Raw genomic sequence first — 72,089 nt, 5'->3', positions numbered from 1 at the left:
CTAAATTCAAAAAGGAGTATTATTGTTCAAAAGACACTTAATATGATAGTATGGTGATTACGAATGTTTCTTTTTATTGGCTTTCCGGATACAAACTACTTTAAGATTATTTACCATATTTATAATTTACTTGAAATATTAGGTTTGTAGAATGCTTAATTCGGTATGCGTAAACTAGTTTAAACTCATGATTTTAAAGAAAAAATTAGAAAGATTGTAAGTCATTTGGCATTTGGGACCGGGTCCAAAAACCTAACCCAAAAATCTAGTCCTAGCAAGCTTGGTCCCAAAACTGGACTAAGCCTAAGGAGGAGGGCTCGCTCCCTCCACTGGGCCCTCCTCCAAGGCCCGGACCCAAACCCTTTTGGTTTTTTTTAGCCCTCTGGATAATTATTAAAACCCCTTATAAATTTTGAAATAAACAAAAATTGTAAAGGTTAAAATAAAATTTTACGAAATTAAAAAAATTTGCATTTAATAACTGTTGGCTGGGGCGGCGGGCGCTGGGGGTGTGGTAATATTTTATAGTTTAAGAGGGTTGAAAGATGAAATGAAAAAGAAGAGGAAGAGTTTAGTTGACTCGATTTCAGAAGAGAAGTGTGACGTAGAACTTCTAGCAAATGAATTCTTCGACAGGGCTAAGCATTAGAAGCCCAAACTCACGGCCCAAAGGTTCTAAATGGGCATGTCAACTTTAAACAACCATAACTTTTGATCTAAGAGGAATTACAAGGCTGGTAAGATATCAACAGAAGACTCATTTTAAGCTAGACTTGTAGGGTTATTTTCGAGGCTGAAATCCATTGTTTCGGCGTGTTTTGAGGCCGTTTAAGTTTCTTGTGCGTATTTCCCATTTTATTTAGAGTCCTTTCTTATTTTATAATTAGTCAACAGTTAGAATTTTTTTTTTTTAATTAATTTGGATTTTATTTCCTTGTTTAATTAGGAGTCAGGGTTGGTTGTCACCACCATATATAAACATATTATTCGTTTCTTTTGAGGATATATAATGATTTTTAATATTTCCTTCAAATTTTACGAATTAAGTTTTTGTGATTGAGACTTGTTTATCAACCTCTTAAAGGTATAGTCGAGTGCTAGCCTTGTTTTTACGCTAACTCATTGTGTCAAAAGGAGGAGAAAATGGAGAAGAAAACAAAAAAAAAAGGAAAAAAACAAAAAAAAGAAGGAGAAAAATAAGAAAAAAATAAGGGTTTTATTGAAAAGTATGATAAAAAAGTCAAAATTATCCTTTAAAACTGAGGGGCTTGAGCTCGAGCTCTAGTTGCACAAGTAATGGAGCCTGAACTGAAACATAGTAGGATTATTAGTGGATTAGTCCGGATGTTATAATTAAAAATTTTGAAAAGAAAAGATAAATAATTCTTTCATTATGCTTTCAATGACAAGTAATCCAGCTAACATTACTCTCTTTCTTGAATCATCAATCATGTCTGTTATGCTTGGAAAAGTAGGGCTGACGCAAAGCCCAGTCAGCATAAATGGCCAAAGTCTAGGCAGATCCTACAGCCGTTCAGGCGCGGCCACGTCGCATGCTGACGTGAGCAGCATGTTCCTGCCAGTGCAGTGGGTGCGCACCAGACTGACGAGAGGCTGGAGGCCGTCCACGTGTCCAATCCCTACATGAACCAAGGCAATCACGCAAATAGGTGAACAACGGGATGCAAAGAAGGATTTGCACGGTACTTGACCCCTTTTTACGGATTCAGTAATCATTACCTCAATGTATCCCACTATAAATAGAGAACTTCTCTCCCGTTTGTGGGATTTGCTCATTTTCACTCTTGATTAGCTATCTTCTCGCTGTAATAGCTTACTCTCTCTCTCTCTCTCTCTCTCATCTGTATTCTCAATACTCTATAAGTCAGCTTGCTAAGTCGCGACCTAATCTTTCAAATATAAATACAATATCAGTGGACGTAGGATTCGCTTGTTTAAGCATCCAAACCACTTTAAACATTGTCTTTCCACCATTTGCATTCTCAATCCCCCATTCACGTGTGTCTTCTGGGCCAGCTTAATATTTCACATGTGTATTTAATTGGTGTCAAAATCACACATCAACCGTTTGACGCTAGAAGAAGGTCCTGATTTAGTATTCATCCTTCATCAGGAGAATCTCTGCTAATTGGTCCTACAACAGCTAATGGCTCGCCGATTTGAGCCTGAGCGAACCAATCATGGTGCTGAAAAGATCCCCTAGGTACAAGAGGACACTTCTCCCGAGGTGCCCTCAGTTCCACAAAATGTCGCGGGGGATATCCCTTCAAGCTCACAACTTGACCATATCATCATGAGCTACTTGGAAAGGTTCAACAATACTCTCCAAACGGTTAACTAAAGGTTGGACCATTTGGACCGGGGCAGTGCAACCGCCAAAAACGCCTGCAAGTCGCACGAAAGCGCAGAAAAGGGTGATAGCTCATATCGTGCGCACTACAGTCGGTCAAAGGAAAGGTAAGCAAGCGGCGAACAGCAGGCCTAAGGGCTCCAAAGGGCCGGCAAACACCGACCACATCCCGAGTAAAATACTCGTGGCATTAAGGCTCGATGAAAAGTCTCATCCCGAGCCGTCCCATGCCACGTCGCATAAGCACTTCCATAAAAGTGCTAGGCAAGGCGATTCTCATCACTGCCAGAATAACGATCCTGATCGTCATCATGCGAGAGGTTCTCACACTTCGCGGGGTGGTTCGTACCACCGCGGAGGTCGTGAAAATTACCTGCACCATTCATCGCCATCACACCACTTTAGCCAGCGAGTGTCAAGGGCAATCAGAACTACCGGCCAAGGCGAAGAGGAATTTGACCTCCAAACTTTCCTCAACTGCAATCACGAGGGTCGAACTCGCATGGGGGAAAACAATCCCCAGATAACTCCGCTGCCTCAGATTGAGGAGCTACAGCGAGCTTTAAATCAGCTAAAAGCTCAGCAAAATGAGCAAGGGTAGGTTGCAGCAGCGTCTCCCTTTTCTCCAGTGGTATTAGCCGCCCCTCTCCCATCAAGATTTAGAATGCCTGATATGCGAGCGTTCTATGGAAATTCTTATCCGCATAATCACTTGTATGAATTCAACGACTTGATAGAGCTTTACCAGGTTTCAAACTTGGCGAAGTACCGTTGTTTGGCAGTAACCCTAACCTCTCATGCCAAACAGTGGTTCAAGTCGCTCCTAGCGGGATCGATCAGCTCATGGCCTCAGATGAGCACGATGTTCCTAAGACACTTCCAAGCAAACCGAAAGTTCTCAATGCCTTTAAGCTACCTCAGCAACATAAGGCAAGAGAGTGATGAATCCCTCCAGTCTTACATCGATCGATTCCACAGGGAGCTTAATAAGGTATTTCACACTCCTAAAAGGTCTGTTCGGACTCTTATCATAGTGGGAGTTCCCCCACAGACCGACCTGTGGAAAGAGCTACAGGCTGAGAATGATGTTTCCCTCACCCGCTTCTACAACCTTGCGAAAAAGTACCTCCGTATTGAAAACTTCGTAGTGGCACTCCACCGCCATGACCTCGGCGCTTCAGGTAGTACGCCTGGTCGAGGGGAAAGTAGGAGAGTTGATCGCAGATAGGTTAATGACGATCAACGAAAAGGAAAGAAACCACAGTTCGAGCCCAAAAAGTCTTATGCTTCAGTTCCTCGTCGCGATCACAACAGGAATCAGTGTACACCTGTGAATGCATCTATATTGGCTATTCTTGACAAGTCAGAAAAAGTTAGTCTTCTCGAAGAGCCTGAGCCCATGAAAAATCCCCTATCAGCCACCGATGAGTGTCGAGCTCTCAAATAGGCAATCAAAGACCTCATCAAATAGGGGCATTTCAAAGAGTATATTGATGACTCCACTCCCGTACAGGAGAAAAATCAAAGGGAACCAGGAAAGAAACGTCATGATCGCAAGGGTATCTGTAGCGTCAGAGTAATTTTTGGAAGACTAGCCCAGGAAAGATACGCTCGCGCAGCCCATCACGACCCTATCAGTGTGATAAACATGATGCGGCGACCACCAAAGGTTCGCAAGGAGGAGGAAATTACCTTTTCTGAAAAGGACGCAGTCTGATTACATCATCCCTATGATGACGCTCTCATGATCACGCCCCTAATAGGGCGTTTTGACGTCCACAGAATGTTGATGGACAACGAAAGTGCTGTGAACATCCTGTTCCAAACAGCTTTTGAAAGAATAAATTTGGACGAGGCTGACCTAAAGCCTGCCTTGATCCCCCTATACGGTTTTACAGGGGACCACCTGATCCCCAAAGAAACGATCTCGCTTCCAGTCACGCTGGGTGACTCTAACAAGGGGACCAAAGTAACTGAATTCTTAGTAGTGGATTGCCTGTCCGCTTTCAACGGCATCCCAGGGTGACCTTTACTGAGAAACTTCAAAGCGGTCACTTCGATATACCATCTCAAGACGAAGTTCCCCACCCCGACGGGGATAGGGGAAGTAAACGAATCTCAGCGCGCATCTGGCGGCTGCTATGTAAGGGCAGTACAGATGGCGTGCAAAGGAAAATGCATCTTTTGCGGCATTCCCAAACAGGCAATGGCGATCAGCCGAGTCGAACCACGGCCTGGCCCAGTTGAGGATAATATGGATCGTCGTATTTAGGAACCTTCTAATGGGCCAGTTGAGGATCTATCTTAGCTGTTGGTCGACCAGAGCGAGCCGAGCAGAGTGTTGAGGATTAGGAGCAATCTCAACCCTCAGCTCGCCACTGAATTGACCAGCTTCCTCAGAGAGAATATCGATGTGTTCGCATGGTCATATGCAGATATGGTCAGGATCAGCTCCAATATTATTTGCCATGCCTTGAACATTGACAGTGAAGCCAAGCCAGTCTGTCAAAAGAGAAAAGCGATGGATCTGGAGCGATATGCTGCCTTGAAACTTGAGGTAGATAATCTCCTTCGGAATGGATCCATATGAGAAACGCTCTATCCGAGCTGGGTTACCAACCCAATTCTAGTGAAGAAACCCAACGGCAAGTGGCAGACCTGTGTCGACTTCACCGACCTCAACAAGGCATGCCCGAAAGATAGTTTTTCCCTGCCCAGGATCAACCAGCTCGTGGATGCCACCTCCAAGCACGAGTTGTTGAGTTTTATGGACGTGTACTCGGGATACAATCAAATTCTGATGTACGCGCTAGACGAAGAGCATACCTCCTTTGTTACAGATCAGAGGCTGTATTGCTACAAGGTTATGCCCTTTAGCCTCAAGAATACTGACGCAACTTACCAGCGGCTGGTTAATCGGATGTTCTCTGAGTAGATTGGGAAGTCGATAGAGGTCTATGTAGATGATATGTTGGTCAATTCGCATGTTGCTTCAGATCACATAGCGCATCTCGCTGAGATATTCGACATCCTTCGAAAATACAGAATGAAGTTAAACCCTCTCAAGTGCTCATTCAGAGTGTCTTCGGGAAAATTCCTGGGATACATGGTTAACCAGAGGAGAATAGAGATCAACCCCAAGAAAATCCAAGCTCTCCTCGATATGAAAAGCCCGACCAACAAAAAGCAGGTTATGAGCCTCAATGGGTGAATAGTGGCACTCAGTCATTTTATATCGAGAGCAACAGATCGCTGCTTGTCATTCTTGAATGTACTAAGGGCCAACAAGAAGTTTGAATGGACTCCCGAGTGCGAACAGGCGTTCCAGAGTATTAAAGAACACCTCGGAAAGCCACATCTTCTATCCAAACCTCTCCCACAAGAGATTCTCCTCCTGTATCTATCCGTCTCTTAGTTCGCAGGCAGTGCAGCCTTGGTTCGAGAAGAGAATAGGGTCCAATGGCCAGTGTATTACGCGAGCAAGCGTCTGTTGGATGCCGAGATGCGGTATCCAGAAATGAAACGATTATCCTATGCCTTGCTGATCGCTTCCAGAAAGTTGCGACCTTACTTCCATGCCCATATGATCCATGTGATGACCAATTACCTGCTCAGGCAGGTCCTCCAGAAACTAGAGGCATCGGGTAAATTGCTTAAATAGGCCATGGAATTCAGTCAGTTTGATATGAAGTACAGAACATCCGAACAACCATAAAAGGGCAGGTCGTTGCCGATTTCATATCAGAATTGTCATATCATCCGACGAATGAGTCGGAGCAATAGTGCAGCGAAGTCATTCAGGAAATTGCCCAAAACCTATCGACCTGGAGCCTCTACGTCGATGGATTATTAAACAGAAAGAGAGCCGGGGTAGGTCTTCTCCTTTTAAGTCCCGAAGTGACTCGCATTCATAGCATTCTCCGGTTCGGTTTTAAGGCGACCAATAATGAGGTCGAGTATGAACTCTACTCGCTGGACTGCAATTGGTTAGAGAAATGGGTTTAACCGCAATCAGCATCCACAGCGACTCCATGCTGGTCGTTAACCAGATTTTGGGAGAGTACCAAGCCAAGGAAGAAAACATGATCAACTATCTAAAGAAAGCTAAGGTCACACTCGAGCAGTTCAAGCACTTCACCATCACACAGATTCCTAGAGATAGCAACTCTGTGGCAGATGCACTAGAAAGCATTCCTGTTCAGTTCATTGAGACCCCCAGTGTTAGCCCAATCGAATAGGCCGTGAATGTAACAGAATCAGTTTTCTGGATGACCCCTATTATTCAGTATCTCCGAGATGGGACCTTGCCTAATGACAAGGTCGAAGCAAGGACCCTGCGAACAAGAGCTACTCCTTACACACTCATTGGAGACCAGCTATATAGATGGGGGTTTAGTGCCCCTCTCCTCCAATTTGTAACTAGCGAAGAGGTAAATTACATCATGAGGGAGATAAATAAAGGGATTTGTGGTACTCACACTGCCGCACGATCTCTCACCAACAAAGTTGTTCGTCAAGGGTACTACTGGCCCCTAATCCAAGAAGACACCCACAACTTTGTCAAAAGGTGTGACAAGTGCCAACGGTTCATGAACATACCGCGAACTCCTTCCCACCAACTGATAACCATGACCAGCCCCTAGCCATTCTCCATGTGGGGAATCGATCTTATTGGTCCCATGTCAATTAGTAAAAGGGGAGTCAAGTATGCCGTGGTTGTGGTGGATTACTTCACCAAGCGGGTCGAAGCAGAACTGTTAGCCGCGATCACGACCAAAAAGTTCAAGGACTTCGTCTTCAAGAACATTGTGTGTCGTTATGGGATTTCTCATACTTTCATCTTAGACAATGGTAAACAGTTCGACAACGAGGAGTTCAAGCAGCTTTGCGATGAGCTATGTATTCATAAAAAATGTGCCTCAGTCACAAGACCGAAAGCAAATGGCCAAGTTAAAGCTGTCAACAAAACCATAAAGCACACTCTTAAGGCCAAACTTGGTGCAACCAAGGGGAATTGGGTTGACGACCTCCCCAAAGTCCTATGGGCATACAAGACAACTCTGAGAATCTCTATCTCAGAAACCCCTTTTTCGCTAGCATATGGATGCGAAACGATGATCCCTGTGGAGGTAGGAACCGGTTCACTTCGGAGGGACCTGTACAACGAAGCTGACAATGAAGCGTTTATGCACGCAAGTCTGGATCTTGTTGAAGAACATCGCAGCAAGGCTCAGCTAAGAATAGCAACCTAACAGCAACACGCAAAAAGGTTTTTCGATTCTAAAGTCAGAAGAAGAGACTTCCAGGTCGACGACCTTGTTTTGAAAGAAGTTCTTCTCTGTACTAGAGAACCAAGTGCAGGAGTTTTGGGACCAAACTGGGAAGGCCCATACCGCATCGCCAAAGTAATAAGACTGAGGACTTACCATCTCAAAAGGCTAAATGGTTCCGAAATACCCCGAGCTTGGAATGTTGAGCATCTCCGGCCATATTATCAGTAATTCCAAACTCAATTATTTCCTTGTAAAGGTCGGTCTTAATTTTTGCAATCTTTGTAATAGTAAGTGTACAATTCTGTTCATTTGTAATCATTCTCCCATGTATACAATTCTGTTCATATAAACTTGTACCAATATTATTATAAACAGTTAGAATGCGATCTCATATGTAAAGAATGCGGAAATTGTAAATACTCATGAAAGATTGTGAAAAGCAATATCTTTATTTATGAAAAGGGAAAGTGCATAAGCATAAAGGGAGAAAACAAGAGAAGCGGATCATTGATCCTCATCCCCAGGCTGTCGTTGGCCGCCTGATCAGACGCAGGCTCCTCTGGAACGAACTTAGGTTGTTCCTCTTCCAGGGCAGGTCCCCGAGCCCGTTCCTCAGCTTCGACCTGTACCATGGAAGCAAGCTCGTTCCGATACTCGTCAGGGAAGTCAGACAGATCCATCTTAGGATTCCTCGAAAGAAGGGCAAAGATGGACTGAATCGTCCATTCTACAGCCCTATTCTCGATCTCTGCCTCTTGCTGTTGCATCTCTGCAGTTAGCAAAGTGATGTGGCCTCGAGTAAAGTGGAGCTCGACCTCGAGCGCTGAACGCTGCTTCTCAGTATTCTCCCACAGCTCGCCTCTTTCCCTCTCTTTGCTTGCATGGCCGCTTAGAGGTCATTTGCAGCACTTGGTCTTTCTCGCTAGCCTCGCTGGTGAGTCTGGCCACAGTCCTCTGGAGGTCCTTCACCTCCTCGCTGTGCTTCTCTACCTCGGACTTCTGAAAGTCCATTGCGCGAAGTGCATCATCCCTTTCGAACAAATGCTGCTCCGCCTAAACAATGGACGAGTACATGTCTGCTCGCGCGGCCTCTAGCTCCTGCTTAAACCGTGCATTCTCTTCCATCATCTCCACCAATCCCTCAACAGCCCTAAGCTGGACCTTCTGCAGGGACAGGTGCATGGAGAGTAGGGCCTGCATAGCGAAAAGAATAAAGTTATTTATATCGCATAAGCAAATGTCCTCACCAAGGGCAGCTCGTTTACCTGGCTCAGTTGGTGGAAAGACGTGGTCATCAGGTCCATGGTACCGAAGGCTATGAACTGCTCGAAAGCCTCCGCAAGCCCGCATTCGAGCAATGCAAAGACCACCGGCTGTAGATGGTCCAATAGTTGTCCCATCGACTCCAGGACGGGGGTGCCAATGCCCGTAGTAGGTACGGTCCCCCCTGCCAGCTCTTTTCCCGACCTCCTCCCGGGGACTATGGTCGCCTATTGTCTTACCTGCTGACCCCCGGGAGCGATGGAGATGCCGATTGCGCTCCTAGTTGGCCTTCCCGAGCAGAATGCTTGGTAAGGTTGCGACCTCTCGGGCTAGACGCCCAAACCCTTTAGTTTGGACTCCGACTCTTCGGTCCGAATCTGCCTCCTCTTTTTAGGCCTCTGGGCCGTGGTTTTTTGCTTAGGGCGAGCAACGCCCTCAGGTCGGGCTGGATCAGCTGTCAATGTGCCCCCGCCGGAGGGACAACTGAGAGCCACTCCAACTGGTCTGGTGGTACCCTTTTGGGGGAAGAAAAATTACCTTGGTCGTGATGACTTGGGCATTCTGGGAGGTATGGTCACTGCACATGAACGTCGTTAGTAAAACAATTCACTGCACGCGAAGTCAAAAAAGATAGGGTCAAGAAGATTACTCGGTATGCTCTCTAGGGTCGCTTCTGAATTGAAGAAACCGTATTTTCGCAAATTCGCAGTTGTCACGAGCAGCCTCGCGTCACGACTTGCTTCAGGTAGAAAACTGAAGGTTGCGATTCTATCTGGATCCGCGAGCAGCTCTAAACTGGTCGTTTTGTTAACTGCCAGAAAAATAAACAGCTCGTTAGCAAAGGACACAAATCAAGTCAATAAATTCAAAAGGAAAAAGAACCCACTCGGCTCCTGGAAGCGGCAAATGCCGTCGTGACGAAAGAAAAAGAACTTCGTCTCATACGGTCCTCCATTACTCTGGTAACTGTGTATCCTCGCTTTTATGGTAGTTCACCTGGACAAGTAGTATGAATCCTTGTCTTTGCTCTTTTTCAGAATATATGAGCAACCGACTCTACCACTGTTAGCTCGCCCAATCCATTCTCATGGCACACGATGTACATGGCAATGACAATCATATACGCGTTCGGTGTGAGCTGCGTTGGCACAATCCTGAAATGATCGAGGACCGACCTGACAACGGGGTGGAAAGGGATCAACCCCCCACCCTTGAAAATGTTCTTGGAGATCGCAGCCATCCCTCATGGCGGATACCGAGCTGTTTGTGTCCTATAGCGGAAGACCTCCAATCTAATAGCATATTGGTCTACCACCCTTTCAAGCTCTTCCTCGATAAGTACCGAGAAGATCTCTTGAGTGGGACATGCAGGAGCATCCTGCATGGGCGAACTGGTCCCTTCCTCGACTCCGGTCGTTGGGGGATCCATTCTCCTGCGGTCTGCAAAAGCGAAAAGCAGGGAACCATTCAGTCCTCGTACACTGTTCGTACGATGACGTGGAGGAGAAAATAAATATTTCCTCCCTAAACCCTAAAAAAACCCTAACAGAATGCTTAAAGGGCCACCATCAATGGACCTGACCCAACAAAGGATATTTCATCTCCGGTGAGCTACCAACAGACAGTCGTCGCATGGCGACTGTCGAAAGCAAAATCAAACCAAAAATAGGAGAAAGGAATCGTTTTTATCTCTTGAAATGAGAAAGATTGACTCTTCTTCTCCGAATATCAGATAAACACCCCTCTGGAAGACAAAAAACCAAAATTCACGAAAGTTTCTTGCTCTCTTTGAGAATGAAAGTACTGTGACTTTGCCTGAAGAGAGCTAGGGGTTCATATAGTTAAAGAAGTGGCGCTTTGGTTTCCCGAAGTCAAACGACGTTTGGGCGAAAAACACATCAGACCGTTGATCGCGACCACGTGTCATGAATCAACGAGGAAGAGTGACCTTCACGCCTTGAGAAATCAGATCGTCATCCCCTTTCGTTGAAACACTCAAGCGACGGCACGTTTTCCCTCCTCCATATTTAATGCGCCCACGTCCGCATTTAATGCTGTGATAGGGAATGTCGTTTCAGCATGGCTCACATTTAATACGCATGGCTGACACTTATTACGCTCAAGACACGTCTGTCAGAGCAAAAGGTGCTTCATTTAATGTATCCGCTGCAAAAGTGCAACGGATAACATCTGAAGAGGTCGTTATGAAAAACACTCTTCATTTTGTAAGTCGCGAGGCGACGTAACTCTTCAACCTCGTCTCACGTCGGTTGCGAAGCGATGTGATTTTTCGACCTTGATAGACATCAGTTGCGAAGCGATGTAATTCTTCGACCTCGACGGACATCAGTTGCGAAGCAGCGACCATTTATCCTCTTGAAAGCTGCTAAGTGTAAACAGGTCGAGGATTCCATCCAGGTCAGAATCGTCATTATAGCACTGGGTACCCAAATCCAGGTCGTTGACTGTAAGGGCAAAGATCACCCTAGGTCGCATGCGAGGAAATGTCCTCTCGACCTCCTTCGCAATCAGGTCGCTTCGACCAACATCTCTTCAAACATCAAATCAAGGCATTTATAATTTCCAAGGTTCGATTCTCAAACCTTAAAAATTAGGGAACTTCTGTTATGTCTGGAAAAGTAAGGCTGACGCAAAGCCCAATCAACATAAATGGTCAGAGTCTAGGCAGATCCTACAGCCGTTCAGGCACGGCCACGTCGCATGCTGGCATGAGCAGCATGTTCCTGCCAGTGCAGTGAGTGCGTGCTAGATTGACGAGAGGCTGGAGGCCATCCATGTGTCCAATCCCTGCATGAATTGAGGAAATCACAAGAGTAGGTGAACAACGGGACGCAAAGAAGGATTTGCACAATACCTGACCCTTTTTTACGGATTCAGTAATCATTACCTCAATGTATCACACTATAAATAGAGAGCTTCTCTCCCGTTTGTGGGATTCGCTCATTTTTACTCTTGATTAGCTATCTTCTCTCTATAATAGCTTACTATCTCTCTCTCTCATCTTTATTCTCAATACTCTATAAGTCAGCTCGCTAAGTCGCAACCTGATCCTTCAAATATAAATACAATATCAGTGGACTTAGGATTCGCTTGTTTAAGCATCCGAACCACTTTAAACATTGTCTTTCCACCATTTACATTCTCAATCCCCCATTCACGTGTGTCTTCTGGGTCAGTTCAGCATTTCACACGTGTGTTTAGTTGGTGTCAAAATCAAGCATCAACAATGTCCTCAAAAGTCAAACCGATAAAGGAAGATTTCAAGAATGAGTCGTATGTAACTTTTCTTTTTATTTTTGTCCTCCTTTTTAGATTTGTCTACCTACAAAGATGTCGAAATTAGCTTACCTAACTTAGGAGCTACGTCTCAAATTAACATTAGTATCTTTCATGAATTATAGCAACCAGAGAAACGTAAGCTACTCATAGTTTTTCAAAATGATGCTATTTTTGCAAATCCATAAACTCTCTGCCTTCAAACAATTAATTTCCTTAACACTTAACATAGACTGTGTATAACTGATTCACCACCAATCTCCAAAAATTATAAGAAATGTTAAAAAAATCTCAATGAGCTTGACAATAATACACTAGGTTAAACCCTAAATATGGCTAATTGTCCTAGAGGGGGGTGAATAGGAATAAAATAAATTATAGCAAAATGAAAACTATCAATACAAGTAATAGCAAATGATGAGTTTAACAAATCTATATTCAATAAATAAACTCAACAACCAATAAATGACAAACTTAATGTTATTGTAAATGAGCAATAAAGATACCCAAATCAAAATAATAAATGCAATCAACTTATGAGCAATAATTAAGTGTAATGAAAGTATAAACAAGAATAATAAATAAGTTGAGAGAGAGAAATACTCAAAGATTTATAGTGGTTCGGAGCTATATCCACAAGCTTCATACATCCACTTCTTCAAGGCAGCCTCCTTGAAGTTCCACAAGAATTGGGTTGCGTCAAATACAATAGTTTTACAAGATTTCGACACATACACTTAGATTTACAAGATTGCACTTAGTTTTACAGAATTTCACCACTCAGGTTGTAATCAAAGTGTTTTGTGAAGTATTGCCTCTTCTTTATAGGCTTATATACACAATAAGAATGGAGATACTCTCAAAGATTTACAAAATGAGTACAAGTAAGAATAAGTGATTTGGATTTTGAGCTTAAGGGATTATATGGGAATGTTATCTGATTTGATATGACTCTTCTCTACCCTTTAGCATAAGAATCTTGAGTTTAATGTTTAAACCTAAAAAACATTAAACCCTAAACTCTAAAGCCTAAAAAACTAGAAACCCTAAACTCTAAAGCCTAAAAAACCCTAAACACTAAACCCTAAATAAGCCAAAACCGTAAAAAACGCTACACCCTTAAATCTTAAAAACCCAAAACCCTAAAAAACTTAAAGCTGTAAACCCTAAAAAACTTAAAATCCTAAACCCAAAAAAATCGTAAACAGAAAAAAAAAAAACTTGAACCCTAAACCCTAAATCCCTAAAACCGTAACCCTAAACACTAAACCTTAAACCCAAAACCCTAAATCCCTAAAACCGTAACCCTAAGCACTAAACCCTAAACCCAAAACCCTAAATCATAAACCCAAAACTTGAAACCATAAACGTTAAACCCTAAAAACTTGTAAACACAAAAAACCCTAAACCATAAGAAACCCTAAACCTTAAACCCTAAAAAACCATAAAACCTGAACTCTAAGTCCATAAAAAGCCTAAAGACAATATCCTGAAAACCCAAAACCCTTAATCTTAAACCCTAAACCATAAATGCTAAACCCAAAACCCAAAACCATAAACATTAAAACCCTAAAAAATCATAAATAAATAAAACCTTAAACCATAAATCGTAAACCGTAAACCGTAAATCCTAAAAAACCCAAAACCCCAAATGCTAAATCCTTAAAAACCCTAAACAATAAAAAACCCAAAACCCTAAAGAACGCTAAACTCTAAACCCTAAAAAATATTAAACCCTAAACCCTGAAAAACCATAAAACCTAAACCCTAAAAACCCTTAAACCCTAAACCTTAAACACTAAAAAACCCTAAACCAAAAAAAATACTAAACCCTAAACTCTAAATCCTATAAAACTTTAAACCCTAAATTCTAAAACCTGAAAAACCCTAAGACCTAAACCGCTAACCCTAAACCCTAAGGCTTAAAAAACCTTAAATCTCAAACCCTAAACAACCCTAAATCCAAAACCCTAAAAAACATTAAACCCTAAATAACCCTAAACCCAAAACCCTGAAACCCCCTGAACGACGCTAAACCCTAAACTGTAAAAAATCTTAAACCCTAAAGAACCCTAAACCCTAAAAACGATAAACTCTTAACCTTAAACCATAAAAAACCGTAAACCTTAAAAAAATCATACACCCTTAACCATATATAAGATTATTTTAAGGTTGGGTAGGAATAGGATATTCCCACAACTTTTCCATAACCACTCAAAATCCTCTAATTATTACGTGTAATTACGTATCTAGCAATAATTAAAGATTTATCATTTATTCAAAGACTTTAAATAAGAGAATGACAACTATGTCAACGCTGTCACTACTACCCATTCAATTACAAAATGAGTAGTGACCTCTTACTGAAAACGACCGAATACCGGAATTGACTTTTAAGTTTGACAGCATCAAAAACTTTTATTTATATATTTCTCCTTCAATATTCCTTCCTAATCCAACTACCAATGGTGATTATTTAACTCTTTCTAATTTTTGGACCTTAGCACAGCACCGAAAATTGTTTACCAGTCAACGTCGAGAGTTGACTATAGATTTCAATTATGTCATGAAAATAATTTTTTATTGTAATATTCAGTAGATAAAGTGATAAACAATAAAACGGCAGAGTCCAAAGCCTAATCAAACCAAAACGCTGGCCGCATGTTATAGGCTTATAGCTACCACTTACCAAACGATCCAACCCACGAAGATTATTTTAAAAAAACACCAGTTCAACTATTCTACCTAAGTTAAAAACTTGAAGTTTAGTGAAAATCAGCTGAGTCCTCATATTTTTAAATGTGATATTTGATCCAAAACTTATGGGATAGTAAGTTATAGCCTTTGAAGTTTGCTGAAAGTCCACTCAGTCCTCAGATTTTAATATCTGATTCTTTTGATCCTAAACTTATGGGATAGTACTAGTAGTGCTGTACGAGTTTACGTATAAATATGTGCTTCCGAGCCCCCCCTAAAATTTGAAACGTACTTATCACCCTTTGTATTTCGTCTTATTAAGTTGTGCCTCTATTAAAAAACTTAATTTAGTTGCCTTTTTTTTTTTTTTCTTTTTTAATTTTCTTTTATAGCATTTCAATTTTATTATCATCTCTATATGTATTTAAATATTGTTTAACTTTTTCTTGGACATCAAATTACTATCAATCTTTAAAATTTAAAATTTTCGTACTTCTAATGTGCACTCTATAACGAACAAATTTTGGGTTCTACCAATTTATATGTTTTCTTTTAAGATATGAGATTATTTGTTTGAAAGGTTATGTATTTTCCTTGTACTCAAACAATTTGTTATTTAAATCTTTTGACATAATTTGGACAAAGTATAATAATAGATTACGATGAGAAGGAAGCAAATATCACTATCCTTTTATGGATTAAAATTTCACTTTTTGAAACTTGAAAACCGAGTTTTACTGTGACCAAACTTGAAGGACTGATATGTTAACTCACTCTCCCTATAGAACGTAAAAAAAAAAAAAAAAAAAAAAAAAAAAAAAAACTATTTCGATCGTTCTCTTGAAGAAGGTCTGTTATGGGTGCTGAACTATTTTCTTCAACGGCAAGACAATCGCTTGGTTTATTTTTTCAGAGAAAATTATCTGGAACTTCTATTTCCTTAATAAATGGTGCCAGGCAAATTTTGCTATGATAAATAAAATTTAATAAACAATTAAGCCTAGGACGAAATGAAACAGACCTGAAATTGCGATGTCAAAGCCGAATATGAGGCCACTTCATGCAGCGACGATGCAGGTGAGGACAACTGAGGCATGTTCCTGGGCCGTTTAAGTTTTTCATGCGTATTTCTTATTTTATTTAGAGTCTATTCTCATTTTGTAATTAGTCAACAGTTAAGATTTCTTCTTTTTAATTAATTTAGATTTTATTTCTTTGTTTAATTGGGAGTCTTGTTAAAGTTGGTTGTCACCACTATATATAAACATATTATTCATTTCTTTTGAGGATATATAATGATTTTTAATATTTTCTTCAAATTTTACAAATTAAGTTTTTGTGATTGAGACTTATTTATCAACCTCCTAAAAGTATTGTTCGAGTGTTAGCCTTGTTTTTATGCTAATTCACTGTGTCAAGTGGAGGAGAAAATGAAGAAGAAAACAAAGATAAAGAGAAAAAAGAGGAGAAAGAACAAGAAAAAAATAAGGGTTTTATGAAAAGTATGGTAAAAAGTCAAAATTATCCTTTAAAACTGAGTGGCTCAAGCTCGAGCTGGAGCTGCACAGGTAATGGAGCATAAACTGATACAGAGTAGGATTATTAGTAGTTTAGTCAGGATGTTATAATTAAAAATTTGAAAAGAAAAAATAAATAATTCTTTCATTATGCTTTCAATGACAAGTAATCCAGCTAACATTACACTCTTTCTTGAATCATCGATCATGTCCTCAAAAGTCAAACCATAAACTCTCTGCCTTCACACAATTAATTTCCTTAACAACGAAACATAGACTGTGTATAACTGATTCACCACCAATCTCCAAAAATTATAAGAAATGTTAAAAAATTCTTGACAATAATACACTATGTTAAACCCTAAATATGGCCAATGGTCCTAGAGGGGGGTGAATAGGAATAAAATAAATTATAGCAGAGTAAAAACTATCAATACAAGTAATAGCAAATGATGAGTTTAACAAATTTATAGTCAATAAATAAACTCAACAACCAATAAATGACAAACTTAATGTTAATGTAAATGAGCAATAAAGATACCCAAATCAAAATAATAAATGCAATGAACTTATGAGTAATAATTAAGTGTAATGAATGTATGAACAAGAGTAATAAAGAAGTTAATAGAGATAAATACTCAAAGATTTATAGTGGTTCGGAGCTATATCCACAAGTCTCCTATATCCACTTCTTCAAGACAACCTCCTTGAAGTTCCACAAGAATTGGGTTGCGCCAAATACAATAGTTTTACAAGATTTTGCCACACACACTTAGATTTACAGGATTGCACTTAGTTTTACAGGATTTCACCACTCAAGTTGTAATCAAAGTGTTTTATGAAGTATTGCCTCTTCTTTATAGGCTTATACACACAATAAGAATAGAGATACTCTCAAAAGATTTACAAAATGAGTACAATGAGAATAAGTGATTTGAATTTTGAGATTAAAGGATTATATGGGAATGATATCTGATTTGATATGACTCTTCTCTACCCTTTGGCATAAAAATCTTGAGTTTTTATATCCCTTCAAAGAGTTAGTCATTGCTTCATTTAATGTGTCTCTGATAAAGCCTATGGAACCCAGATGACATAACTGCAAACAGTTGTTCCTGACAAAACGGATAAATTTTCTTAGATCTAGGGTTTCTGGAATGGACGTTCCACCACGCAGAACGGTCGTTCCTTTTTTGATACATGAGTTTTGACTTGATTGACTTCGGAAAATAGTCAAGAGTGCGAAGGATTCTTATTTTGAATATCTTGACTTTTGACTTGAATGGAACGGTTGTGCAGGTGCCACACATTTTGGCAGGGTGATGAACAGCCATGGGGAATGATGTCATGCAATGCAACATGTTCATCTGGGCAGTTTTCTTCAATTGAATAATTGTGCCTTGATCTTGCACAGTCATACCTCTTGAAAAATCTGCATACGCACGATCATACCACCTAACAAGTCTATTTTAGTTTGGTTATGATTTGTGTCATAGCTTAGCATATTTTGGTTAGTAATCAATCAAACTTCTTAGATAGTTTTGGCACATCAAAATATATATGAGAGATCAACACACTACAACAACTTCATCGTCATTGTATATATTTCAATTGTCATTGATTTGGGCTGATTGTGATTTGTGAAGATGGGAATGGTTCTGTGATTCTCTGCAATTTATCATTGGCGGAAAAATGAGATGAACATACCATTGCCCAGAAAATTTTGGGTCGTGCCACTGTTCAAGACCCTAGATTACTCTTAGATACTATGTAGATTCTTCTGATATTGTACAAAAACTTGAATTCTTAGATAAACATCAAACAGTAATTAACTTTTTAGTTGCAGATAAAAGAACTTGTTATTTCACATATGTATGTAACAGGGTAAGCTAAGAGCTAATTGATTTGATAACCTGAATCAACTTCTCTATGTTGATACAAGAAGACCCACCTTCCTTAATAATATCACCAGCCAGCCTTGTAAATTTATTAGCTGATTCCATGATTTCTTCTCTTTTATTAACCATCAGTTCTCATACTACCTATTGATCTATCACACGTGTTCTTCATAATAAATCCAATTTTCCAAACTTCACTCACACACCTACTATTAACCGTTGGTCAGCAATTTTTGGCCAACAAATCATAGGCACTCCATCGACAATACTCTCTAACGTTGAGTTCCATACTTCCATCCACCGCGTGTCAAAAACCCACCAATGGCTGGGTGCGAGAGGACCTCCTCTTGCGGCGCCCAACTAACGATGAACCCTCTTTCCTTGGTTGCCTTTTCCAGCTCCATTAGAATATGACCATTATTGGCATCACCAATCAAATCAGGTCGTATGACCCATAAGAATGATTTTTCACTCTTAAATAAGCCATGCCAGAATTCCAAGATCTGGTCCCGAGTGAGCCTTATCATGCTCCCAAAACCAACATATAATACTGAGCTTGTCGGTTGAGAATCAAGCCACGTCAGACATTTTTTGTCATCTTCCCATAAAATACCGTTGGATGAAGTTGAAGGTGAAGAGTATTGATGCGTGACTTGAAACTTGAAAGCATGTTTGAGGACCAATGGCATAAATTTTGTTGAAGAAAGAACCCAGTCTAGTTATCATAGGGGCTTCAATTTCATTTAAAGTATAAGACCAGAAGCTCGAGAAGGCAGAGGTTTCTCTAATGAATGTTGGAGTTGTCGACTACTTCAGCATTAATGGGTAACGGAGATGCACTCGGGGGAACATGGTAGACTGCAAACCTGTGAAGACTCCTATGACTTTGGGAGTGAAATTGCCTACTGATCAGTATCCTAAGTCTGAGGAAGATGCTGAAGAAATGACACATGTGCCTTATGCGAGTGCTGTAGGTAGTTTGATGTATGCCATGGTGTGCACGCGACCCGATATTGCACAAGCAGTGGGAGTTTTGAGTCGCTTTATGTCAAATCCTGGTAAGGAGCATTGGAGTGTTGTAAAGAGGGTTCTTAGATATCTTCGTGGGACCTCGGATTTATCATTATGTTATGGAGGCATGGCGACTGGGGATGAGCTAGATGTGCTAGGGGTTTTTGTGATGATGTATGGGGGCGTGATCTCGATAGTAGGCGTTCCACAAGTGGGTTGTATCTCTTATTTGGTGCTGCTGTTTGTTGGATGAGTAAGGCAAAGTACTGTGGCTTTGTCATCGACTGAGGCAGAATACGGGCATTGACACATGCTGGCAAGGAAGCTATGTGCTTCGAAATTGAGTTTAGATCTGGCTTCAAGCTTGATGCTGTAAGATTGGATGTGACAATCAAGGGGCTATTTACTTAGCCAAGAATCCTGCCTTCATTCGCGATCAAACACATTGACATACAATACCATTTCATCAGGCAAAGGTGGAGAAAAATTGGTGTTGTAGAGAAGGTTGATACACTTGTTAATGCTGCAGATTTTCTTATCAAGGTTGTGACTTAGCAAAGTTTACATGGTGTGTATGAGATAGGCCTTCATTGTGTGAAGTATTCGCCAAGTGGAAAATGTTGGAGTTGTCGACTACTTCAGCATTAATGTAACGGAGACCACTCGGGGGTCCATGTAAGTTATTAATTCTTTTTTGGGTTGGGCTTAGGAATAGGAATCCTGTAAAACTAGGTTTAATCTCTTAACCTGTATATAAACATACTTTTCTCTTGTTATGTGCGTGGAACAATTCATTCATTGTAAACGAGAGAGGTGAGGCATTGCAATAATATGACTCAGCTGGACGTAGCCCACATTGTGAACCAGGGTAAATCGCGCGATTATTTTCTTTGTTTACTGTTTGTTTTGTTTAACTATTATTATTTTGTTCCTGTGCTTCTCTATTTCGTTCAATGAAGAACTGCATATAGGGTCATCGGCTTTTTCAAATCTACAAAGCCTGGAAGATCTCTCCGACGAGGAATATTTTCTAGCCCAGGAATGCAAGAAATAGGCTTGTCAAGGTTTTCATCTGCAATTACAATGGACCCTGGCATCACTATTTTTTTATCAAATATTTTTCTCAATGAAAGCTTTTTATTTGATAAGGAAACATATATACCATTAATAAAAAAGATCTTGGTTGGGTAATTTATTGGGCTATTATTACCATTATCCTGGTGCTTTCCACCATGTCAATCCTTATAACAATAACTGAAAGGTTTGTAATATCCTAAATATTACATAGCATATTCCTCAATGAAAAGATTAGGGTACGATAATAACTACAAAGTTACCGGCCACTCACATCCCCGTTTATATAACCCCTTAAAATAGATGTTTTGTTGCATTTTGAATCTGGTCCCAGGTATGTAGAGTTTATGAATATCTAATAAATTGTATCAATTTAAATATTGTGTATTTTAAGTTTATATTCTAATTATATGTCCTAATTGTGTATCATAAATTGAAGAGACTATAAATGATAATATGAAATAATAACAATACTCGCCTCCAAATGGAACTTCCCTTCTTCATAAGCTTGGAAAGATGGATATAATCCACAAGCAATGAGCACTGTAAGTTCGAAAAGTAATGTAGGAATTTCAAAACTCTTCAGCAACATCAATGGCAAAACAATATACCACTGCTATTACGCACGTTGGAGCTGGAACGGTCCCTTTTCCTCTTTAAGTGAATTCAACGACTCACGCAAGGCCTGCTTGAACAAAAACCTATTGAAGAAAAGCAATTTTTTAGCGTATAGACCGGAACGTGGGTGATCGGCGAAAGACCATCAGATATATAGACTAACTGAAACTTGGGGAAAAGCATTACAGAAGGCGGATATGTCAGTGTTGTGCAGGAGAGGATCGTGATTGTGATCTGAGTTTACGAAGGTGACTTGAAAACCGCACGGCTAAGAAGCGCTAGACTCAGCATGGACTTGTTGTAGCCCTGTGCTGGGTAGGGCAACAAGAGCACGTGAGGAGCAACATGCATTTTCTCCATTTTTTTCGATGCGTCTGTGAGGATCTTTTGGGGAGTGAGCAGAGTTTTCAATGCCAAGAGAGATTTTAAACTTTGGAATAAAACAAGTCACGTTAGAACTTAAAGCAAAGAGTGAGGATGAATTGACTTTAGAATTAAACAATGCAGCTTCAAATAAAACTTTGCGACAATTAATTAGGGCATAAGATTCGATAAACAGCAGGTTATGTAATTTGTTTTATATATCTTTCATGAATTATCGGTGTTGTCCCGCAGCAACCAAAGAAACATAAGGTACTCAAAGTTTTCCAAAATGATGTTTTTTTTCCTGTACTCAAAAGTTTTCCAAAATGATGTTTTTTTTCTTTCTTTTATCATTGTGGGTGTCAACTTACGCGTACCTCAATTGATTCTCTAGAATAGGGATTAATAAGAGTTTCAGTGGTTATCCCTTTAGTACTGAGGAGACTGGAACTCAAGAGCTCATAAACCTCTTTTTTACTCTTTTATGATCGACTATCCACCGGTGGTTAATGATGTTTTCCAAAAATCACATGACTACTTTATGAATCATCAATATGACATTATATCCCTCCCAACCTCCAAATTAGTGAGCCTGATACTGCAACCCCACTGCACTGCACGGCACTCTGCGTCCGCACCACTGTTACAAAAGGTGGAATGCGTGCCTGAGCATTCTACCTCCCACTGAAAGTAATCCACTGTCACACCTCCGTTTGATTGATTCCTTTACGCAAGTTCAATTAGAAGCGACAAAATTACTATTTGAAATCAAATAAAACAGGACAAAATTTCCACCGGATAAGCTCAGCTATTCTCTCTTTTTCTTCTTGTATTATTCTGATTGGGTCGTGTGTATGTGGCTCAAGCTTCAGAATTAATACACTGATTTTCTTCTTGCAACCGGAGGACAAAGTATTTTTTATTTCCTATTTAAAACATATTAGATATACCAAAGAGCACATTTAAGCACCGTCAGTACAGATAGAACTGAAACTTAGGAAGCGTTACGGAAGATATGTCAAGATTGTTGTGCAGGAGACGATCATAGTTGTGATCTGTGTTTTATAAGGTACGTGAAAACCCGCATGGCTAAGAGCTCGGCCAGACTCAGCAGGGGCTGGATGTGCCCCTGCGCTGGAAGGGCAGAAGAGCACGTGAGGAACGTTTGTTTTCTCCATTGTTGCGATGGTTTCAGTGTGAAGAAAATGGTTGAATGTTGATGAGATAATTAAAAACTTCGAAATATAAAAACAAGGCGGTTGGAAGCTTGATTTAACAATGAATTGAAGTTTAGAATCAAATAAATTAATGCATTAAACAACGGGTTTTGTTGTCACACCTTAACTGCTTTGGTTATGACATTTCTTAGTGTTTTATCTGACTACAACCAAAACAAAATGTTAGACAAAACGTTGTTCTCAGAAGTCCAGACCACCATTAAAACAGAAAGTGGTTTCCTTCTTAATTGTAACTTAGGAACGCAGACCGATTATTTTTTTAGTGTTTTTAATATTTTTAGAATTCAGGGAGGTCACGCTGAGTGAAGGGCAGGGGAAACGAAATTGCCATTGGTTATCTCTATTAATTCATCATGCTTACTCTATAAATAGTTAAACTAGGTTGTTTAAGGATGAAGAAACCATGAAGCACAAGATACAGAGCAGGATTCATGTAAAATCATGCTAGGGTTCCAAATGAAGGAGAAGAAGCCAAAGGTCAAATCATGAGATCAGTGTCAAGCGGCATACGTCGCAGCAATGTAATTCATCAGTTTTCTTGTTTGTCAAAGCAGTGTATTGAAGAAATAAGTTTCCGTTTTAAAGTAGAGTGACATGTATAGCTTATATCATCAGAAAATGACAGCATTCAAGTAACACAGTTTCTGGGCAGATTGTTCTTACATCACACAAAAAACTTGAATAGTAGCTAAAATCAAATGTAATTAACATTACATACCTGTGAGCTAAGAGCTCATTGATTTGATATCCTGAACAGCTTTTCTAAGTTTGATAACAGAGGACCCGCCTTCCTTAATACTATCACGAGCCAACCTTGAAAGTTTATCAGATGATGCCATGAACTGGTCTCTCCTATTATCCATCAGTTCTCTAACTAATTTCTCAACCTCATCTATCACAAATGTCCTTCATATCAAATCCATTTTCCAAACATCACTTACACACCTACTGTTAACCTGTTTCAGCTACTTTTGGCCAACAATCATAGGCACTCCAGCAACAATACTCTCTAACGTCGAGTTCCATCCACTGGGGGTTAAACCCCCCAATGGCTGGGTGCACAACGACGTGCTCTGGGGAGCCCAACTAACTATTAACCCTCTTTCCTGGTCTCCCTTTCCAGCTTCATCAGCAAATGACCAAAACTGGCATCTCCAACAATCAGGTCGGATCTTAAGACCCATAAGAAAGATTTTCCACAGTAATTAAGCCATGCCAGAACTCCAAGATTTGTTCCCGAGTGAGTTCTATCAGACTCCCAAAACTAACATATAATACAGATATTGACGGTTGAGAATCAAGCCACTTCAAACATTTTTTGTCCTCTTTCCACAAATTACGTTGGATGAAGTTGAAGATGAGAGTTGTCATTGATACGTGACTTCAAAGCATGTAGGGGACCAATGGATAAATTTTGTTGAAAAAAGAACCCAGCTAGTTATCATAGGAGCTCAATTTCATTAAAGGTGTTAGTATAAGACCGGAAGCTCGAGTACACGCAGAGGTTTCTTTAACAAAGAACTGCAAAACAGGTCATCGCCTTTTCGAATCTACAAATCCCTGGAAGATCTCTACGGCGAAAGAACTTTTTCTAGCCCAAATGCATGAAATGGCTTCTCAAGGTTTTCATCTGCAATAATTCAAGAAAATTAAGATTTTCAGTTAACTATATATAGGATTCCCAATGGTATCAGGGTAGACTATCGAGCTTTAATTTTGGCAAAAAATTAGCCCTCACCTGGAAATGGAACTTCCCCTTCTGCAAAAGCTTGGAAAGATGAAAGTAAGTCCACACGCAATGAGCACTGAAAGTTCGAAAAGTAATAGTAGGAATTTCAAACTCTTCTGCAACATCAATGGCAAAACACATAATACCATCGGCGATTATGCGCTGGAGTTGGAACGGCCCTTTCTCCTCTTTTAAGTAAATCAACAACTCACGGAACGCCGGCTTGGACACAGCCCTAGTGAGCAAAACAAATCTATAAGTTACCGAAACGTGGGTGATGGGCGTTAGACCATCAGGGATAGACCCTGAACTGAAATTTAGGAGCGATTATAGAAGGATATGTCAATGTTGTGTAGTAGACGGCATGATTGTGATCTGGTTTACGAAGGTGACTTGAAACCCCTCATGGCTAAGAAGCTCGGCTAGATTCAGCATGGGCTTGATGTGGCCCGGGCTGGGAACGGCAAGAAGAGCACGTAGGAACGTATGTTTGCTCCATTGTTGCGAGGGTTGTGAGGAGCTTTTCGGGAGTGGAAACTGTGTTTCAGGGACAAGAAATGGTTGAATGGCGACGAGAAGTTTTTAAATTTTCTGTAAAAGAAAAACAGAACTGAATAAAAAATAAGACAAGTTGGAAGCTCGATGCAATATCTGCAACTTCGCATGAAGTGAAGATTTGCAATTTGCGATTAAATTAACACTATCAATTAGTTTTTTATTTTCCCTTCCGAACTTTTGACCCACGAGAAGATAACGTAAGTTCATCAATTTCCAATTCTATATTTTTATGATCACTAAATTCAAAAAGGAGTATTATGTTCAAAAGACACTTAAATGTTATGGTGATTACGAATGTTTTTTTATTGGCTTTCCGGATACAAACTACTTTAAGATTATTTACCATATTTATATTTACTTGAAATATTAGGTTTGTAGATATTAATTCGGTATGCTTAACTAGTTTAAACTCAGAGTTTTAAAGAAAAATTAGAAGATTGTAAGTCATTTGGCATTTGGACCGGGTCCAAAAACCTAACCCAAAATCTAGTCCTAGCAAGCTTGGTCCCAAACTGGACTAAGCAAGGAGGAGGGCTCGCTCCCTCCACTGGGCCCTCCTCCAAGGCCCGGACCCAAACCCTTTTGGTTTTTTTTAGCCCTCTGGATAATTATTAAAACCCCTTATAAATTTTGAAATAAACAAAATTGTAAAGGTTAAAATAATTTTACGAAATTAAAAAATTTGCATTTAATAACTGTTGGCTGGGCGGCGCGCTGGGGGTGTGTAATATTTTATAGTTTAAGAGGGTTGAAAGATGAAATGAAAAAGAAGAGGAAGAGTTTAGTTGACTCGATTTCAGAAAGAGGTGTACGTGAACTTCTAGCAAATGAATTCTTCGCACTAAGCATTAGAAGCCCAAACTCACGGCCCAAAGGTTCTAAATGGGCATGTCAACTTAAAAACAACCTGACTTTTGATCTAGGAGGAATTACAAGGCTGGTAAGATATCAACAGAAGACTCATTTTAAGCTAGACCTTTAGGGTTATTTTCGGGCCGAAATCCATTTTTTTCGTTGTTTTGAGGCCGTTTAAGTTCTGTGCATATTTCCCATTTTATTTAGAGTCCTTTCTTATTTTATAATAGTCAACAGTTAGTTATTTTTTTTTTTTAATTAATTTGGATTTTATTTCCTTGTTTAATTAGGATCAGGGTTGGTTGTCACCACCATATATAAACATATTCGTTTCTTTTGAGGATATATAATGATTTTTAATATTTCCTTCAAATTTTACGAATTAAGTTTTTGTGATTGAGACTTGTTTATCAACCTCTTAAGGTATAGTCGAGTGCTAGCCTTGTTTTACGCTAACTCATTGTGTCAAAAGGAGGAGAAAATGGAGAAAACAAAAAAAAAAAAAAAGAGAAAAAAAAAAACAAAAAATAAGGAGAAAAATAAGAAAAAAAATAGGTTTTATTGAAAAGTATGATATAAAAGTCAAAATTATCCTTTAAAACTGAGGGGCTTGAGCTCGAGCTCGAGTTTCAAAGTAATGAGCCTGAACTGAAACTGTAGAATTATTAGTTGGTAGTCGGATGTTATAATTAAAATTTTGAAAAGAAAAGAATAATATTCTTTCATTATGCTTTCAATGACAAGTATCTCTACATTACTCTCTTTCTTGAATCACAATCTGTCTGTTATGCCTGGAAATAGCTGACGCAGCCCATCAGCATAATGATCAAAGTCTAGGCAGTCCTACAGCCGTTCAGGCCGGCCACGTCGCATGCTGCATGAGCCATGTTCCTGCCAGTGCAGTGGGTGCGCGCCAGACTGACAAGAGGCTGGAGGCCATCCACGTGTCCAATCCTCCATGAACCAAGGCAATCACGCAAGTAGGTGAACAACGGGATGCAAAGAAGATTTGCACGGTACTTGACCCTTTTACAGATTCAGTAATCATTACCTTAATATCCCACTATAAATAGAGAATTTCTCCCGTTTGTGGATTTGCTCATTTTCACTCTTCATTAGCTATCTTCTCGCTGTAATAGCTTACTCTCTCTCTCTCTCTCTCTCTCTCTCTCTCTCTCTGTATTCTCAATACTCTATAAGTCAGTCGCTAAGTCTGACCTAATCTTTCAAATATAATACAATATCGTGGACGTAGGATTTGCTTATTTAAGAATCCAAACCACTTAAACATTGTCTTTCCACCATTTACATTCCAATCCCCCATCACGTGTGTCTCTGGGCCAGCTTAACATTTCACATGTGTATTTAATTGGTGTCAAAATCACGCATCAACGTTTGACGCTAGAAGAGGGCCTGATTTAGTATTCATCCTTAATCAGGAGAATCTCTGCTAATGGTCCTACTGCTAATGGCTCGCCGTCGAGCCTGAGCGAACCATCATGGTGCTGGAGGAATCCCCTAGGTACAAGAGGACACTTCTCCCGAGGTGCCCTCAGTTCCACAAAATGTCACGAAGGATATCCCTTCAAGCTCACAACTTGACCATATCGTCATGAGCTACTTGGAAAGGTTCAACAATACTCTCCAAACGGTTAACTAAAGGTTGACCGTTTGGACCGGCATGCCACCCGAATCAAATGGGGCAGTGCAACCGCCAAAACCCTGCAAGTCGCACGAAAGTGCGGAAATGGTGATAGCTCATGCCGCGTCGCCTACGCGGGTCAAGGAAAGGTAGCAAGTGGCAACAGCGGCCTAAGGGCTCCAGGGCCGCAAACACCGACCACATCTCGAGTAGAATACCCGTGGCATTAAGGCTCGATGAAAAGTCTCATCCCGAGCCATCCATGCCACGTCGCATACACTCCCAAAAAGTCTAGGCGAGGCGATTCTCATCACTGCCGATAAACGATCCTGATCGTCATCATGCGAGAGGTTCTCACACTTCGCGGGGTGGTTCGTACCACCGCGGAGGTCGTGAAAATTCCTCTGCACCATTCATCGCCATCACACCCTCTAGCCAGCGAGTGTCAAGGCAATCGAACTACCGGCCAGGCGAAGAGGAATCTAACCTCTAAACTTTCCTCAACTCATCACGAGGGTCGAACTCGCATGGGGGAAAACAATCCCCGATACTCCGCTGCCTCATTTAAAGAGCTACAGCGAGCTTTAGATAAGCTAAAAGCTCAGCAAAATGAGCAAGGGCAGGTTGCAGCAGCGTCTCCTTTTTCTCCAGCGGTATTAGCCGCCCTTCCCATCAAGATTAGAATGCCGATATGCGGCGTTTGATGGAAATTCTTATCCCAGAATCACTTGTATGAATTCAACGACTTGATAGAGCTTCACCAGGTTTTAGACTTGGCGAAGTACCGTTGTTTGGCAGTAACCCTAACCTCTCATGCCAAACACTGGTTTAGGTCGCTTCCAGTGGGATCGATCAGCTCGTGGCCTCAGATGACACGATGTCCTGAGACACTTCCAAGCAAACCGAAAGTTCTCAATGCCTTTAAGGTACCTCGCAACATAGGCAAGAGAGTGATGAATCCCTCCAGTTTATATCGATCGATTCCACAGGGAGCTTAATAGGTATTCACACTCCTAAAGTTTGTTCGGACTCTTATCATAGCGGAGTTCCCCCACAGACGACCTGTGGAAAGAGCACAGGCTGAGAATGATGTTTCCCTCACCCGCTTCTACAACCTTGCGAAAAAGTACCCTCCGTATTGAAAACTTCGTGGTTGCGCTCCACCGCCATGACCTCGGCGCTTCAGGTAGTACACCTGGTCGAGGGGAAAGTGGAGAGTTTGATCGCAGATGGGTTAATGACGTCAACGAAAAGGAAGAAACCACAGTTCGAGCCCAAAAAGTCTTATGCTTTAGTTCCTCGTCGCGATCACAATGAATCAGTATACCCTTTGAATGTATCAATATCGGCTATTCTTGACAAGTCAAGAAGTCGCCTGCTCAAAGAGCCTAGCCCATGAAAATCCCCCATTAGCCACCGATGAGTGTCGAGCTCTCAAACGCAATCAAAGACCTCATCAAACAGGGCCATTTCAAAAGTATATTGATGACTCCACTCCCGTACAAGAGAAAAATCAAGGGGAACCAGGAAAGAAACGTCGTGATCGCAAGGGTATCTGTAGCGTCAGAGTAATCTTTGGAAGACTAGCCCAGGAAAGATACGCTCGCCGGCACCACACGACCCCATCTGTGATGAACTGACGCGGCGACCCCCAAAGGTTCGCAAGGAGGGAATTACCTTCTCCGAAAAGGACGCAGTCTGATTACATCATCCCTATGATGACGCTCTCATGATCACGCCTAATAGGGCGTTTTGATGTCCACAGAATGTTGGTGGACAACGAAAGTGCTGTGAACATCCTGTTCCGACAGCTTTTGAAAGATAAATTTGGATAAGCTGACCTAAAGCCTGCCTTGTCCCCCTTACGGTTTTACAGGGGACCACCTGATCCCCAAAGAACGATCTCGCTTCCAGTCACGCTGGGTGACTCTAGAGGGACCAAGTAACTGAATTCTTATAGTGGTTGCCCGTCCGCTTTCAAAGGCTCCTGGGGTGACCTCTTGAGAAACTTCAAAGCGGTCACTTCGATATACCATCTCAAGAGAGTTCCCCACCCCGACGGGGATAGGGGAAGTAAACGGATCTCAGCGCGCACTCGCGGCTGCTATGTAAGGGCAGTACAATGGCTGCAAAGGGAAAGGCATCTTGCGCGCATTCCCAAACAGGCAATGGCGATCAGCCAGTCGAACCCACGGCCGGCCCAGCTAAGGATAATATGGATCCTCGTATTCAGGAACCTTCTAGTGGGCCAGTTGAGGATCTATCTTAGCTGTTGGTCGACCAGAGCGAGCCAGCAGAGTGTTGAGGAGTGGAGCAATCTCAACCCTCAGCTCGCCACTGAATTGACCAGCTTCCTGAGAGAGAATATCTATGTGTTCGCATGGTCGAATGCAGATTGGTCAGGATCAGCCCCATATATTTGCCATGCCTTAACATGACAGTGAAGCCAAGCCAGTCTGCCAAAGAGAAGAGCGATGGATCGTGAGCGATATGCTGCCTTGAAACTTGAGGTAGATAATCTCCTTCGGAATGGATCCATCTGAGAAACGCTCTATCCGACTGGGTTACCAACCCGTTCTAGTGAATAAACCCAACGGCAAGTCAGACCTGTGTCGACTTCACCGACCTCAACAAGGCATGCTCGAAGATAGTTTTTCCCTGCCCAGGATCGACCAGCTGGATGCCACCTCCGGCACGAGTTGTTGTTTTTATAACGTGTACTCGGATACAATCAAATTCTGATGTACCACTAGACGAAGAGCATACCTCCTTTGTTACAGATCAAAGCTGTATTGCTACAAGTTTATGCCCTTAGCCTCAAGAATACAGCGCAACTTACCAGCGGCTGGTTATCGGATGTTCTCTGAGAGATTGGGAATCGATAGGGTCTATGTAGATGATTGTAGTCAATTTGCTGTGCTTCAGATCACATAGCGCATCTCGCTGAGATATTCGACATCCTCTGAATATAGAATAAAGCAAACCCTCTCAAGTGCTCATTCGAGTGTCTTCGGAAAATTCCTGGGATAAATGGTAACCAAGGAGAATAGAGATCAACCCCAAGAAAATCCAAGCTCTCCTCGATATAAAGCCCGACCAACAAAAAAGTAGTTATGACCCTCAATGGGTGAATAGTGGCACTCAGTCATTTTATCGAGAGTAACAGATCCTGCTTGTCATTCTTGAATGTACTAGGCCAAAAAAGTTTGAATGGACTCCTGAGTGCGAACAGGCATCCAGAGTATTAGAACACCTCGGAAAGCCACCTCTTCTATCCAAACCTCTCCCACAAGAGATTCTCTCCTGTATCTATCCGTCTCTTAGTTCGCAGTCAGTGCAGCCTTGTTTGAGAAGAGAATAGGGTCCAATGCCAGTGTATTACGCGAGCAAGCGTCTGTTGGATGCCGAGATGCGTATCCAGAAATGAAACGATTATCCTATGCCTGCTGATCGCTTCCAGAAAGTTGCGACCTTACTTCCACACCCATATGAATCCGGTGATGACCAATTACCTGCTCAGGCAGGTCCTCCAGAAACTAGAGGCATCGGGTAAATTGCTTAAACAGGCCATGGAATTCAGTCGGTTTGATTGAAGTACAGACCAAAAGCAACCATAAAGGGCAGCCGGTTCGATTTCATATCAGAATTCTCATATCATCCACGAATGAGTCGGAGCAATAGTGCAGCGAAGTCATTCAGGAAATTGCCCAAAATCTTCGACCTGGAGCCTCTACGTTGATGATTTTTAAACAGAAAGAGAGCCGGGGTAGGTCTCCTCCTTTAAGTCCCGAAGGGACTGCATTCATGGCATTCTCCGTTCGATTTTAGGCGACCATAATGAGGTCGAGTATGAAGCTCTACTCGCTGGACTGCGGTTGGCTAGAGAAATGGTTTAACCACAATCAGCATCCACAGCGACCCATGCTGGATCGTTAACTGATTTTGGGAGTACCAAGCTAAGGAAGAAAACATGATCAACTATCTAGAAGCTAAGGCCACGCTCGAGTCGTTCAAGCACTTCACCATCAACACGATTTCTAGATAGCAACTCTGTGGCAGATACACAGAAAGCATTCATGTTCGTTCATTGAGACCCCCAGTGTTAGCCCATCGAATAGGCCATATATAACGAATCAGTTTCCTGGATGACCCCTATTATTCAGTACTCCGAGATGGACCTTGCCTAATGACAGTCGAAGCAAGGACCCTGCAACAGAGCTACTCCTTACACACTCATTGGAGACCGCTATACAGAGGGGTTTAGCGCCCCTCCCCCATGTGTAACCAGCGAAGAGGTAAATTACATCATGAGGGAGATAAATAAAGGGATTGTGGTATCACACCGCCGCACGATCTCTCACCAACAAAGTTGTTCGTCAAGGGTACTACTGCCCCTAATCCAAGAAGACACCCACAACTTTGTCAAAAGGTGTGACAAGTGCCAGCTTCATGAAATACCGCGAACTCCTTCCCACCAACTGATAACCATGACCGCCCCTAGCCTTCTCCATTTGGGGAATCGATCTTATTGGTCCCATGCCAATTAGTAAAGGGGAGCAAGTATGCCGTGGTGTGTGAATTACTTCACCAAGCGGGTCGAAGCAAACGTTAGCCGCGATCACGACCAAAAAGTCAGGACTTCGCTTCAAAAACCTTGTGTGTCGTTATGGGATTTCTCATACTCTCATCTTAGACAATGGTAAAAGATCGACAACGAGAGTTCAAGCAACTTTGTGATGAGCTATGATTCATAAAAAATGTGCCCAGTCACAAGACCGCAGCAAATGGCCAAGTTAAAGCGGTCAACAAAACCATAAAGCACACTCTTAAGGCCAAACTTGGAGTAACCAAGGGGATTTGGTTGACGACCTCCCAAAGTCCTATGGGCATACAAGACAACTCAGAGAACTCTATCTCAGAAACCCCTTTTGCTAGCTATGGATGCGAAACGAGTCCCTGTGAGGTAGGAACCGTTCACTTCAGAGAGACCTGACAACGAAGCCGACAATAAGCGTTTATGCACGCAATTCTGGATTTTGTTGAAGAACATCGCAGCAAGGCTCAGCTAAGAATAGCAACCTAACAGCAATGCGCAAAAAGGTTTTTCGATTCTAAAGTCAGAAGAAGAGACTTAGGTCGACGACCTTGTTTTGAAAGAAGTTCTTCTCGTACTAGAGAACCAAGTGCAGGAGTTTTGGACCGAACTGGAAGGCCCATACCGCATCGCAAAGTAATAAGATTGAGGACTTACCATCTCAAAAGGCTAAATGGTTCCGAAGTACCCCGCTTGGAATGTTGAGCATCTCCGGCCATATTATCAGTAATTCGAACTCAATTATTTCCTTGTAAGGTCGTCTTAATTTTGCAATCTTTGTTAGAGTGTACAATTCTTTTCATTTGTAATCATTCTCCCATGTATACAATTCTGTTCATATAAACTTGTACCAATATATTATAAATAGTTAAATCATCTCATATGTAAGAATGCGGAAATTGTAAATACTCATGAAATTGTGAAAAGCAATATCTTTATTTATGAAAAGGGAAAGTGATAAGCATAAAGGGAGAGAAAACAAGAGAAGCGGATCATTGATCCTATCCCCAGGCTTTTGGCCGCTGATCAGACGCAGGCTCTCTGGAACGAACTAGGTTGTTCCTCTTCCGGGCAGGTCCCCGAGCCCGTTCCTCAGCTTCGACCTGCGCCATGGAAGCAAGCTCGTTCCGATACTCGTCAGGGGGTCAGCAGATCCATCTAGGATTCCTCGAAAGAAGGGCAAAGATGACTGAATCGTCCATTCTACAGCCCTATTCTTGATCTCTGCCTCTTGCTGTGCATCTCTGCAGTTAGCAAAGTGATGGGCCTCGAGTAAAGTGGAGCTCGACCTCGAGCGCTGAACGCTGCTTTTCAGTTATCTCTCCACAGCTCGCCTCTTTCCCTCTCTGCTTGCATGGCCGCTTAGAGGTCGTTTGCAGTGCTGGTCTTTCTCGCACCTCGCTGGTGAGTCTGGCCACAGTCTTCTGGAGGTCCTTCACCTCCTCGCTGCTCTTCTCCACTCGGACTTCTGAAAGCCCATTGCGCGAAGTGCATCATCCCTTTCGAACAAATGTGCTCTGCCTAACAATGGACGAGTACATGTCTGCTCGCGGGCCTCTAGCTCCTGCTTAAACCGGCATTCTCTTCCATCTCCACCAATCCTCAACACCCTAAGCTGGACCTTCTGCAGGACAGGTGCATGGAGAGTAGGGCCTGCATAGCGAAAGAATAAAGTTATTTATATCGCATAAACAAATGTCCTCACAAGGGTAGCTCGTACCTGGCTCAGTTGGTGGAAAGCCGTGGTCATAGGTCCATGGTACCGAAGGCTATGAACTGCTCGAAAGCCTCCGCAAGCCGCATTCGAGCAATGCAAAGACCACCGGCTTAGTGGTCCAATAGTTTCCCATCGACTCCAGACGGTGCATGCCCGTAGCAGGTATGTCCCCCCTGCCGCTCTTTTCCGACCTCCTCCCAGGGACTTGGTCGCCTATTGTCTTACCTGCTAACCCCCGGAAGCGATGGAGATGCCGATCGCTCCCTGTTGTCCCTCCCAAGCAGAATGCTTGGTAAGGTTGTGACCTCTCGGGCTAACGCCCAAACCCTTTAGTTTGGACTCCGACTCTTCGGTCGAATCTGCCTCCTCTTTTTAGCCTCTGGGCCGTGGTTTTTTGCTTAGGCGAGCAACGCCCCAGGTCGGCGTCAGCTGTCAATTGCCCCGCCGAGGGACATTGAGAGCCACTCCAATTGGTCTTGGTACCCTTGGGGAAGAAAATTACCTTGGTTGTGGTGACTTGGGCATCTGGGAGGTATGGTCCTGCACTGAACGTCGTTAGTAAAACAATTCACTGCCCGCGAAGTCAAAAAAGATAGGGTCAAGAAGTTACTCGGTATGTCTCTAGGTCGCTTCTGAATTGAGAAACCGTATTTTCGCAAATTCGCAGTTGTCACAAGCAGCCTCACGTCGCCACTTGCTTCAGTAGAAAACTGAAGGTTGCGATTCTATCGTCCGCGAGCAGCTCTAAACTGGTCGTTTTGTAACTGCCATAAAAATAAACAGCTCGTTAGCAAAGGACACAAATCAAGTCAATAAATTCAGAAGGAAAAGAACCCACTCGGCTCCTGGAAGCGGCAAATGTCGTCGTGACGAAAGAAAAGAACTCGTCTCTACGGTCCTCCATACTCGGGTAACTGTGTCTCCCGCTTTATGGTAGTTCACCTGGACAAGTAGTAGGAATCCGTTCTTTGCTTTTTTTCAGAATATATGAGCAACCGATCTACCACGTTAGCTGCCCATCCATTCTCATGGCACGCGATGTACATGGCAATGACAATCATGTACGCGTTCGGTGTGAGCTGCGTTGGCACAATCCTGAAATGATCGAGGACCGACCTGACAAGGGGTGGAAAGGATCAAGCCCCCACCCTTGAAAATGTTCTTGGAGATCGCGGCCAACCCTCATGGGCGGAACCGAGCTGTGGGTCCTATAGCGGAAGACCTCAATCTAATAGTTATTGGTCTACCACCCTTTCAAGCTCTTCCTCGATAAGTACGAGAAGATCTCTTGAGTGGGACCGCAGAGCATCCTGTATGGGCGAACTGGTCCCTTTCTCGACTCTCGTTGGGGATCTTTCTCCTGTGGTCTGCAAAAGCGAAGCAGGGAACCATTCAGTCCTCGTACACTGTTCGTACGATGACGTGGAGGAGAAAATAAATATTTCCTCCCTAAACCCAAAAAAAACCCTAACAGAATGCTTAAAGGCCACAATCAATGACCGACCCAAAAGGATATTTCATCTCCGTAGCTACCGACACAGTCATCGCATGGCGACTGTCGAAAGCAAAATCAACCAAAAATAGGAGAAAGGATCGTTTTTATCTCTTGAAATGAGAAAGATTGACTCTTCTGCTCTGAATATCAGATAAACACCCCTCTGGAAGACAAAAACCAAAATTCCGAAAGTTTTCTTCTCCTCTGAGAATGAAAGTACTGTGACTTTGCCTGAAGAGAGCTAGGGTTCATATAGTTGAAGTGGCGCTTTGGTTTCCCGAGTCAAACGACGTTTGGCGAAAACACATCGACCTTGATCGACCACGTGTCATGAATCAACGAGGAAGAGTGACCTTCACGCTTGAGAAATCAGATCGTCATCCCCTTCTTGAAAACTCAAGCGACGGCACGTTTTCCCTCCTCTAATTTAATGCGCCCACGTCCGCATTTAATGCTGTGATAGGAATGTCGTTTCAACATGGCTCACATTTAATACGCATGGCTAGCACTTATTACGCTCAAGACACGTCTGTCAAAGCAAAAGGTGTTTCATTTAATGTATCCTGCAAAAGTGCAACGATAACATCTGAAGAGGTTGTATGAAAAACACTCTTCATTTTGTAAGTCACGAGGCGACGTAACTCTTCAACCTCGTCTCACGTCGGTTGCAAAGCGATGTGATTTTTTGACCTGACGACTCAGTTGCGAAGCGATGTATCTTCGACCTCGACGGACATCAGTTGCGAAGCAGCGACCATTTAGCCTCTTGAAAGTTGCTAAGTGTAAACAGTCGAGGATTCCATCCAGGTCAGAATCGTCATTAGCACTGGGTACCCAAATCCAGGTCGTGACTGTAAGGGCAAAGATCACCCTAGGTCACATCGAAATGTCCTCTCGACCTCCTTCGCATCAGGTCGCTTCGACCACATCTCTTCAAACATCAAATCAAGGCATTTATAATTTCCAAGGTTCGATTCTCAACCTTAAAAATTAGGAACTTCTGTTATGTCTGGAAAAGTAGGGCTGACGCAAAGCCCAATCAGCATAAATGGTCAGAGTCTAGGCAGATCCTACAGCGTTCAGGCAGGCCACGTCGCATGCTGGCTGAGTAGCATGTTCCTGCCAGTGCAGTGAGTGCGTGCTAGATGACAGAGAGCGGGAGGCCATCCATGTGTCCAATCCCTGCATGAATGAGGAAATCACGGGTAGTGGAACAACGGGACGCAAAGAAGGATTTGCACAATACCGACCTTTTTTTAGGGATTCAGTAATCATTACCTCAATTGTCGCACTATAAATAGACTTCTCTCCGTTTGTGGGATTCGCTCATTTTTCTCTTGATTAGCTATCTTCTCTCTATAATAGCTTACTATCTCTCTCTCTCATCTTTATTCTCAATACTCTATAAGTCAGCTCGCTAAGTCGCACCTGATCCTTCAAATATAAATACAATATCAGTGGACTTAGGATTCGCTTGTTTAGCATCCGAACCACTTTAAACATTGTCTTTCCACATTTACATTCTCAATGCCCCATTCACGTGTGTCTTCTGTTCAGCTCAGTATTTCACACGTGTGTTTAGTTGGTGTCAAAATACGCATCAACAATGTCCTCAAAAGTCAAACCGATAAAGGAGATTTCAAGAATGAGTCGTATGTAACTTTTCTTTTTATTTTGTCCTCCTTTTTAGATTTGTCTACCTATAAGATGTCGAAATTAGCTTACCTAACTTAGGAGCTACGTCTCAAATTAACATTAGTATCTTTCATGATTATAGCAACCAGAGAACGTAAGCTACTCATAGTTTTTCAAAATGATGCTATTTTTGCAAATCCATAAACTCTCTGCCTTCAACAATTAATTTCCTTAACACTTAACATAGACTGTGTATAACTGATTCACCACCAATCTCCAAAAATTTAAGAAATGTTAAAAAATCTCAATGAGCTTGACAATAATACACTAGGTTAACCCTAAATATCTATTGTCCTAGAGGGGGTGAAAGGAATAAAATAAATTTAGCAAAATGAAAACTATCAATACAATGATAGCAAATGATGAGTTTAACAAATCTATATTCAATAATAAACTAACAACCAATAAATGACAAATTAATGTTGTTGTAAATGAGCAATAAAGATACCCAATCAAAATAATAAATGCAATCAACTTAGGACAATAATTAAGTGTAATGAAAGTATAAACAAGAAAATAAATAAGTTGAGGAGAGAAATCTCAGAGATTTATAGTGGTTCGGAGCTATATCCACAAGCTTCTACATCCACTTCTTCAAGGCAGCCTCCTTGAAGTTCCACAAGAATTGGGTGCGTCAAATACATTAGTTTTACAAGATTTCGACACATACACTTAGATTTACAGATTCACTTAGTTTTACAGAATTTCACCACTCGGTTGTAATCAAAGTGTTTGTGAAGTATTCCTCTTCTTTAGGCTTATACACACAATAAGAATGGAGAACTCTCAAAGATTTACAAAATGAGTACAAGTGAGAATGTGTTTGGATTTTGAGCTTAAGGGATTATATGGGAATTTTATCTGATTTGATATGACTCTTCTCTACCCTTTACATAAGAATCTTGAGTTTAATGTTAAACCTAAAAAACATTAAACCCTAAACTCTAAAGCCTATAAAACTAGAAACCCTAAACTCTAAAGCCTAAAAAACCCTAAACACTAAACCCTAAATAAGCCAAAACCATAAAAACCACACCCTTAAATCTTAAAAACCCAAAACCCTAAAAACTTTAAGCTGTAAACCCTAAAAAACTTAAAACCCTAAACCCAAAAAAATCGTAAACAGAAAAAAAAAACTTGAAACCCTAAACCCTAAATCCAAAAAACCAAAAGCCTAAACCCTAAAACCGTAACCCTAAACACTAAACCCTAAACCCCAACCCTAAATCATAACCCAAACTTGAAACCATAAACGTTAAACCTAAAACTTGTAAACACAAAAAACCTAAACCATAAAAAACCCTAAACTTACACCTAAAAAACCATAAAACTGAACTCTAAGTCCATAAAAAGCCTAAAGACAATCTTGAAAACCCAAAACCCTTAATCTTAAACCCTAAACCATAAATGCTAAACCCAAACCCAAACCATAAACATTAAACCTAAAAATCATAAATAAATAAAACCTTAAACCATAAATCGTAAACCGTAAACCTAAATCCTAAAAACCCAAAACCCCAAAGCTAAATCCTTAAAAACCCTAAACAATAAAAAACCCAAAACCCTAAAGAACGCTAAACTCTAAACCCTAAAAAATATTAAACCCTAAACCCTGAAAAACCATAAAACCTAAACCCTAGAAACCCTTAAACCCTAACCTTAAACACTAAAAACCCTAAACCAAAAAATACTAAACCCTAAACTCTAAATCCTATAAAACTTTAAACCCTAAATTCTAAAACCTGAAAAACCCTAAGACCTAAACCGCTACCCTAAACCTAAGGCTTAAAAAACCTTAAATCTCAAACCCTAAACAACCCTAAACCAAAACCCAAAAAACATTAACCCTAAAACCTAAACAAAACCCTGAAACCCCCTGAACGACGCTAAACCCTAAACTGTAAAAAATCTTAAACCCTAAAGAACCCTAAACCCTAAAAACGATAAACTCTTAACCTTAAACCATAAAAAACCTAAACCTTAAAAAAATCATACACCCTAAACCATATATAAGATTATTTAAGGTGGGTAGGAATAGGATATCCCACAACTTTTCCATAACCACTCAAATCCTCTATATACGTGTAATTACGTATCTAGCAATAATTAAGATTTATCATTTATTCAAAGACTTTAAATAGAGAATGACAACTATGTCAACGCTGTCACTACTACCATTCAATTACAAAATGAGTAGTGACCTCTTACTGAAAACGACCGAATACCGGAATTGACTTTTAAGTTTGACAGCACAAAATTTTATTTATATATTTCTCCTTCAATATCCTTCCTAATCCAACTACCAATATGATTATTTACTCTTCTAATTTTTGGACCTTAGCACAGCACCGAAAATTGTTCACAGTCAACGTCGAGAGTTGACTATAGATTTCAATATGTCATGAAAATAATTTTTTATTGTAATATTCAGTAATAAAGTGATAAACAATAAAACGGCAGAGTCCAAGCCTAATCAAACCAAAACGCTGGCCGCTGTTATAGCTTATAGCTACCACTTACCAAACGATCCAACCCACGAAGATTTTTTTAAAAAACACCAGTTCAACTATCACTAAGTTAAAAACTTGAAGTTTAGTGAAATCAGCTGAGTCCTCATATTTTTAAATGTGATATTTGATCCAAAACTTATGGATAGTAAGTGCCTTTGAAGTTTGCTGAAAGTCCACTCAGTCCTCAGATTTTAATATCTGATTCTTTTGATCCTAAACTTAGGGATAGTACTAGTGTGCGTACGAGTTTACGTATAAATATGTGCTTCCGAGCCCCCCTAAAATTTGAAACGTACTTATCACCCTTTGTATTTCGTCTTTTAAGTTGTGCCTCTATTAAAAAACTTAATTTAGTGCCTTTTTTTTTCTTTTTATTTCTTTTATCATTTCAATTTTATTATCTTCTATATGTATTTAATATTTTAACTTTTTCTTGGACATCAAATTACTATCAATCTTTAAAATTTAAAATTTTCGTACTTCTAATTGCACTCTATAACGAACAATTTTGGGTTCTACCAATTATATGTTTTCTTTTAAGATATGAGATTATTTGTTTGAAAGGTTATGTATTTTCCATGTACTCAAACAATTTGTTATTTAAATCTTTTGACATAATTTGGACAAAGTTAATAGATTACGATGAGAAGGAAGCAAATACACTATCCTTTTTGGATTAAAATTTCACTTTTTGAAACTTGAAAACCGAGTTTTACTGTGACCAAACTTGAAGGACTGATATGTTAACCCACTCTCCCTATAGAACGTAAAAAAAAAAAAAAAAAAAAAAAAAAAAAAAAAAAACCTATTTCGATCGTTCTCTTGAAGAGTCTGTTATGGGTGCTGAACTATTTTCTTCAACGGCAAGACAATCGCTTGGTTTATTTTTTCAGAGAAAATTATCTGGAACTTCTATTTCCTTAATAAATGGTGCCAGGCAAATTTTCTATGATAAATAAATTTATACAATTAAGCCTAGACGAAATGAAACAGACCTGAAATTGCGATGTCAAGCCGAATATAGGCCACTTCATGCAGCGACGATGCAGGTGAGACAACTGAGGCATGTTCCTGGCCGTTTAAGTTTTCATACGGGTATTTCTTATTTTATTTAGGTCTATTCTCATTTTAAAATTAGTCAATAGTTAAGTTTTTCTTTTAATTAATTTAGATTTTATTTCTTTTTAATTGGAGTCTTGTAAAGTTGGTTTCACCACTATATATACATATTATTCATTTCTTTTGAGGATATATAAATTTTTAATATTTCTTCAATTTTACAATTAAGTTTTTGTGATTGAGACTTATTTACAACCTTTAAGGTATGTCGAGTGTAGCCTTGTTTTTGATGCTAATTCACTGTGTCAAGTGGAGGAGAAATGAAGAGAAAACAAGATAAGAGAAAAAAGAGGAGAAAGAAAAGAAAACATAAGGGTATTAAAAGTATGTTAAAAGTCAAAATTATCCTTTAAAACTGAGTGGCTCAAGCTCGAGCTGGAGCTGCACAGGTAAGGGAGCTAACTGAAACAGAGTAGGGTTATTAGTGATTAGTCAGGATGTATAAAATTAAAATTTGAAAAGAAAAATAAATAATTCTTTCATTATGCTTTCAATGACAAGTAATCCAGCTAACATTACCTCTTTCTTGAATCATCAATCATGTCCTCAAAAGTCACCATAAACCTTGCCTCACACAATTAATTTCCTACACACATAGACGGTGTATACGATTCACCACCAATCTCCAAAAATTATAAAAATGTTAAAAAATCTCTTGACAATATACACTATGTTAACCCTAAATATGGCCATAGTCGTAGGGGGGTGAATAGGAATAAAATAAATTATAGCAGTAAAAAACTATCAATACAATAATAGCAAATGATGAGTTTCAAATTATAGTCAATAAATAAACTCAACAACCTAAATGACAAACTAATGTAATGTAAATGAGAATAAAGATACCCAAATCAAATAATAAATGCAATACTTATAATAATTAAGTGTAATGAATGTATGAATGAGTATTAAAATATTATAGAGATAAATACTCAAGATTTATGTGGTTCGAGCTATATCCACAGTCCCTATCCACTTCTTCAAGGCAACCTCCTTGAAGTTCCACAAGAATTGGGTTGCGCCAAATACAATAGTTTTACAAGATTTGCCACACACACACTAGATTACAGGTATTTCACCACTCAGTTGTAATCAAAGTTTTTTGAAGTATTGCCTCTTCTTTATAGGCTTATACACACAATAAGAATAAGATCCTCAAAGATTTACAAAATGAGTACAATGAGAATAAGTATTTGAATTTTGAGTTAAGGATTATATGATAATGTATCTGATTTGATATGACTCTTCTCTACCCTTTGCAAAAAATCTGAGTTTTATATCCCTTAAAAGAGTTAGTCTTGTTCATTTAATGCCTATGATAGCCTATGGAACCCAGAGGACATACACAAAGTTGTTCCTGACAAAACGGATAAATTTTCTAAGATCTAGGGTTTTGAATGGAGTTCCACCACGCAGAACGGTCGTTCCTTTTTGATAATGAGTTTTGACTTGATTGACTTCGAAAATAGTCAAGAGTGCAAGGATTCTTTTGAATATCTTGACTTTTGACTTGAATGGAACGTGTGCAGGTGCCACACATTTTGAGGGTGATGAAAGCCATGGGGAACGATGTCATCAATGTGACACGTTCATCTGGGAGTTTTCTTCATTGAATAATTGTGCCTTGATCTTGCAAGTCTACCTCTTGAAAAATCTGCTAGCACGTCATACCACCTACAATCTATTTTGGTTTGGTTATGATGTGTCATACCTTAGCTATTTTGGTTAGTAATCAATCAAACTTTTAGATGTTTTGGCACATCAAAATTTATGAGAGATCAACACACTACAACAACTTCATCATTGTATATTTCAATTGTCATTGATTGTGGCTGATTGTGATTTGGGAAGATGGGAAGGTTTCTGTGATTCTCTGCAATTTATCATTGGCGGAAAAAGAGATGAACTACCATTGCCCAGAAAATTTTGGGTCGTGCCTGTTCAAGACCCTAGATTACTCTTAGATATTATAGATTCTTCTATATTGTACAAAAACTTGAACTTAGATAAACATAAAAAGTAATTAACTTTTTAGTTGCAGATAAAAGAACTTGTTATTTCACATTATATGTAAAGGTAAGCTAAGAGCTAATTGATTTGATATCCTGAATCAACTTCTCTATGTTGATACAAAGACCCCCTTCCTTAATACTATCACCAGCCAGCCTTTAAATTTATTAGCTGATTCCATGATTTCTTCTCTTTTTAACTATCAGTTCTCATACTACCTATTGATCTATCACACGTTGTCATAATAAATCCAATTTTCCAAACCTCACTACACACCTACTATTAACCGTTGGTCAGCAATTTTTGGCCAACAAATCATAGGCACTCCATCGACAATACTCTCTAACGTTGAGTTTCCATCCACCGCGTGTCAAAAACCCACCAATGGCTGGGTGCGAGAGGACTCCTCTTGCGGCGCCCAACTAACGATGAACCCTCTTTCCTTGGTGCCCTTTTCCAGCTCCATAGAATATGATATCACCAATCAAATCAGGTCGTATGACCCATAAGAATGATTTTTCACTCTTAAATAAGCCATGCCAGAATTCCAAGATTTGGTCCCGAGTGAGCCTTATCATACTCCCAAAACCAACATATAATACTGAGCTTGTCGGTTGAGAATCAAGCCGCGTCAAACATTTTTTGTCCTCTTCCCATAAAATACCATTGGATGAAGTTGAAGGTGAAGAGTTATTGATGCGTGACTTGAAAGCATGTTGAGGACCAATGGCGTAAATTATGTTGAAGAAAGAACCCAGTCTAGTTATCATAGGGGCTTCAATTTCATTTAAAGTATAAGACCAGAAGCTCGAGAAGGCAGAGGTTTCTCTAATGAAGAACTGCAATATAGGGTCATCGGCTTTTTCAAATCTACAAATGCCTGGAAGATCTCTCCGACGAATAATATTTTCTAGCCCAGGAATGCAAGAAATAGGCTTGTCAAGGTTTTCATCTGCAATTACAATGGACCCTAGCATCACTATTTTTTTTATCAAATATTTTTCTCAATGAAAGCTTTTTATTTGATAAGGAAACATATATACCATTAATAAAAAAGATCTTGGTTGGGAAACTTATTAGGCTATTATTATCCATTATCCTGGTGCTTTCCACCATGTCAATCCTTATAACAATATAACTGGAAAGGTTTGTAATTATCCTAAATATATACATAGCATATTCCTCAATGAAAAGATTAGAGTACGATATATAACTACAAAGTTACCGGACCACTCACATCCCCGTTTATATAACCCCTTAAATATAGATGTTTTGTTGCATTTTGAATCTTGTCCTTCATGTATGTAGAGTTTATGAATATCTAATATAATTGTATCAATTTAAATATTGTGTATTTTAAGTTTATATTCTAATTATATGTCCTAATTGGTGTATCATAAATGTTAAAGAGACATATAAATGATAATAATGAAAATAATAACAATACTCGCCTCCAAATGGAACTTCCCCTTCTTCAACAAGCTTGGAAAGATGGAAGTAAATCCACAAGCAATGAGCACTGTAAGTTCGAAAAGTAATAGTAGGAATTTCAAACTCTTCAGCAACATCAATGGCAAAACACATATTACCATCTGCTATTACGCACGTTGGGAGCTGGAACGGTCCCTTTTCCTCTTTAAGTGAATTCAACAGCTCACGCAAGGCCTGCTTGAACAAAAACCTATTGAAGAAAAGCAATTTTTTAGCGTATAGACCGGAACGTGGGTGATCGGGCGGAAGACCATCAGATATATAGACCTGAACTGAAACTTGGGGAAAGCAATTACAGAAGGCGGATATGTCAGTGTTGTGCAGGAGAGGATCGTGATTGTGATCTGAGTTTACGAAGGTGACTTGAAAACTCGCACGGCTAAGAAGCAGCTAGACTCAGCATGGACTTGTTGTAGCCCTGTGCTGGGTAGGGCAACAAGAGCACGTGAGGAGCAACATGCATTTTCTCCAATTTTTCGATGCGTCTGTGAGGATCTTTTGGGGAGTGGAGCAGAGTTTTCAATGCCAAAGAGAGATTTTAAAACTTTTGGAATATAAAAAACAAGTCACGTTAGAACTTAGAAGCAAGAAGTGAGGATGAATTGAACTTTAGAATTAAACAATGCAGCTTCAAATAAAAACTTTGCGACAATTAATTAGGGCATAAGATTCGATAAACAGCAGGTTATGTAATTTGTTTTATATATCTTTCATGAATTATCGGTGTTGTCCCTGCAGCAACCAAAGAAACATAAGGTACTCAAAAGTTTTCCAAAATGATGTTTTTTTTCCTGTACTCAAAAGTTTTCCAAAATGATGTTTTTTTTCTTTCTTTTTATCATTGTGGGTGTCAACTTACGCGTACCTCAATTGATTCTCTAGAATTAGGGATTAAATAAGAGTTTCAGTGGTTATCCCTATTAGTACCTGAGGAGACTGGAACTCAAGAGCTCATAAAACCCTCTTTTTACTCTTTTATGATCAGACTATCCACCGGTGGTTAATGATGTTTTCCAAAAATCACATGACTACTTTATGAATCATCAATATGACATTATTATCCCTCCCAACCTCCAAATTAGTGAGNATCTCCTAATAGTTTTCTCGTTACCTTGACCAAAAAGGTAATTTAAAATTTTTAGTTCCTTTTGGATTTTGTTTTTTACCTTCATTGATTTGGATTTTAGTTTATTATTGTTTATTGTGTGATGGAAGTGGTTTGTGGGGTTGGATCTCTTTTTTAAATGAGTATTATCAGCTAACTTATGTATTGGTGATGGGTAATGGGTTCCATGGATGTGGAAATGGGGCTTGCAAGGTCTTTGAGTTTTGGGGGTGGTGTAGTGGGTTGTTTTGTATTTAATTGTGTTATGCCTAGAAAAGTAGGGCTGACGTAGAGCCCAGTCAGCATAAATGGTCAGAGTCTAGGCAGATCCTACAGACATTCAGGCGTGGCCACATTGTATGTTGGCGTAAGCAGCATGTTCCTGCTAGTGCAGTGGGTGTGCGCCAGACTGACGAGAGGCTGGAAGCGGTCCACATGTCCAATTCTTGTATGAACCAAGGAAATCACTCGAGTAGATGAACAACGGGACGCAAAGAAGGATTTGCACGGTACCTGACCCCTTTTTACGGATTCAGTAATCATTACCTCAATGTATCCCGCTATAAATAGAGAGCTTCTCTATCGTTTGTGGGATTCGCTCATTTTTACTCTTGATTAGCTATCTTCTCTCTGTAATAGCTTATTCTCTCTCTTTCTCTCTCTCTCTCTCTCTCATTTGTATTCTCAACAATCTAAAGTCAGCTTGCTAAGTTGTGACCTGATCTTTCAAATATAAATACAATATCAGTAGATGTAGGATTCGCTTGTTTAAGCATTCGAACCACTTTAAACATTGTCTTTCCACCATTTACATTCTCAATCCCTCATTTACGTGTGTCTTCTAGGCCAGCTCAGCATTTCACATGTGCGTTTATTTGGTGTCAAAATCAAGCATCAATAGTTTGGCACTAAAAGGAGAGCCTAATTTAGTATTCGTCCTTCATCAGGAGAATCTCTGACTAAACGGTCCTACAACAACAAATGGCTCGCCGATTCGAATATGAGCGAACCAATCATGGTAATGAGGAGACCCCCCAAGTACAAGAAGACACTTCCCTAGAGGTGCCCTCAGTTCCGCAAAATGTCGCGGGGGATATCCCTTCAAGTTCACAACTTGACCCTGCCATCATGAGCTACCTGGAGAGGTTCAAAAATACTCTCCAAACGGTCAATCAAAGGTTAGACCGTTTGGACCGGGGCATGCCACCCGAATCGAATGGGGCGGTGCAACTGCCAAAAACGCCTGCAGGTCGCGCGAAAGCGCAGAAAAGGGCGATACCCCATGCCGCGCATACTTCAGCTCGTCGAAGAAAGGGTAAGCAAGTGGCAAACAACGGGCCTAAGGGCTTCCAAAGGCCGGCAAGCATCGACCACGTCCCGAGTAGAATACTCGTGGCGTTAAGGCTCGGTGAAAGGTCGCATCCTAAGCCGTCCCATGCCACGTTGCATGAACACTCCCATAAAAGTGCTAGGTGGGGCAATTCTCATCACCGCCATAACGATCCTGATTGTCATAGTGCGAGTGGTTCCCACATTCTACGGGACAGTTCCCACACTCCGCGGGGTGGTTCATACCATCGCAGAGGTCGTAAAAATTCCCCACACCATTCATCGCCACAAATGACTCTAGCCAGTGTGTGTCAAGAGTGACAAGAATTGTCAGCCGAGGCGAAGAGGAATCCAACCTTCGGACTTTCCTCAACCGTAATCGCGAGGGCCGAACTTGCATGGGGAAAAGCAATCCCTAGATAGCTCCGCTGCCTTGGATTGAGGAGCTACAGCGAGCTCTAGATCAGCTAAAAGCTCAGCAAAATGAGTAAGGGCAGGTCTCAATAGTGTCTCCCTTTACTCCGGTGGTATTAGCCGCCCCTCTCCCATCAAGATTTAGAATGCCCGATATGCGGGCGTTCAATGGAAATTCTGATCTGCAGGATCACTTATATGAATTCAACGATCTGATGGAGCTTCACCAGGTTTCAGACTTGGCGAAGTGTCGTTGTTTAGCAGTAACCCTAACCTCTCATGCCAAGCAATGGTTTAGGTCGCTTCCAGCGGGATAGATTAGCTCGTCGTCTCAGATGAACACGACGTTCCTGAGACACTTCCAAGCAAACCGAAAGTTCTCAATGCCTTTAAGCTACCCTAGCAACATAAGGCAAGAGAGGGATGAATCCCTCCAGTCTTACATCGACTGATTCCATAGAGAACTTAATAAGGTAGCTCACACTCTCGAAAAGTCTGTTCAGACTCTCATCATAGCGGGAGTTTGCCCATAGACCGACCTGTGGAAAGAGCTACAAGCTGAGGATGATGTTTCCCTCACCCGCTTCTACAACCTTGTGGAGAAATACCTCCGTATTAAAAACTCTGTGCTGGCGCTCCACCGCCATGACCCCGGCGCTTCAGGTAGTGCGCTTGGTTGGGGAAAAAGTAGGAGAGTTGATCGCAGATGGGCTAATGACGATCAACGAAAATGAAAGAAACCACGGTTCGAGCCCAAAAAGTCTTATGCTCTAGTTCCTTATCACGATCGCGACAGGAATCAATATACGCCTTTGAATGCATCTGTATCGGCTATTCTTGACAAGTCAGAAGAAGCTAGCCTGCTCGGAGAGCCTGAGCCCATGAAAAATCCCCCATCAGCCAGAAATAGTAAAAAATACTGTCGCTTTCATCGGGATAATGGGCATCACACCGATGAGTGTCAAGCTCTCAAACAGGCAATCGAAGATCTCATCAAGCAGGGGCATTTCAAAGAGTATATTGATGACTCCACTCTCGTGCGGGAGAAAAATCAAGGGGAACTAGGAAAGAAGCGTCGTGATCGCAAGGGTATCTGTAGTGTCGGAATGATCTTTGGGGGATTGCACCTCACGGGGAACTTACGAGGTGCTCAGGAAAGATATGCTTGCACATCCTATCACGATCCCATCAATGTGATGAACATGACACGGCGACCACCAAAGGTTCACAAGGAGGAAGAAATTACCTTCTTCGAAAAGAACGCAGTTTGATTGCATCATCCCCATGGTGGCGCTCTCGTGATCACGCCCCTAATAAGGCGCTCTCGTGATCACGCCCCTAATAAGGCGCTTTGACGTCCACAGAATGTTGGTGGACAATGGAAGTACGATGAACATCCTGTTCCAGACATCTTTTGAAAGAATGAATTTGGACGAGGCTAACCTGAAGCCCACCTCGATCCCTCTATACGGTTTTACAAGGGACCACCTAATCCTCAAAGGAACAATCTCGCTTCCTGTCATGCTGGGTGACTCTGACAAGGTGACCGAGGTGACCAAGGTAACTGAATTCTTGGTAGTGGATTGCCTATCTGCTTTTAATGGTATCCTGGGGTGACCTCTGCTGAGAAACTTCAAGGCGGTCACTTCGATATACCATCTCAAGATGAAATTCCCCACCCCGATAGGGATAGGGGAAGTTAGTTGATCTCAACGCATATCTCGCGACTGTTATGTAAGGGCAGTGCAGATGGCGTGCAAAGGGAAGGGCATCTCGCTCGGCATTGCCCGACAAGCAATGGCAATCAGCCGGATCGAGCCGCAGCCTGGCCTAGCCGAGGATAATATGGATCCTCGTATTCAGGAATGCCCTTCCAGTGGGCCAGTTGAGGATCTGTCTGAAGTGTCGATCGACCAGAGCGAGCCGAGCAGAGTGTTGAGGATTGGGGGCAATCTCAACCCCTAGCTCGCCACCTAAATGACCAGCTTCCTCAGAGAGAATATCGATGTGTTCGCATGGTCATATGCAGATATGGTCGGGATCAGCCCAAAAACTATTTGTCATGCCTTGAACATCGACAGTGAAGCCAAGCCGATTCGCCAGAAGAGAAGAGCGATGGATCCAGAGCGATATGCTGCCTTAAAACTTGAGGTAGATAATCTCCTTCGAAATGGATCCATCCGAGAAGCACTCTATCCGAGCAGGGTTACCAACCTGGTTCTGGTAAAGAAGCCCAACGACAAGTGATAGACCTGTGTCGACTTCACCGACCTTAACAAAGCCTGCCCAAAAAATAGTTTTCCCTACCCAGGATGACCAGCTCGTGGATGCCATCTCCGAGCACAAGCTGCTAAGTTTTATGGACGCATACTTGGGATACAATCAAATTTCGATGTACGTGTCGAACGAAGAGCATACCTCCTTTGTTACAGATTGGGGGTTGTATTGCTACAAGGTTATGCCCTTCAGCCTCAAGAACGCTGGCACGACTTACTAGCGGCTGGTTAACCGGATGTTCTCCAAGCAGATCGGGAAATCGATGGAGGTCTATGTGGATGACATGCTGGTCAAGTCGCAAGTCGCTTTAGATCAGATATCGCATCTTGCTGAGATGTTTGACATCCTCTGGAAATACAGAATGAAGCTAAACCCTCTCAAGTGCTCATTCGGAGTGTCCTCGAGAAAATTCCTGGGATACGTGGTTAACCAGAGGGGAATAGAGATCAACCCCTAGAAAATCCAAGCTCTCCTCGATATGAAAAGCCCGACCAACAAAAAGCACGTTATGAGCCTCAATGGGCGAATAGCGGTACTTAGTCACTTCATATCGAGGGCAACAGATCACTAATTGTCGTTCTTCAATGTACTAAGGGCCAACAAGAAGTTTGAGTGGACTGCAGATGTCTTGGCAAGGATAGCCTTGTCGTTGGATTCAGACGCACCGAAAAGCATTCCTGTTCAATTCATCGAGGCCTTTAGTGTTAGCCCGATCGAACAGGCCGTGAATATAACAAAATCAGTTTCCTGGATGGCCCCTATCATTCAGTATCTCTGAGATGGGACCTTGCCCAACGATAAGGTCGAAGCAAGGACCCTGCGAACAAGAGCTGCTCGTTACACACTCATTGAGGACCAGTTATACAGGCGGGGGTTTAGCGCCCGTCTCCTCCGATGTGTACCAGCGAAGAGGCAGATTACATCATGAGGGAGATACATGAAGGGATTTGTGGTAATCACACTGTCGCATGATCTCTCGCCAACAAAGTTGTTCTTCAAGGGTACTATTGGCCGCTAATCCAAGAAGATACCTACAACTTTGTCAAAAGGTGTGACAAGTGCCAGCGGTTCATGAACATACCGCGAGCTCCTTTCCACCAACTGATAACCATGACCAGCCCCTGGCCATTCTCCATGTAGGGAATCGATCTCATTGGTCCCATGCCAGTTGGTAAAGGGGGAGTCAAGTATGCCATGGTCGCAGTTGATTACTTCACCAAATAGGTCGAAGCAGAGCCATTAGCTGTGATCATGACCAAAAAGCTCAAGGATTTCGTTTTCAAGAACATTGTGTGCCACTATGGGATTCCTCATTCTCTCATCTCAGACAATGGTAAATAGTTCGATAACGAGGAATTTAAGCAGTTTTGTGACGAGCTAGGTATTCATAAAAAATTTGCCTCAATCACAAGACCACAAGCAAATGGCCAAGTTGAAGCTATCAACAAAACCATCAAGCACACTTTGAAAGCAAAATTTGGCACAGCCAAGGGGAATTGGGCCAACGACCTTCCTGAAGTCCTATGGGCATATAGGACAACTCCGAGAACCTCTACCTTAGAAACCCCTTTTTCGCTAGCATATGGCTGCGAAGCGATGATCCCTATGGAGGTAGGAACCAGTTCACTTCGAAAGAATTTGTACAATGAAGCCGACAATGAAGTGCTTATGCGCGCAAGTCTGGACTTAGTTGAAGATCATCGCAGCAAGGCTCAGCTAAAAATAGCAGCCTATCAGCAACGCGCGAAAAGGTTCTTCGACTCTAAGGTCAGAAGAAGAGACTTCCAAGTCGACGACCTTGTTTTAAAGAAAGTTCTTCTCGGTACTAGAGAACCAAGTGCAGGATTTTTGGGACTGAACTGGGAAGGCCCATACCACATCGCCAAAGTAATGAGACCGGAGACTTACTATCTCAAAAGGCTAAATGGTTCTGAAGTATCCCGAGCTTGGAACGCTGAGCATCTCCGACCATATTATCAGTAATTCCAAACTCAATTATTTCCTTGTAAAGGTCGGTCTTAACTTTTGCAATCTTTGTAATAGCAAGTGTACAATTCTGTTCATTTGTAATCATTTTCCCATGTATACAATTCTGTTCGTATAAACTTGTACCAATATTATTATAAATAGTTAGAATGCGATCTCATATGTAAAGAATGCGGAAATCATAAATACTCATGAAAGATTGTGAAAAGCAATATCTTTATTTATGAAAAGGAAAAGTACATAAGCATAAAGGGAATAAACAAGAGAAGCGAATCATTGATCCTTATCCATAGGCTGGTCGCCGGCCGCCTGATCGAATGCAGGCTCCTCTGGAGCGAGCTTAGGCTGTTCCTCTTCCAGGTTAGGTCCCCGACCGCTTCCTCAGCTTCGGCCTACGCCATGGAAGCAAGCCCGTTCTAGTACTCGTCAGGGAGGTCGGATAGATCCATCTCCGGATTCCTCAAAATAAGGGCAAAGATGGACTGAATCATCCATTCTGTAGCCCTATTCTTGATCTCCGCCTCTTGCTGCTGCATCTCCGTAGTTAGCGAAGTGACGTGGCCTCGAGTAAAGTAGAGCTCGGCCTCAAGCGCTGACCGCTGCTTCTCAGTATTCTCCCACAGCTTGCCCTTATCCCTCTTTGCTCGCATGCCCGCTTAGAGGTCGTTTGCAGAGCTTGGTCTTTCTCGCTAGCCTCCCTGGTGAGTTTGGCCACGGTCCTTTGGAGGTCTTTCACCTCCTCGCTGCGCTTCTCCGACTCGGACTTCTAAAAGTCCACCACGAGAAATGCAGCATCCTTTTCGAACAAATGCTACTCTGCCTGGACGATGGACGAGTCCCTATCTGCTCGTGCGGCTTTTAGCTCCCGCTTAAGTCACGTATTCTCTTCCTTCACCTCCACCAATCCCTCAGCAGTCCCCAACTAGACCTTCTACATGGACAGGTGCATGGAGAGCAAGGCCTACATAACGAAGAAAATGAAGTCATTTATATCGTATAAGCAAATGTCCTCGCCAAGGGTAGCTCGTTTACCTGGCTCAGGTGGTGGAAGGACGTGGTCATCAGGTCCATGGTACCAAAAGCCATGAACTGCTCGAAAGCCTCTGCAAGCCTGTATTTGAGCAATGCAAAGACCACCGGCTGCAGATGGTCTGGTAGCTGTCCCATTGACTCCAAGACAGGAGTGCCAGTGCCAGTGCCAGTGCCTGTGGTGAATAAAGTCCCCCTTGTCGATTCTTTTCCCAACCTCCTCCCAAGGACTACGGTCGCCTGTTGTCTTACCTGTTGACCCCCGGGGGCGATGGAGATACCGGTCGCGTCCCTAGCTGGCCCTCCCGAGCGAAATGCTTAGTAAGGTTGCGACCTCTCGGGCTGGACACCCAAACCTTTCGGTTTGAACTCTGACTCTTCAGTCTAAATCTGCCTTTTTTTAGCCTCTGGGCCGTGGTTTTCTACTTAGGGCAAGCAGCGCCCTTAGGTCGGGTCGGGCCGGATCGACTGTCGATGCGCCCCCACCGGAAGGACCGTTGGGAGCCGCTCCAGCTGATCCGATGTCACCCCTTCAGGGGAAAGAAAATTGCCTTGGTCGTGGTGACTTGGGCACTTTGGGAGACATGGTCGCTGCATGCGAACACCGTTAGTAAAACAGTTTGCTATGCGAAAAGTCGAAAAGAAGTCAAGAAACTTACTCGGCGGGGTCTCTAAGGTAGCGTCTCGATTGAAGAAGCCGTACCTCCGCAAATTTGCGGTTGTCATGAGCAGCCTCGTGTCACGACTTGCTTCGAGCAGAAAACCGAAGGTCGTGATTTTGTCCGGGTTCGTGAGCAGCTCCAAACTGGTTGTTTTGTTAACTGCCAGAAAAATAAACAGCTCATTGGCGAAGGAAAAATTAAGTCAATAAATTCGAAAGGGCCAATGACCTACTCGGCTCCAGGAAGTGGCAAATGCTGTTGTGACGAAAGAAAAACAACTTCGTCTCATATGGTCCTACATTACCCGGGCAACTGTGTATCCCTACTTCTATGGTAGTTCGCCTAGACAAGTAGTAGGAATCCTTGTCTTTGCTCTTTTTCAAAATATATGAGCAAAAGAGCTCTATCGCGGTAAGCTCGCCCAATCCATTCTCGCGGCACGCGATGTACATGGCAATGGCAATCATGTACACGTTTGGCGTAAGCTGGACTGGCGCGATCCTGAAATGATCCAGGACCAACCTGACAAGGGGGTGGAAAGGGATCAACCCCCTACCCTTGAAAATGTCCTCGGAGATCACAGCCAACCCTCGTGGCAGATACGGAGCTATGTGTGTCTTATCGTGGAAGACCTCCACGCTGATAGCGTACTAGTCTACCACCCTTTCAAGTTTTTCCTCGGTAAGTACCAAGAAGATCTCTCGAGTGGGACCCGCAGGAGCAGCCTACACGGGCGAACTGGTCCCTTCCTCGACTCTGGTCATTGGGGGGTCCATTATCCTGAGGTCTGCAAAAATGACAAGCAGGGAACCATTTAGTCCCCGTATGTTATTTCGTACGATGACGTGGAGGAGAAAATAAATATTTCCTCCCTTAAACCCTAGAAAAACCCTAACAGAATACTTAAAGGGCCACCATCAATGGGTATGACCCACCGGAGGATATTCCATCTCCGATGAGCTACCGACGAATAGTCGCTGCATGGTGACTGTCGAACGCAAAATCAAACCAAAAATAGGAGAAAGGAATCGTTTTTACCTCTTGAAATGAGAAAGATTGACTCTTCTGCTCCGAATATTAGACAAACACCACTCTGGAAGACAAAGAATCAAGATTCACGAAAGTTTCTTGCTCTCTCTAAGAATGAAAGTACTGTGACTTTGCCTGAAGAGAGCTTGGGGTTTATATAGCTGAGGAAGTGGTGTTTTGGTTTCCTGAAGTCAAACGACGTTTGGGCAGAAAACACATCTGACCGTTGATCGTGACCACGTGTCACGAATCAGCGAGGAAGAGTGACCGTCACACCTTGGAAAATCAGATCGTCATCCCCTTCCATTGAAACACTCAAGCAACGGCACGTTTTCCCTCCTCCACATTTAATGCGCCCACGTCCGCATTTAATGCTCTGATAGGGAATGTCGTTTCAGCATGGCTCGCATTTAATGCATATGGCTGGCACTTATTGCGCTTAAGACATGTCTGTCAGAGCAAAAGGTGCTTCATTTAATGTATCCACTGCAAAAGTGCAACGATTAACATCTGAAAAGGTCGTTATGAAAAACACTCTTCGTTTTGTAAGTCGCAAGGCGACGTAACTCTTCAACCTCGTCTCATGTCAGTTGTGAAGCGATGGGATTCTTCGACCTCAACAGACAACAGCTGCGAAGCAGTGACCATTTATCCTCTTGAAAGCTGCTAAGTGTAAACAGGTCGAGGATTCTATCCAAGTTGGAATCATATCATTATAGCACTAGGTACCCAAATCCAGGTCGCTGACTGTAAGGGCAAAGATCACCCCAGGTCTCATGCGAGGAAATGTCCTCTCGGCCTCCTTCACAATTAGGTCGCTTCGACCAGCATCCCTCCAAACACATCAAATCAAGGCATTTATAATTTCCAAGGTTCGATTCTCAAACCTTAAAAATTAGGGGACTTCTGTTATGCCTAGAAAAGTAGGGCTGATGTAGAGCCCAATCAGCACAAATGGTCAGAGTCTAGGCAGATCCTACAACCATTCAGGTGTGGCCATGTCGCATGCTGGCATGAGCAACATGTTTCTGCCAGTGCAGTGGGTGCGCGCCAGACTGACGAGAGGCTAGAAGCCGTCCATGTGTCCAATCCCTGTATGAACCAGGGAAATCACTCGAGTAGGTGAACAACGGGACGCAAATAAGGATTTGCACGGTACCTGACCCCTTTTTACGGATCCAGTAATCATTACCTCAATGTATCCCACTATAAATAGAGAGCTTCTCTCCCGTTTGTGGGATTCGCTCATTTTTACTCTTGATTAGCTATCTTCTCTCTGTAATACCTTATTCTCTCTCTCTCTCTCTCTCTCTCTCTCTCTCTCTCTCTCTCATTTGTATTCTCAACACTCTAAAGTCAGCTCACTAAGTCGCGACCTGATCCTTTAAATATAAATACAATATCAGTGGACGTAGGATTCGCTTGTTTAAGCATCAGAACCACTTTAAACATTGTCTTTCCACCATTTACATTCTCAATCCCTCATTCACATGTGTCTTCTAGGCCAGCTCAGCATTTCACATGTGCGTTTAGTTGGTGTCAAAATCAAGCATTGACATATTGTATTTTTAATTTTTAATATCCCAAATGCATAGTTTAAAAGGGATGATTTTTAAACACAGATCGCATGACCAACGAATCTCCATTGTCGTCGTTGACACCACATCCATCGAAATCCACTCTTTCCCACTGCCTCGCCATCGAATTTGTCTCAGTTGTAATCGTTGGAATCTATTCAACGTCATTTATAGGTCTCCGTCAGTGGTAAAATTTATCGGATCCATTTGGATCTTACCATTTTTTATGTAGACATATTTAATTTTGTCTAATTTATGCAAAGTATTTGAACTAAAGAAGAAATAAAAGTTGTAGAAGACTTTGTTTATTTGCATGGACTGTTTTAGAGTTCTCAAATTTGATTCCTTCTTCATCTAGCCACTCCAAAAATCCCTCTTCATCTCCACATAGACTCCTCCAAATCTACAGCCACCCCTACCTCAACTTTCATCTTTACCTTCCTAAAGAATTGCCATCTCCTTCAAATGATTTTATTTTTTGGCTTTCCCATGTTCTTATGTGGAGTATACGAGATTCACTTGGTTATCACCAAATTCATCAATTTTGTTTTGTTTGCATTTCTTTCTGTTGATGTTGGATTTGGACACCAATTATTCACACGTGGGAAATGCTAAGCAGACTTAGAAGTCACATGTGCTCTGAGGATATTTACTTAAATAAAGGGTGAGAAGCAATGTTTAAAGTGGTTCGGATTGTCAAAAGTGAATCCTACATCCATTGATATAGTATTAATGAATAAGGTCAAGTTGCATTAAGTAAGCTAAGTTACGGCTTAGAGAATACAGGGGAGAGAGAGAGAGAGAGAGAGAGAGAGAGAGAGAGAGAGTAAGCTATTCTAGAGTGAAATTAGCTAATCTCGCAAATGAGAGAGAATGCCTCTATTTATAGTGGGATAAACCAAGATAATGATTACTAATTCTACAAATGGGTGGATACTCTGCAAATCCTTCTCTACGTCCCATTGCTCACCTGCCCGAGTGATTTCCTTGACTTATGCAGGGATTGAACACATAGACGATATCCAACCATTCGCTAGCCTAGCACTCACCCATGACACTGACAGGGGCATGCCACTTATGTCATTATACGACATGGGTGCGCGTGAACAGTCGCAAAACTTTCCCAAGTTCTAACCATCCCATGCTGACAAGACTCTGCATCAGCCCTACTTTTTTAGGCATAACAGAAGTCCCTTAGTTTTTAAGGTTTGAGAATCGAACCTTGAGAACTTCATAATTATGCCTTTATTTGATATGACCCGAATGACGTCTGGTTGATCTGACCTAGCTACAATGAGGTCGCAAAACATCTTCCTCGGATGACCTGTTATGGTCTCTTTCCGCAAGATTGACGACTTGGATCAAACCCTATTCAGTGCTGTAATGATGCGCCTCTTATCTTAACCGAGGTCCGTGACCTGGTTATACTTAGCATATTTCTGCTGAAGGAATCACATCGCTCCGCAACTAACATGTGACGAAGAGTGTTCTGTCCCAATGACCTCTTTAGATGTTATCCGTTGCTCTTGACAGCTAATCCATTAATGAGGAGTCCTTTATTCTGACAAATGTGCCCTGTACACAATAAATGCCAACCATGCGTATTAAATGCAAGCCATGCTGAAACGACATTCCTTATTAGGGCATTAAATATGGATGGGAGCGCATTTAATGCGGAGAAGAGAATCAAGTTGTCACTCGATTATTTCAACAGAGAGACGTGACGATTGAATTTCTTGAAGCATGGTGGTTACTCTTTCTCGCTTATTCATGACATGTGGTTGCGATCAACGGTCAAAGACACATTCTGTCTAAACATTGCTTGGCTTCGAAAATCCCAATTGCCATTTCCTCCACTATAAAAACCCAGGCTCCTTTTAAACAATGTCACACCACTTACATTTTCAGAAAAAAAAAAAAAAAAAGAAGAAGCAAGGAGCTCTTACTAGACCAGACTTCCAATTTTTTAAGCTGGTGCGTGTCTTCTACTTACAGGGAGAAGTTCGACCCCCACAGCCAAAAGAAAAAGGTAAAGAAGGTCCTTCCATTGCTTTTTTTTATTTTTTTATTTTTTTATTTTTTATTTTTATTTCAAGTGTAGTTAACCGGTCGATAATGGCGAGTTTCTGTAAGGAATAGGTTTTTAGGAGCCAAGCCATTGGGGGTGGTCCCCAAGGGTTTTTAGGGTTTTGCTCTTCCACGTCGTCGTACAAAATTTTTGTACGAAGACTGAGTAATCTCCACGTGTCCCCCTTTTTCAGACTGTAGACGATATGGACCTTATAGTGACCAGATTGGATGAGGGGACAAGCTCGCAGACGTAGGATGCCTCAGTGGGTCCTACGCAAGAGATTCTATCGGTAGCTACCCAAGATGAAGTATAGGAGGCGGTAGACCAATTCACAATTAGGGTGGACGTCTACCGTTACTAGAAGCATACAACTCGGAATTCGCCAAAGGGAATGGCTGCGATCTCCAAAGCTATATTCAAGTGCAGAGCACTGATTCCTTTCCATCCCTTTATCAGGTTGATTCTTGATCACTTCGAGGTCACACCTTTACAACTACGTCTAACGCATGTATAATAGTCGTGACTATGTATATCGCATGCACCGAGTAAGGTCTTGGCCAACTGACTGCGCTAGAGCTCACCTGGGCATACTACCTAAAGAAGAGCAAGGACAAAGACTTCTACTACCTCTCGAGGTGACCCACAATCTAGGGAGGCATTCACAATTACCCTAGCAATGTCGGGGCATACAAGACCAAGTTTTTCTTTTTTCATTATGATGGCATCTGCCACTTTAGGGAATCGAGTAGGTTTTTCCCCTGATTATACTTGGTGAATTTTTCCTTTCTTTTTGGCTTTGTTTTCTAACGATATCTCTTGTCTCTTCGCAGAGAACAAGTCAACCAGGTTGACAGACCTTTCTAACCTTAGCTGAATAGTTTAATTCGGTACCCTGCCAGATTACTGTCATGACGTGAAGTGACTCATGACAACAGCGAACTTGAGAAAGTACGGCATCTTCAACTCTAAAGCGACCTTGGAACCCTTACCTCGTAAGTGTCCGTGGTCCCTTTAGATTTTACGTTTGCGTGCAGCAAACCTTTAACTAACAATACTTGTATGCAGTGAACATGCCGCCTAAAGTGCCAAAATCATTGAGGGAGAGAGCATTCATTTTTCCCCGAGTAGGCGCAACAAGACCAGTCGAGGTGGGCTCTAGCGACATCCTCATTGAAGGAACATAGGTGGGGGCGCATCCATTCACTGAACAACCAACTAAAACTACTCAGCCTGCAACTGCTCGCTCAAAGCAGAAAACCATGGGCCAGAAGGCCAAGAAAAGAAAGGTGTTGCAGCCCAAAGAGTTAGAGTCTAAGCCGGAGGTCTTGGAGGTATAGCCTGAGAGGTCGCAACCTTATCAAGCTCTTCATGTAGGAGGTAGCTCGAGGCGTGCAATTGGGTTTACAATTGTCCCGAGCTGTTCGTGTAGAGGACAGACTATGGCCTCTAGGAGGAGAGAAGGCAAAGGGTCGGCTGGCGAGGTGCCTTCGGCTACAGCAGCTGACATCCCTGTGTTAGACTCTATGGGTCAACTTCTGGAGCACCTTCAACCGGTGGTGAACTTGGAGTGCCAGCTTGCCAAAGTTTTTGACGAGCTCATGACCTCTAACCTTACGAACCTGATCGTCAAGGCGGTCCTACTGCAAAGATAGGTAAAATGGTTTATCCTTGTTGAGGACTTTCTAATACTTACTCATTTTCAAGGAAGCAGCCTAACACTTGCTTATTACTAGCGCAGTCTTTGCTCGCCCTGCACCTGGCCCAACAGAAAACCCAACTGGAAGCTACTGGGGGACTCTCCGAGTTGAGGGAAGACTCCTAAAAAAGTAAACTAAATACTTAACTATGGAAAAAACAATATTTTTTCTACCATTTGCATTCCAACTCCCCCTCAAGCTATGGTTAGAAACCACAAGTTTGCGAAAAATATGCAATGTCGTCGAAATCATCCGAAGACATTGCATGTCATCCTCTTCTTCCAGTCTACAATAGACATAATCTAATCCCTTTAAAAATTATTTCGTTGCTTTTTTCCTCACTAGACACGAGCATTTGGCCAACAAAATGGAGGAAAGTCTCTAATCGCTGAAATTTTTCTCCTGTCAAATTTTCTTGTTACTTCTTGTATTGTTATCCGAAAAATCTGAATATCTTTTTCAAGATCCAAACTTTCGATAGTCATATTTTCACCTTGATTCATTTGAATGCTCTGATGTTGACCTTTTAAAAAAAATACTAATCGAATATTTGTTTGAATTGGCAGGGCAAAAAGAAGCTAGATATTATGTGCTAACCAAGTATCTGTGTAAATTGCAGGAACTAAAGGAGAGGTTAGCTAGTGAAACTTAGTTCAACTTGGCTTTGATACCATCAGAATTGAGTAGTGAAAGTGAAACATAGACAAAGAGAATAATTAGTGAATTCAATTGTTAGTGAATTGATTATATTGAATTAATTACCTATTTGACTAAAACAACTATAAAATAATGAAGTAAAATATTCTAATGATTCCTAGAATCTCCTAAAATAATAACTAATAGTAAATACTATAGTTTTTACTCATATTAGGTAATCTCCTAATATTTTTCTCGTTACCTTGACCAAAAAGGTAATTTAAATTTTTAGTTCCTTTTGGATTTTGTTTTTTACCTTCTTGATTGGATTTTAGTTTATTATTGTTATTGTGTGATAAGTGTTTGTGGGGTTGGATTCTTTTTTAAATGAGTATTATCACTAACTTATGTATTGGTGATGGGTAATGGGTTCCATGGATGTGGAAATGGGCTGCAAGGTCTTTGAGTTTTGGGGGTGGTGTAGTGGGTGTTTTTTATTTAATTGTGTTATGCCTAGAAAAGTAGGCTGACTAAGCCCAGTCAGCAAATGTCAGAGTCTAGGCAGATCCTACAGCATTCAGGCGTGGCCACATTGTAGCTGCGTAGCAGCATGTTCCTGCTAGTGCAGTGGTTGTGCGCCAGACTGACGAGAGGCTGGAAGCGGTCCACTGTCCAATTCCTGTATGACCGAGGAAATCACTCGAGTAGATGAACAACGGGACGCAAAGAAGGATTTGCACGGTACCCCCTTTTTACGGATTCAGTAATCATTACCTCAATGTATCCCCTATAAATAGAGAGCTTCTCTATCGTTTGTGGGATTCGCTCTTTTACTCTTGATTAGCTATCTTCTCTCTGTAATAGCTTATTCTCTCTCTTTCTCTCTCTCTCTCTCTCTCATTTGTATTCTCAACAATCTAAAGTCAGCTTGCTAAGTGTGACCTGATCTTTCAAATATAATACATATCAGTAATGTAGGATTCGCTTGTTTAAGCATTCGAACCACTTAAAACATTGTCTTTCCACCTTTACATTCTCATCCCTCATTACGTGTGTCTTCTAGGCCAGCTCGCATTTCACATGTGCGTTTAGTTGGTGTCAAAATCAGCATCAATAGTTTGGCACTAAAGGAGAGCCTAATTTAGTATTCGTTCTCATCAGGAGAACTCTGACTAACGTCCTACAACAACAAATGGCTCGCCGATGAATATGAGCGAACCAATCATGGTAATGAGGAGACCCCCCAGTACAAGAGACACTTCCCAGAGGTGCCTCAGTTCCGCAAAATGTCTGGGGGATATCCCTTCAAGTTCACAACTTGACCCTGCCATCATGAGCTACCTGGAGAGGTTCAAAAATACTCTCCAAACGGTCATCAAAGGTTAGACCGTTTGGACCGGGATGCCACCCGATTCAATGGGGCGGTGCAACCCAAAACGCCTGCAGGTCGCGCGAAAGCGCAAAAAGGCATAGCCCTGCCGCGCGTACTTCAGCTCGTCGAAGAAAGGGTAAGCAAGTGGCAAACAACGGGCCTAAGGGCTTCCAAAGGCCGGCAACATCGACCAGTCCCGAGTAGAATACCGTGGTTAAGGCTCGGTGAAAGGTCGCATCCTAAGCCGTCCCATGCCACGTGCATAACACTCCCATAAAAGTGCTAGGGGGGCAATTCTCATCACCGCCATAACGATCCGATTTCATGTGCGAGTGGTTCCCACATTCTACGGGACAGTTCCCCCACTCCGCGGTGGTTCATACCACGCGAGGTCGTAAAAATTCCCCACACCATTCATCGCCATCAAAGACTCTAGCCATGTGTGTCAAGAGGACAAGAATTGTCAGCCGGGCGAAGAGATCCAACCTTCGGACTTTCCTCAACCGTAATCGCGAGGGCCGAACTGCATGGGGAAAGCAATCCCTAGATAGCTCCGCTGCCTTGGATTGAGGAGCTACAGCGAGCTCTAGATCAGCTAAAAGCTCAGCAAAATGAGTAGGGCAGGTCCCATAGTCTCTCCCTTACTCCGGTGGTATTACCGCCCCTCTCCCATCAAGATTTAGAATGCCCGATATGGCGGCGTCATGGAAATTCTGATCTGCAGGATCACTTATATGAATTCAACGATCTGATGGAGCTTCACCAGGTTTCAGCTTGGCGAAGTGTCGTTGTTTAGCAGTAACCCAAACCTCTCATGCCAAGCAATGGTTAGGTCGCTCCAGCGGGATAGATATCGTCGTGTCTCAGATGAACACGACGTTCCTGAGACACTTCCAAGCAAACCGAAAGTTCTCAATGCCTTTAAGCTACCTACAACATAAGGCAAGAGAGGGATAATCCCTCCAGTCTTACATCGACTGATTCCATGAGAACTTAATAGGTAGCTCACACTCTCGAAAGAGTCTGTTCAGACTCTCATCAAGCGGGTTTCCCAAGCCCGACCTGTGGAAAGAGCTACAAGCTGAGGATGATTTTTCCCTCACCCGCTTCTACAACCTGTGGAGAAATACCTCCGTATTAAAACTCTGTGTGGCGCTCCACCGCCATGACCCCGGCGCTTCAGGTAGTGCGCTTGGTTGGGGAAAAAGTGAGAGTTGATCGCGATGGGCTAATGACGATCAACAAATGAAGAAAACCACGGTTCGAGCCCAAAAGTCTTATGCTCTTAGTTCCTTTCACGATCGCGACGGAATCATATACGCCTTTGAATGCATCTGTATCGGCTATTCTTGACAAGTCAGAAGAAGCCGCCTGCTCGGAGAGCCTGAGCCCATGAAAAATCCCCCATCAGCCAGAAATAGTAAAAAATACTGTCCTTTCATCGGATAATGGGCATCACACCGATGAGTGTCAAGCTCTCAAACAGGCAATCGAAGATCTCATCAAGCAGGGGCATTTCAAAGAGTATATTGATGACTCCACTCTCGTGCGGGAGAAAATCAGGGGAACTAGGAAAGAAGCGTCGTGATCGCAAGGGTATCTGTGTGTCGGAATGATTTTTGGGGATTGCACCTCACGGGAACCGCGAGGTGCCAGAAAGATATGCTTGCACAGCCTATCACGATCCCATCATGTGATGACATGACACGGCGACCACCAAAGGTTCACAGAGGAAAAATTACCTTCTTCGAAAAGAACGCAGTTTGATTGCATCACCCCTGGGGCGCTCTCGTGATCACGCCCCTAATAAGGCTCTCGTCGTGATCACCCCCTAATAAGCGCTTTGACGTCCACAATGTTGTGGACAATGGAAGTACGGTGAACATCCTGTTCCAGCATCTTTTGAGAATGAATTTGACGAGGCTAACCTGAAGCCCACCTCGATCCCTCTATACGGTTTACAAAGGGACCACCTAATCCTCAAAGGACAATCTCGCTTCCTTGTCATCTGTGTGACTCTGACAAGTGACCGAGGTGACCATAACTGAATTCTTGGTAGTGGATTGCCTATCTGCTTTTAATGGTATCCTGGGGTGACCTCTGCTGAGAAACTTCAAGGCTGTCACTTCGATATACCATCTCAAGATGAAATTCCCCACCCCGATAGGGTATGGGAAGTTAGTTGATCTCAACGCATATCTCGCGACTGTTATGTAGGGCATGGCAGATGGCGTGCAAAGGGAAGGGCATCTCGCTCGCATTGCCCGACAGCAATGGCAATCAGCCGGATCGAGCCGCAGCCTGGCCTAGCCGAGGATAATATGGATCCTCGTATTCAGGAATGCCCTTCCATGGGCCAGTTGAGGATCTGTCTGAAGTGTCGATCGACCAGAGCGAGCCGACAGAGTGTTGAGATTGGGGCAATCTCAACCCCTAGCTCGCCACCTAAATGACCAGCTTCCTCAGAGAGAATATCGATGTGTTCGCATGGTCATATGCAGATGGTCGGATCAGCCCAAAAACTATTTGTCATGCCTTGAACATCGACAGTGAAGCCAAGCCGTTCGCCAGAAGAGAAGACGATGGATCCAGAGCTATGCTGCCTAAAACTTGAGGTAGATAATCTCCTTCGAATGGATCCATCCGAGAAGCACTCTATCCGAGCAGGGTTACCAACCTTTTCTGTAAGAAGCCCAACGACAAGTGATAGACCTGTGTCGACTCACCGACCTTAACAAAGCCTTCCAAAAAATATTTTCCCTACCCAGGATGACCAGCTCGTGGATGCCATCTCCGAGCACAAGCTGCTAAGTTTTATGGACGCATACTTGGGATACAATCAAATTTCGATGTACTGTCGACGAAGAGCATACCTCCTTTTTACAGATTGGGTTTGTATTGCTACAAGGTTATGCCCTTCAGCCTCAAAAACGCTGGCACGACTTACTAGCGGCTGGTTAACCTGGATGTTCTCCAAGCAGATCGGGAAATCGATGGAGGTCTATGTGGATGACATGCTGGTCAAGTCGCAAGTCGCTTTAGATCAGATATCGCACTTGCTGAGATGTTTGACATCCTCTGGAAATAAGAATGAAGCTAACCCTCTCAAGTGCTCATTCGGAGTGTCCTCGAGAAAATTCCTGGGATACGTGGTTAACCAGAGGGGAAGAGATCAACCCCTAGAAAATCCAACTCTCCTCGATATGAAAAGCCCGACCAACAAAAGCACGTTATGACCTCATGGCGAATAGCGGTACTTAGTCACTATATCGAGGGCAACAGATCACTAATTGTCGTTCTTCAATGTACTAAGGCCAACAAGAAGTTTGAGTGGACTGCATGTCTTGGCAAGGATAGCCTTTCGTTTGATTCAACGCACCGAAAAGCATTCCTGTTCATTCATCGAGGCCTTTAGTTGTTAGCCCATCGAACAGGCCGGTGATATAACAAATCAGTTTCCTGGGGCCCCTATCATTCAGTATCTCTGAATGACCTTGCCCAACGTAAGGTCAAAGCAGGACCCTGCGAACAAGAGCTGCTCGTTACACACATCTTGAGGACCAGTTATACAGGCGGGGTTTAGCGCCCGTCTCCCCCGATGTGTACCAGCGAGAGGCAGATTACATCATGAGAGATACATGAAGGTTTGTGGTAATCACACTGCGCATGATCTCTCCCAACAAGTTGTTCTTCAGGGTACTATTGGCCGCTAATCCAAGAAGATACTACAACTTTGTCAAAAGGTGTGACAAGTGCCAGCGTTCATAACATACCGCGAGCTCCTTTCCACCACTGATAACCATGACCAGCCCTGGCCATTCTCCATGTAGGGAATCGATCTCATTGGTCCCATGCCATTTGGTAAAGGGGGAGTCAAGTATGCCATGGTCGCAGTTGATTACTTCACCAATAGGTCGACAGAGCCATTAGCTGTGATCATGACCAAAAGCTCAAGGATTTCGTTTTCAAGAACATTGTGTGCCACTATGGGATTCCTCATTCTCTCATCTCAGACAATGGTAATAGTTCGATAACGAGAATTAAGCAGTTTTGACGAGCTAGGTATTCATAAAAAATTTGCCTCAATCACAAGACCACAAGCAAAGGCCAAGTTGAAGCTATAACAAAACCATCAAGCACACTTTGAAAGCAAATTTGGCACAGCCAAGGGGAATTGGCAAGACCTTCCTGAAGTCCTATGGGCACTAGAGACAACTCCGAGAACCTCTACCTTAGAAACCCCTTTTTCGCTAGCTGGCTGCGAAGCGATGACCCTATGGAGGTAGGAACCAGTTTCACTTCGAAAGAATTTGTACAATGAAGCCGACATGATTGCTTATGCCGCAAGTCTGGACTTAGTTGAAGATCATCGCAGCAAGGCTCAGCTAAAAAAGAGCAGCCTATCAGCAACGCGCGAAAAGGTTCTTCACTCTAAGGTCAGAAAAGAGACTTCCAAGTCGACGACCTTGTTTTAAAGAAAGTTCTTCTCGTACTAAGACCAAGTGCAGATTTTGGGACTGAACTGGAAGGCCCATACCACATCGCCAAAGTAATAGACCGAACTTACTATCTCAAAGCTAAATGGTTCTGAAGTACCCGAGCTTGGAACGCTGAGCATCTCCGACCATATTATCATAATTCCAAACTCAATTATTCCTTGTAAAGGTCGGTCTTAACTTTTGCATCTTTGTAATAGCAAGTGTCAATTCTGTTCATTTGTAATCATTTTCCCATGTATACAATTCTGTTCTGATAACTTGTACCAATTTATTATAATATTAGAATGCGATCTCATATGTGAATGCGAAATCATAAATACTCATGAGATTGTGAAAAGCAATATCTTATTTATGAAAAGGAAAAGTACATAGCATAAAGGGATAAACAAGAGAAGCGAATCATTGATCCTTATCCAAGGCTGATCCGGCCGCCTGTCGAATGCAGGCTCCTCTGGAGCGAGCTTAGGCTGTTCCTCTCCAGGTATGTCCCCGACGCTTCCTCAGCTGCGCCTACGCCATGGAAGCAATCCCTTCTAGTACTCGTCAGGGAGGTCGGATAGATCCATCTCCGATTCCTCAAATAGGCAAAGATGGACTGATCATCCATTCTGTAGCCCTATTCTTGATCTCCGCCTCTTGCTGCTGCATCTCCGTAGTTACGAAGTGACGTGGCCTCGAGTAAAGTAGAGCTCGGCCTCAAGCGCTGACCGCTGCTTCTCATTATTCTCCCAAGCTTGCCTATCCCTCTTGCTCGCATGCCCGCTTAGAGTCGTTGCAGAGCTTGGTCTTTCTGCTAGCCTCCCTGGTGAGTTTGGCCACGGTCCTTTGGAGGTCTTCACCTCCCGCTGCTCTTCTCCGACTCGGACTTCTAAAAGTCCACACGAGAATGCAGCATCCTTTTCGAACAAATGCTACTCTGCCTGGACGATGGACGAGTCCCTATCTGCTCGTCGGCTTTTAGCTCCCGCTTAAGTCACGTATTCTCTTCCTTCACCTCCACCAATCCCTCAGCACCCCAACTAGACCTTCTACATGGACAGTGCATGGAGAGCAAGGCCTACATAACGAAAAAAATGAAGTCATTATATCGTATAAGCAAATGCCTCGCCAAGGGTAGCTCGTTTACCTGGCTCGTGGTGGAAGACGTGGTCATCAGGTCCATGGTACCAAAAGCCATGACCTGCGAAGCCTCTGCAAGCCTGTATTTGAGCAATGCAAAGACCACCGGCTGCAATGGTCTGGTAGCTGTCCCATTGACTCCAAGACATGAGTGCCTTGCCATGCCAGTGCCTGTGGTGAATAAAGTCCCCCTTGCATTCTTTTCCCACTCCTCCCAAGGACTACGGTCGCCTGTTGTCTTACTTTGACCCCGGGGGCGATGGAGATACGGTCGCGTCCCTAGCTGGCCCTCCCGAGCGAATGCTTAGTAAGGTTGCGACCTCTCGGGCTGGACACCCAAACCTTCGTTTTGAACTCTGCCTCTTCATCTAAATCTGCCTTTTTTTAGCCTCTGGGCCGTGGTTTTCTACTTAGGCAAGCAGCGCCCTTAGGTCGGTCGGGCCGGATCGACTGTCGATGCGCCCCCACCGGAAGGACCGTTGGGAGCCCTCCAGCTGTCCGTGTCACCCCTTCAGGGAAAGAAAATTGCCTTGGTCGTGGTGACTTGGGCACTTGGAGACATGGTCGCTGCATGCGAACACCGTTAGTAAACAGTTTGCTATGCGAAATCGAAAGAAGTCAAGAAACTTACTCGGCGGGTCTCTAAGGTGCGTCTCGATTGAAGAAGCCTGTACCTCCGCAAATTTGCGGTTCATGAGAGCCTCGTGTCACGACTTGCTTCGAGCAAAACCAAGGTCGTGATTTTGTCCGGTTTCGAGCAGCTCCAAACTGGTGTTTTGTTAACTGCCAGAAAAATAAACAGCTCTTGGCGAGGAAAATTAGTCAATAAATTCGAAAGGGCCAAGACCTACTCGGCTCCAGGAAGTGGCATATCTGTTGTGACAAGAAAAAACTTCGTCTCATATGGTCCTACATTACCCGGGCAACTTGATCCCCTTCTATGGTAGTTCGCCTAACAAGTAGTAGGAATCCTTGTCTTTGCTCTTTTTCAAATATATGAGCAAAGAGCTCTATCGCGGTAAGCTCGCCATCCATTCTCAGCGGCACGCTGTACATGGCAATGGCAATCATGTACCGTTGGCGTAAGCTGGACTGGCGCGATCCTGAAATGATCCGGACCAACCTGACAAGGGGGTGGAAGGGATCAACCCCCTACCCTTGAAAATGTCCTCGGAGATCCAGCCAACCCTCGTGGCAGATACGGAGCTTAGGTTGTCTTATCGTGGAAGACCTCCACGCTGATACGTCTAGTCTACCACCCTTTCAAGTTTTTCCTCGGTAAGTACCAAGAAGATCTCTCGAGTGGGACCCGCAGGAGCAGCCTACACGGCGAACTGGTCCCTTCCTCGACTCTGGTCATTGGGGGGTCCATTATCCGGGTCTGCAAAATGACCAAGCAGGGAACCATTTAGTCCCCGTATTTCGTCGATGACGTGGAGGAGAAAAAATATTTCCTCCCTTAAACCCTAGAAAAACCCTAACAGAATACTTAAGGGCCACCATCAATGGGTATGACCCACCGGAGGATATCCATCTCCGATGAGCTACCGACGAACAGTCCTGCATGGTGACTGTCGAACGCAAAATCAAACCAAAAATAGGAGAAAGGAATCGTTTTTACCTCTTGAAATGAGAAAATTGACTCTTCTGCTCCGAATATTAGACAACACCACTCTGGAAGACAAAGAATCAAGATTCACGAAAGTTTCTTGCTCTCTCAAGAATGAAAGTACGTGACTTTGCCTGAAGAGAGCTTGGGGTTTATATAGCTGAGGAAGTGGGTTTTTGGTTTCCTAAGTCAAAGACTTTGGCGCGAAAACACATCTGACCGTTGATCGTGACCACGTGTCACGAATCAGCAAAGAGTGACCGTCACGCCTTGGAACAGATCGTCATCCCCTTCCATTGAAACACTCAAGCACGGCACTTTTCCCTCCTCCACATTTAATCGGCCCACGTCCGCATTTAATGCTCTGATAGGGAATGTCGTTTCAGCATGGCTCGCATTTAATGCATGGCTGGCACTTATTGCGCTTAAGACATGTCTGTCAGAGCAAAAGGTGCTTCATTTAATGTATCCACTCAAAAGTGCAACGTTAACATCTGAAAAGGTCGTTTGAAAAACACTCTTCGTTTTGTAAGTCGCAAGGCACTAACTCTTCAACCTCTTCTCATGTCAGTTGTGAAGCTGGGATCTTCGACCTCAACAGACAACAGCTCGAACAAGTGACCATTTATCCTCTTGAAAGCTGCTAAGTGAAACAGGTCGAGGATTCTATCCAGTTGGAATCATATCATATACACTGGGTACCCAAATCCAGGTCGCTGACTGTAAGGGCAAAGATCACCCCAGGTCTCATGGAGGAAAGGTCCTCTCGGCTCCTTCACATTAGGTCGCTTCGACCAGCATCCCTCCAAACACATCAAATCAAGGCATTTATAATTTCCAAGGTTCGATTCTCACCTTAAAATTAGGGGACTTCTGTTATGCCTAGAAAGTAGGGCTGATGATAGCCCAATCAGCACAAATGGTCAGAGTCTAGGCAGATCCTACAACCATTCAGGTGTGGCCATGTCGCATCGGGCATGAGCAACATGTTTTCTGCCAGTGCAGTGGGTGCGCGCCAGACTGACAGACCTAACCTCCATGTGTCCAATCCCTGTATGAACCAAAATCACTCGATAGTGAACAACGGACGCAAATAAGGATTTCACGGTACCTGACCCCTTTTTACGGATCCAGTAATCATTACCTCAATGTATCCCACTATAAATAGAGAGCTTCTCTCCCGTTTGGATTCGCTCATTTTTACTCTCTTATGCTATCTTCTCCTGTAATACCTTTTCTCTCTCTCTCTCTCTCTCTCTCTCTCTCTCTCTCTCTCTCTCTCTCCTCCTCATTGTATTCTCAACCTCTAAAGTCAGCTCACTAAGTCGCGACCTGATCCTTTAAATAAATACATATCAGTGGACGTATTCCCTTGTTTAAGCATCAGAACCACTTTAAACATTGTCTTTCCACCATTTACATTCTCATCCCTCATTCACATTGTCTCTAGCCAGCTCAGCATTTCACATGTGCGTTTAGTTGGTGTCAAATCACCATTGACATATTGATTTTTTAATTTTTAATATCCCAAATGCATAGTTTAAAAGGGATGATTTTAAACACAGATCGCATGACCAACAATTCCATTGTCGTTGTTACACCACATCCATCGAAATCCACTCTTTCCCACTGCCTCGCCATCGAATTTGTCTCAGTTGTAATCGTTGGATCTATCAACGTCATTTATAGGTCTCCGTCAGTGGTAAAATTTATCGGATCCATTTGGATCTTACCATTTTTTATGTAGACATATTTAATTTTGTCTATTTATGCAAAGTATTTGAACTAAAAGAAATAAAGTTGTAGAAGACTTTGTTTATTTGCATGGACTGTTTTAGAGTTCTCAAATTTGATTCCTTCTTCATCTAGCCACTCCAAAAATCCCTCTTCATCTCCACAACCTCCTCCAATCTACAGCCACCCCACCTCAACTTTCACTTTTCCTTCCTAAAGAATTGCCATCTCCTTCAAATGATTTTATTTTTTGGCTTTCCCATTTCTTATGTGGAGTATAGAGATTCACTTGGTTATCACCAAATTCATCATTTTGTTTGTTTGCATTTCTTTCTGTTGATGTTGATTTGGACACCAATATTCACACGTGGGAAATGCTAAGCAGACTAGAATTCACATGTGCTCTGAGGATATTTACTAAATAAAGGGTGAGAGCAATGTTTAAAGTGGTTCATTGTCAAAAGGAATCCTACATCCATTGATATAGTATTATGAATAAGGTCAAGCATTAGTAAGCTAAGTTACGCTTAGAGATACAGGAGAGAGAGAGAAGAGAGAGAGAGAGAGAGAGAGAGAGAGAGTAACTATTCTAGAGTGAATTAGCTAATCTCGCAAATGAGAGAGAATGCCTCTATTTATAGTGGGATAAACCAAGTAATGATTACTATTCTACAAATGGTGTGATACCTGCAAATCCTTCTCTACGTCCCATTGCTCACCTGCCCGAGTGATTTCCTTGACTTATGCAGGATTGAACACATGACGATCCAACCATTCGCTAGCCTAGCACTCCCCCAGACACTGACAGGGGCATCCACTTTTTCATTATACACTGGGTGCGCGTGAACGTCGCAAAACTTTCCCAAGTTCTAACCATCCCATGCTGACAGACTCTGCATCACCCACTTTTTTAGGCATACAGAAGTCCCTTAGTTTTTAAGGTTTGAGAATCGACCTTGAGAACTTCAAATTATGCCTTTATTTGATATGACCCGAATGACGTCTGGTTGATCTGACCTAGCTACAATGAGGTCGCAAACATCTTCCTCGGATGACCTGTTATGGTCTCTTTCCGCAAGATTGACGACTGGATCAACCCTATTCATTGCTGTAATGATGCGCCTCTATGTTACATGTACAGCTGCTGAAAGAATTTTGCAGATATTTAATGGTAATCCAATGCCAAATTGTAAGCAAAACTTTAGACTGAGTTGGGTTTTCTTTAATGCTGGTGAGAGGGGAGACAAGACTCCTGATTTCAAATGACTCAAGGAGAAAATACGACTATCAGAAATCTGGATCTTGTGAAGAAAGAAACGTCAGATTTTTTGGATAACAGTAAAAAAAAAAATTAGTAACAAGAAATTATCCGCCAAGGAGAAAATTTTAAGCGATTAGAGACTTTCCTCCATTTTTTGGGCCAAATGCTCCGTGTCTTAGTGAGGAAAAGTGCAGCGAAATAATTTCCTTAAAGGGATTGGATTCTGTTACTGTGCAGACCGATGAAGAAGAGGAAGCCATGCAAGAATGAATGCCTTCAAATGATTCTGACGACATTCGCATATTTTTCGCAAACTTGTGGTCTCTAACCACAAGCTTGAAGCTTGAAGGGGAGTGTTGGAATGCAAATGGTAGAAATATAAGTTATTTATCTTAATAGTTAAGTAATATTTACTTTACCTTTTTAGGAGATCTTAAGAATCATTAGAATATTTTTAGTTACCTTGTTTTATAGTTTATTTTAGTATAAATAGGTAATGTTAATTCAATTATAATCAATTCATTAACAATTGAATTCACTAAATTATCTCTTTGAGTTTTCTTGAATTCACTAAATTATCTCTTTGAGTTTTCTTTGTCTATGTCTCATTGGTTACAACTCATAATTTCGACAATTGAAGAGAGTCAG

At 42.2% G+C, this 72,089-nt stretch overlaps 1 protein-coding gene and 2 pseudogenes across 1 annotated transcript; all 3 read right to left on the bottom strand.

The window, feature by feature from the left end:
* Positions 1–18,307: 18,307 nt before the first annotated feature.
* LOC116135806 lies at positions 18,308–19,168 on the bottom strand (annotated as a pseudogene).
* A 4,177-nt stretch (positions 19,169–23,345) lies between these two features.
* Positions 23,346–33,801, bottom strand: LOC116135805 (annotated as a pseudogene).
* Positions 33,802–42,966: 9,165 nt separating this feature from the next.
* On the bottom strand, positions 42,967–44,379 carry LOC116135804 (7-deoxyloganetic acid glucosyltransferase-like). Its single transcript, XM_031421525.1, has 2 exons — positions 43,996–44,379; positions 42,967–43,496 (listed from the first exon to the last, which is right to left on the bottom strand). The coding sequence occupies exons 1-2, from the start codon at positions 44,126–44,128 to the stop codon at positions 42,967–42,969; spliced, it is 663 nt and encodes a 220-aa protein (XP_031277385.1). The 5' UTR covers positions 44,129–44,379.
* Positions 44,380–72,089: the final 27,710 nt, after the last annotated feature.

Source organism: Pistacia vera, unplaced genomic scaffold (assembly GCF_008641045.1).
Source record: "Pistacia vera cultivar Batoury unplaced genomic scaffold, PisVer_v2 Contig303, whole genome shotgun sequence".
In the NCBI taxonomy this organism is placed as follows: Eukaryota; Viridiplantae; Streptophyta; class Magnoliopsida; order Sapindales; family Anacardiaceae; genus Pistacia; species Pistacia vera.
The sequence above is the reverse complement of the archived record's forward strand: the minus strand, read 5'-3'. Positions and strand labels throughout refer to the sequence as shown.

Bases quoted from the DNA above. Each gene is read 5' to 3' on its own strand.
- LOC116135804 (XM_031421525.1), bottom strand. From the start codon at position 44,128: ATGTGTTTTGCCATTGATGTTGCTGAAGAGTTTGAAATTCCTACTATT. The intron at 43,497-43,995 runs GCGAGTATTGTT...TTGTAATTGCAG, and splicing joins AGGGGAAGTTCCATTTGGAG to ATGAAAACCTTGACAAGCCT.